The sequence below is a fragment of the Mangifera indica genome, chromosome 2 (genome assembly GCF_011075055.1).
Source record: "Mangifera indica cultivar Alphonso chromosome 2, CATAS_Mindica_2.1, whole genome shotgun sequence".
Lineage (NCBI taxonomy): Eukaryota > Viridiplantae > Streptophyta > Magnoliopsida > Sapindales > Anacardiaceae > Mangifera > Mangifera indica.
The window spans coordinates 7,038,289-7,099,236 of NC_058138.1; the positions used below are offsets into that span (position 1 = coordinate 7,038,289).

Sequence of the window (60,948 nt, forward strand, 5' to 3'; positions counted from 1 at the left end):
CAAAAATCACTTTAATAATTTTTGTCGCACCAACAACAAGAAGAACAATTGAAAGACAAAATGCAAGCTAGAAAACAGACCCTAAGACGAGAATTGTTCATGCTGTGTGGCCAGTGAAATATATATTATTTTATATAAAAATTCTACTTTTAGACTTATCTTTATTTTTTTTACTCTATCTCCATAGAATCATTTTACCAATTATTCTTCTAGAGCTCTATCCAACTTTTGAGTATTGGTTCATGTTTTGATACAGCTTAAATGTTAAAGACAGTAACTTGTAATTGAAAATCAAAATCAAAATCCCTTCGACCCCCAACTCCTGAAATTGGTTAAACATCATTCTCAAATTGTATCTAACAGTCTGTGCATTTAAGCTCATCTGCAAGAGGATTAAAAGAAATGAAGAATATAAAAGAAAAAACAAAATAAAACTACAAGGAAAAATGAGAACCTAGCCAAGCTAAAAGCAAAATATTCAAGTTGATTTCAAATGAAGAAAAAGACTGTTTTAAATACTCAACACAAACAAACATGTTCATGGCAGATATAACAGTGCATCTTCAAAACAAAATGGATATTAGAAATGAAAACACATTTTGTCCAGTGTAAAGTAGAAATGGTCAATATAATTTGCGATCACAGGTGTATCATATGTGTACACAAAATTCGTAGTTTGACAAAAACATTTACAATTATAAATCTAAATTTAATTGTTGAAGCATCTGTATATAGTGATTAAATGGGCTTATTTACTAAGTGGGCTTATTTGTTTCAATGTTCGAACTTCAAAAATTTAGAAAGTGAATATTTTATATTAAGATATTTATTTTTGATTGTTTGGTTTCGTCACTTAAAACTGTGATCACTCATACTGTCTATTTTAAAATATAAAAAACTTAAAATTTAGTTATTAACACAATAATAATACTTTATACACCAACAATGAATACAAATATAAATATTATTAGGATTGGATCCATCTATAACGGGTCGACCTGACCTAGATGTAAAAAAAACTATTAAAATAGTTAGAGAAGAGTTGGTAGGGCAGTTAGACATTTATAAATATGTTCAAAAACTGCCTTCTCCCTAGAAGTATGCAAGATTACAGAACATAAAATGCAAAATAGAAGCATGTTTTTCTACTTCTTCTTCTTCTCCCAGGAACCAAAAGATACAAAACCATGTCCCCCTTATATACAGAATATAGGCAGTGCAGGAATGCAAATAGGGTAATGGAAATGATTAATGTCAACACCTCATATCGTATTCAGATTGATTTGGTCACAAACTCGAAATCAGGTACACAATTCATTATTGCATAATTTCAAAATTTACAAAATGACATAATAATTTTTAACAAGTATAAATATTGATTTATCATAATGTGATTAAATAATTTTAAATTAGAGATTTAACTGTCCATCACTTGATGACACATCAACGTCTATATTATCTATTTTGAATACACAAATGAGTATACAATTATATACGTAATTGAATATTACTTTATCCTTAATTTAAAATCAATCAATCACATGATAACACATATAAATATATACTTATTTGTATACATAAAATATATGTATATGCATAATTTTTATTGTTTTGTTTGTATTCATTATTGATGCATGTTATACTACTCTTAACTGAAGACATTACTGTCCCTAATTTTTAAATTTCTAGCATTTCAAAAAAATGCTAAATTTATACCACCTTAATTAGGACTACCTAATTGACCGCTGAGTTTAAGTCAAAATTTCTACACGAATATAATGGGACCTTGTCCAAGTTTAATAAAGAATCCTGAAGGTTAACCATCATTAATGTACTTTAATTTGGTCGAATAACTAAGAAAAAATATACTTTTAGGAGCTTTCGATTATGGAAACAAACCCCCATTTTGATATATTTTGCTTCACTTTTTGAGCGACTATCTCGCCTGTACTGCATGCTGGCAACAGCTTCTTCCAATGATAAGGGATTATCAACTGTTAATTAATTATATTAATGCAATAAAATCATTGCACTTTCCCATTTGAATTATAAAATAAAACCTACTTTTGTTTTTACAAGTATGATTGAAATAACAAATTAATTGACAAGTTAGGAAGAACAAGAAAAATAAATTGTGCGGTCGATAACTAACACACACACACATGTTCAATTTTTCTTTAAGTTCAATTTTTGAGTCTTAATTGAATGTGATTTTCATCAATTATTTCTTCTTTTAGACTTAATTTTATTCTTTCCGATATCTTTTTCCCGTAGAATAATTTTACTAATAATTCTGCTGGTGATCGACTCAACTTTTGAAAGAATGCATAGATTCTTGGTCCATAGTGCTTGGAACATTTGTTGGGTTTATATGTATAATTTGTTATGATAATAAAGGTAACGTATGTAACTTGATCTTATAAAAAAAATGTGAATTTTTTATTTGAAATTTATATAGTTTTGAACAATTTTATTTTTGGGTATAATTCTATCAAAATTTGTATTATAATTTGGATCAAAACTTCGAATTCTTGTAAAAACTAACATTTTCTAAATAGTAACACTGTTGGTAGAACTACAGACCCCTCAATCTGCATCTAAATATTTTAGTGTCATCGATTAACAATTGTTTATATTAATTAAAGAGAATTTTAGTATCCAAGGTTAAGGGTGAATTCAAATTAAGGCAAATTTAAATAAAAGTCAATTAAAACTTATTTTTAAATTTAGAATGATCAGTTTGAACAATCTAAATAAGGTTAAGTTTGACTCGATTCAATTATTGTCAAACCAAACTAAAATTCGAAAAGTTTGTTAATCAACTCTTAATCAAGCTTGTGTTTGTTGTTGTGCGTCTCGGTGAGCTAACAAGCTCACAACTCAGTTCAAGTATAATATCAATAAACCTTTACAAATTATAAATCTTGTATTTATATCCTAAAATCATTGTTTATTTTAACTTTGATTATAAGAAATAACCAATAAATATACAAATTATAGTTTAATTGAAATTTCTTGAGCTGAGTTTGAACAATCACTCTGATCTCAAATTAAAATTCAAACTCAAACTCAAACTTAACTTTAGGAAAAGATAATTGGACTTCCAATCCAGCAATATCTGTCAGCTCAACTGTGCATGTGCTCTTTTAAATTGAACTGACTTCAATTTATGCGTAATCCATTAATTAGAGAGAATGAAATTTGTTACGTGTGCATACTTTGTCATCTGTGTGACATAATCAATAGATAAATATTTTTTATTATTTAATGAAATGAATTAATATTTATATGTAGTTTCATATATTAGAACAAAATTTAATTTCAACAGGTTTTATAACAAAAGCTTTGCCATCTTTTTTTTCATTGACTAATTGTTGCTTCCCTGGAAGAATCTTTGGATGATGAGACTTTCAGCTTTACTTAATTTTAACGCAATATGGAAACGCCACGTTTTATTTCAATTGCTTTTTCGTAAGTTTTCTGCCTTTCGTAAATTTCATGTATTATATTATTCTGTATGGAGAATATGTTGCTTTATAATTGTAAGTTGCCTGTGGTTATTGTTTACTCAAGTGCAAATTATTATTATGAGAAGGAGAACTAGTGTATATTATGAAAGAAAAGAAAATGAAGGAACAAAAAAGACAATTAGTAAAGCTCATAATTTCAATACGGTGCATTAAATCAGATTAAAATTAAGTTTTTTAACAAAAAATATAGTTTAGGTCGTGTTTATGTCAATCTAAAACTAAATTAGATCATATTCGAATTAATGTGAAACCAATCTGAGCTGACCCGAATTTAGTTATTTTTTATATGTTTATAAGTTTATTAGTGTATTCTCAGTGCTATAATTTGAATTTGTTATATATATTGTGCGTAATTTCTTTATAATTAACTTCTAAATATGCATACATATTAGTACTTAATTGTATTTTATATAAAGTAGTGTTAATTGGTGTGCTTATTAATTCTCACATAAATTTTTGTACAAATATTTTTATTATTCATGTATATCAATTAATTGGGCTAAAATTCATTTATTTAAGATGTTTATGAGTCGAAGACAAAAGAATAGATTTTTAAATTGTAATAAAACGATTTTATTATAATAAAACAGATTATTTTCGGTCAAACCTGTTGTTTCATGGCAAAATATGTCATTTTAAATCAGACCAGAGTGTTAAAAAAATTTTATTTTGACCCATCATATATTTAAAGTGAACTCAAATATGGTTCAAATGATTATATTAAAATTAAATGATTTTAACAAAATTTAAATTTAAATTAGATTAAAGTTAAAAATCTTTTATTTATACCCTAGATTGATATGATACAAATATAACTCGATGTGTTCCTAAAGTTATATCCACAGAGTTTACAAAATTTGAAGTCTTACTCATAACATAATTGTCATTAAAATTATCTGTTAGAGGTAGAGGTAAAACCGTTATTTTAGTAATAACATTAAAAAAATATAAAATTCATTATATTTTCTTCTCTAAGTTTTAAAAACTAACTTTATGCTCACCTAAAGTTTTTTAGCTTTAAAAAGTCACATTTTCTCCCCAAATTTTTTCTTCACCTCTCCGACCACCATCTCTAACACTTATGACTTCCCTTCTCTACCTTAAACCATTGATCGACACTCAAAAATAAATCTAGAATGGATCTTTTCGACGGAGACAAAAAGATCTGATGACGAAGATGAAGAGATTTGGAATCTCTTCATCGAAGATAAAGAGATTTGGAATCTCTTCACCAAAGATGAAGAGATCTACAATCTCTTTGTTGGAGACGAAGAAATTTAGAGCCTAGATCTCTGTCAATGAAGAGATATGGAATCTCTTTGTCGATGAAGAGATCCAGATCTCTTTGTCAATAAAGAGACTTTGTTGTTGTAATTTCTAGATCACCGGAGAAATGGTCGGAGGAAAAGAAAAAAATTCTAAGGTTTTTAAAATTCAAAAACTTTAGAAGGGGTGAAATATTAGATTTTAAAACTTAGGAAGGAAAAATGTAATAAATTTTATATTTTTTTAATATTATTAGTAAAATAACGATATTATCTTTACTTCTAACAGAAAATTTATAACTCCAGTTGGTTAACGGATGAGACTTTAGGTTTTTTAAACTTTGTAAGTATAACTTAAAAAATGTAACTAAACTTAGGGGAGAAATACTCCTCTGGCCTAAATTAAATTTATAGAAGTTGAACGGTCATACAAGACTTATGACTTAATCAATGAAGACGTTTATATGACAGTAATTACATAATAATTATTAAGAATAAATCAATATTTTCATGATAAAGGTTTTAATTAATTATATATATTTATATATTAGAATTAAATTATAGTTTCAAGACTAGGTTAATAAATAAAGATGTTTAGGTTAATTGGTGATGGACCTCGTGGTTGAGTTGAGCATCTTGGGATGATGTGCCTTTGAGCTTCACTGAATTTTAACGCGATATATTATAATAGAAAACGCAACACAACGTTTCATTATTATTGCCTTCGAAACTAAGTTTTCCTCTCCACATGCTTTTCTTTGTGTGATTCGGATTTGTAGATGACATGTGTGGTTAATTAATTCTTAATTATTCTTTGAATTGAAACATCATTGCACACCGTTATTTTTCTCCTGACATTTGCGCCAAGGTTAAAAAGAATTGAATCTTCACTAAACTAGACCAAATGCAAACTGGTTTATAATTTAATTATATATTTTTGATACAAGAAGTATATTGTCCCTTCACAAGGGCTGGATAATATTGCAAATAATGAGTTTCTAAGTATGGGTTTATATTTCTTTTGACTGTCCAATCTTAATATATAGTAGTCCAAATTGGAAGTCGAGGCAACAGAGTATGGTGGTATGTTTAAACTTTTAGTGTAAGTTTTATATAAATTTTGACAATTTTAAGAACTAACTTTTTAAGTGTAGTTCACATTTGTGTCACCCTTACAATTAATTTTTATTGTGCATTAGATTTATAGAAATTTGTTCATTAAAACTGTGGTTTTTATCATTTTATTGTGTTTATCAATCCACGTCCAATTTTAAAATCTAGTGACTTGATCTAATTAATGAGAGTATTTCTCTAATGAAACTTGGATTTCATTTTAAAATTTAATTGATTCAATGAGAAATATAAAGGTTGAACATGAGATTTAGGTTTGATATAATGTCACTAGTCAATGGATTCAAAAAATTAAACTCTATATATAAGACCAAACTCTGAACAACATTGAGTTTGGGCTCAACTCAAATCCGAAATGACCAGTTTAAGATTGAAATTGAGAAGTTAATGACAAATAGTGATGTTGGGAAGGAGAAGAATCATCATAGATGAAGAAGAAGAGCTCTAGAGTGATGATGCCAACAAGTGCTTAAACTCAAGTTGAAGGCCTCAAATTTGAATCAAACATAAATTCAAGCTTAAGTTTGTTAGATTCGAATCCACCCTTATTAAAATATTTTAATATTAATGCCTAACATATATAAATCAAGTAAAAAAACCAAATATTGAAGGAGCTAGGGAATTCCAAGAATTGAGGAGAAATTTCATTAGTTCTTGGTGATTAATTACATAAAAATTAAAACAAGCACAATTTTTTAAAAGAAATACAACATATATATCATATATAAAATTCCAAAACAGGTAGATTAGATAAATCTAGCTCTTGTCACTTGTCAATTAAGCTCTCACAAATTCAACTTCAATTTCAAATTTAGAGTGATCCTGACAAGATTCTAGGAAACTTGTAATAAACTTCAGAGATTTCTAACTAATATCAAAGTCGTCAGAAACCCTACAAACACTTATTTTGTCTTTGTAACTACCGCTTCACACCCAAACTCTTGGTGCATGCATTGAAGGCCTTTTCTGTTGTGCAGCGAAAATATAAAACACAATTTCTATGCTAATAAATATAATAAATAATTAAGACAAAATAAAATTGCAGAAATAAAAGAAAGAGAACACAAGAATTTACAAGGTTTGGTAAATGCACCTATGTCCTCAGCATCGCTGACTACTTTCACTATCTTCAAAGAATAGTTACAAAGGAAAAAAAACTATTAGATATCTCTAATAATAGGATTCTCTCAATACAATTGTGTTTTACTACAATTGTTTTTGTGATGATTTTAAATTAAAACCAAGACCTCTATTTATAGCCTTTGGTAAAATATAAAGAGAATAAATAAATAGATATGGGACCTAAAGAGCCAATTTTCCAATAATCTCCACCTTAGTGATTTAGCGCATCCCACCAAATTTCTCTTATATTTTCCTTCTTCAGAGACGACTTCAAATGCGCCTTGTGGCGCAATTTAAGCTTGTAGGATGTTGATCAAGTTCAAACAATGATTGAACTTGATTGTTGTTACCATCTTGGTCATCATATCTGTAGGGTTCTCAGCAATCTCAATTTTCAAGAGTTGTATATTCCCTTCTTCAACTAGCTCCTTTACAAAATGATGTCTAACGTCAATATGTTTAGTTTGTGCATGGAATACTGGATTCTTTGTCAAATGAATTGCGCTTTGACTATCAAAATACACATTGACATGCTTCTGACAATTCTTAAATCTTTCGGCAATCCTTGTAATCAAATAGCTTCCTTTATAGCCTTTGTAACTGTAATGTACCATGCCTTTATAGTAGACAAAGCAACTGTAGACTGCAAGATAGACTTCCAACTGACCGGTGCTTTTGCAAGAATGAAGACATAACCAGTAATTGATTGACGTTTATCCAAATCACCAGCATAATCAAAATTAGCATATCCAGTCACATCTTGACCAAGTACATCATCATGCTCAAATACTAAACCAACATCTACAATCTTTAGTAAGTATCATAGAATTTATTTCATAGCCTACTAATGTCACTTACCAGGATCATGCATATACCTATTCACCACTCCAACTGCATGTGAAATGTCAGACCTTGTACACACCATTGCATACATCAAGCTACCAACTGCATTAGAATATGAAACTTATGACATATATCTTTGTTTTTCATCTGTACATAGAGATAAGGATGTACTGATCTTGAAATGAGGAGCAAGTGGAGTATTTACAGGTTTTGACTTCTCAGAAATTCCAAAACGATGTAACACCTTCTTCAAATATTCTTTCTAAGTCAAACTAACCTTGCTTCTTCTTCTATCTCTAATAATCTCTATACCTAGAATCTTTTTGGCTTCTCCTAAATCTTTCATTTCAAATTCGTGATTGAGTTGTGTCTTCAATTTCTCAATTTCTTCTTGATTCTTTGAAGCTATCAGTATATCATTAACATACAATAATAGATAAATGAAAAACCCATCTTGTAGCTTGCGAAAATATACACAATTATCGTACTTGCTTCTTGTGTACCTATGTTCCATCATGAATCGATCAAATTGCTTGTACCACTGTCTTGGTGACTGTTTCAGTCCATAAAGTGATCTCTTCAGTTTGCAAACCCAATTCCCTTTACTAGTAACCTTAAATCCTTTAGGCTAAGTCATGTAGATTTCCTCTTCCAAATTACCATGTAGAAATGTAATTTTCACATCAAGTTGAACTAGTTCAACATTCAATTATGCTACCAAGACTAACAAAATTCTAATAGAGGAATGTTTAACAACTGGAGAAAATATCTCATTGAAATCAATCTCTTCCTTTTAAGTATAACCTTTTGCTACCAACCTTGCCTTGTAGCGAACATCTTCTTTGTTAGGAAATCCATCTTTTCTTGCATATACCCACTTGCACCTAGTTGCCTTCTTGTTCTTTGGTAATTGAACTAACTACCAAGTTTCATTTTTCTAAGGGGATTATAATTCCTCATCTATGGCTTTCTTCCACTTGTTAGCTTCTGAACTTTTGACTGTTTCTTGATAAGTGAAAGGAATATCATCATCTACAATTGGAAGTGCATAGGTCACCATATCAGCAAATCAAGCAGGTTTACGTATTTCTCATTTTGGCTTATGTGATATAATTGATTCTTGTTACTACAGAGGTTCTTGGGTTGAAACATCTCCATCTTCACTTTCCTTCTCTGCCACTGGAGTGTCACTATCATTTTCAACAACTCTGGCTAGGTTTATTATTATGATTGTCTCAAACTCCACCTGTTGCAGAGTACACTCCACTTGCTATTGAGTATCATCAGTCCTTTTTGTTACTTTCTTTAACATTACAAATTCATCAAAGGTAACATCCCTATTGTGAATGATTTTCTTTAACTTTGGACACCAAAGACGATATTCTATCATTCTAGAACTAATCCCCATAAAGATTGTTTTCTTAGCTTTTGGATCTAATTTAGATTCCTTTGTATGATAATAGGCAGTAGAACCAAACACACGTAGGAATCATAGTCATTAGCACGTTTTTCAGACCATACCTCAAGGGGTGTTTCCCCTTCAATTACAATAGATAGTAAATGATTAATGAGATGACATGCATATGTAACAACCTCAGCCTAAAATATTTTGCCCAACCCAATATTAGACAACATACATCTAACCTTCTCTAGCAAGGTTCGATTCATGCGTTTTGCCATCCCAGTGGTGTTCCTTTAATTGAGAAATGATGTACAATGCCTTTAACCTAACAAACTTCAAAAAATGAATCACTAGTATTCTTACCACTACTATCAGTCTTTAGTTGTTTGATTTTTCTGTCAATTTGAGTTTCAACCATCTTTTTTCATTTCAAGAAAACACTTAATACATCATTCTTCTTCGTTAAAGTGTACACACATGTCCTTATAGAAAAGTCATCAACAAAAGTAAAAAAATAGTGTCTACCTCCCAAGAAAGCTGTCTTAGTAGGTCCCTACAAATTAGAGTGAACATAATCTAAAACACCTTCAGTATTATGAATTACAATACTAAATCTTAATTTTGTCTGTTTTCCCAAGACACAATGTTCACAAAAATCCAACTTGCAAGTCTTTGCTCTTTTCAATAAGCTTTGTTTCACCAAACTAAATAAGGTTTTTTCCCTTGCATATCCTAAACGCATATGCCAAAGTCTAGTTGTTTTATCATCTACATCTTTTTTAGATACTACAATTGTTGATTCAATAATTGTACCACCATTATAATAATACAAGTTATTTCTTCTTGTACCTTTCATCACTACAAGTACGATTAGATTTTAGCCAAAGGGTGTTTGAGCTCGGCTCGATTTACTTATAACTGAGCTTGAACTCGTGAAAACTAAGCTCGAATTCAGCTAAGCTTATTTTTCATTATTAAAATGATGTCATTTTAATACATATTGGTCAAAACGATGTCGTTTTGTATCAAAATTTTTAATTAAAAAATTTGGCGAGTAGTTTAAGCTTGATCGAGCTCATATAAGGCTGACTCATTTTTGGCTCGTTTGAAATGAGCTTGAGCTCAAGCTCAAACTAACTCAGTTCGAGTCTAGCCTTAACTACAAGAGCACCAGAGATAACTTTCAAGACTCTATCTTACATTAACACCTTAAAGCTTTTGGATTCCAAAACTTCCAAAGAGATGAGATTTTTCTTCAATTGTGGTACATATCAAACGTCTGTCAGAAATCTAGTTGAACTATCATTATTCTTTAAATGGATTGAACCTATCCCCTTAGTTTTACAAGGACTATCATTACCTATGAAAATAACTCCACCATTTAGTTTTTCATAATTAAAGAACCATTCCTTGTATAGACACATATGATAAGTCCAACTTGAATCTAGAAGCCATTCATCATACTGAGATGTCATTGGTAGACTTACTAAAGCAAAGTCTGACTCATCTTCTTCAATTTCATTTATACATGCATCTGAAGCAATTTTGGTCTTACCTTTATCTTTCCTTTGTAACTTCAGACAATCTTTCTTTCAATATCCCTTCTCTCGATAGAAAGCACATTCATCTTTATTAGGTCTTTTCTTTGACTGAGATCGACCCCTTTTTTCTTGCTTACAATTTTGACTTCGTCCTCTTGTAATAAAGGCTTCAATAGTTGTCTGTCTATTCTCTTGTTGATCTCTCTTTCGAATTTCATTATTATTCAAAGCAGCATATACCTCATCATAAGTCACTTTCTCCTTTCCATGAAGTAATGTAAATCTTAAATGATCTAATTCTTCAAGAAGAGATCCTAGTAGAAGCATTACTTTATCTTTATCTTTGAAGGTTTCATCTAGGTTCAGTAAATCAGCTATCAACTGGTTAAAAGTATCAATATGATCACTTATACTTGTACCAAGTTTCAATTGAAGATGAAACAGTCTCTTTTTCAAATAAAGTCTATTCTCATTGCTCTTCTTCATCTACTTGTTTTCTAATGTCTTTTATATCTTACTTGCAAACGTCTCTTTCATGAATGGATATTTTTGCTCTCTACAAAGACACATACGGATTATACCACAAGCTTGATGGTTGATCCTCACCCATTCTTTGTCATCCATCTTTTTTGGTTTTTCCTCCTCTAGAGCTATATCAAGATTTTCTTGACATAGGGCATCCATCACTTCACATTGCCACAAGCCAAAATTGTTTCAACCATCAAAGTTTTCCACATCAATTTTTACGGTTGTCACAATTGTCTTTATTGATGTCGATGCCATTTTCTACTGACTAAAATTTACTTGGTAAATAGTTTTTCAAATAACCAAGTTTCACAAATTTATATTCAATAGCCAAAACAAAATTACTATAACCTAGGATAGTAGTAACTACCAAAAAATGATAATATATGCACCAAAAAAATACCCAGGAAAGATTGGTAGGGACAAGGCCTCCTTAAAAACCAACCTCCTTAGACAACATTTTTCTAGATATGCACATAACCATATAAATAGCTACTCACTGTCCTAAACCTAGGCTCTGATACCACTTGTTGTGCAGTGAAAATATAAAACACAATTTTTATGCTATTGAATATAATAAATAATTAAAGTAAAAAATAAAATTACAGAAAATAAAAGAAAGAGAACATAAGAATTTATGAGGTTCGATAAATATACCTACATCCTCAACACTGCTGACTACTTTCACTATCTTCAAAGAATAGTTACAAAGAAAAAATTAACTATTAGAGATCCCTAATAATAGGTTCTCGCAATACAATTGCGTTTGACTACAATTGTTTTTATGATGATTTTAAATTAAAACCAAGGCCTTTATTTATAGCCTTTGGTAAAATACAAAGAGAATAAATTAATAGATGTGGGACCTAAAGAGCTAATTTTTTGACATTTTCATTTTGGACATTTTGAAGAGAGTGAAGGGAAAGCAAGAGCAAGAAGTTTTGTGCTGCTTGTCTAAATCCATGATATTGAAATTAAATGCTTAAAGACTTGAATACTAGGTAAGAAACTAGTGTAAGTTTAGTCTTGAATTTTCATTGATAAGAAATTCATTAAATATAGGGATATTGAATTTTTTACCCTTTTTTTTAATCATTGTACATTTATGCTATTTAGCTTAAACCCTAAACAAAAAATCATAATAGTAATCTATTTTTTCAAAATACCCCCGTTGATTTAACTCATGCAGAAAGAAAGAATATCACTACAGTAATTTTTCCCTTTTTCCTCAGTGTTCTAGAAAGGGAAGGAATCTCTGCATCATAAAAAAAAAATCTTCAATAGAGAAGACACTTGTGATTAAACAATAAAACCTGTGAGCAAAAGCCATTATAAAAGATTCAGCTTGCACACAAGGGAGGGAGAGACAAAAATTGCAAAATTTCTTTAGGAATTAACATTTGTTGTAAAGATTTTATAGCAAAATCATCCACATTAAGGTCAATCTTGATTCAAGCCCTTATGTTATGGGTTTTCTTGATTAACAATTTAAAATCAAGTAATGTATGATAGATTCATGTTTATGACTTCTTGTAAAATATAATTTTATTGTGATTTCATGTTGTTAGATTGTTCAATGTTGTGATTTCATGTTGTTTTATTGTTTAATGTTGTATTGATGGTGAAAAAATACGAAAATTCATATATGGATAAAAACCAGACAAAGAATAGGTTGGCACTAATGCCAACCCCCTAGCCTTTGCCAACCTCCCTGAATTTTATTTTTATGTCTATTTAAACACAACTTCCATTCCTTTTAATTCCTTTATCCATTCTCTTGTATTTAGGGAGTGGTGATGGAGTTTCAAGGTTGTTGGATTTATCCTTTATGCCTTGGTTATACTTGTGTCCCAATTTGATGTTATTTTAGTGTGTATTGTTTTCCTTATCTTGACAGAGAATTGCATAAAATATACAAAATTGCCACTGCCTTTTTTTTCCATTTTTGATTGCCTTGCCTTGATCAATATTTGTACATCACTTTATGATATGATAGTTTAATGTGTTATAAATATGTGTGTATGAAGCTTGGCTACATTTGTATTGCATTTAGTGCCTAATTTGAAGAAATTGTAAAGTAGTACAATTTGGAATGAAAAGTATTTTCTAGCTCACCTCTTTTGGATTTCTTGCTTATGCATAATGTTATACATCAGTGTGGTATAAGAGTATTGATTGTTTGTATAAGCTAACTATGATTTTCTTCATTTTGGAGTTATTGTTCTTTACCAAAAGATACTATTCACTAGCGAGTACTATTCACACCACATAAACTTTGTTTAAACACAAGTGTTTTTATGTTTTTAAGTTTATTTTAAGTCAAGATAAAAAAAACTACATTTAAAATTCTCTATAAAAGGCAATGGATTAAAGATGATGATAATATGACAAGATATGTTGGTGGGAATGAGAGAGTGATGTGTATTGACATAAGTATTGATTTTGAAGTATTTATTACGAGAATAAGTTATCGTCTAAGACTTGATCAAAGTAAGTCAAATATGCACGTATTTATCCAAAATGATTTAGGTCCAATGGAGATTATAGATGATGATGATATAGAGTTTTGATGGTTGAAGCAAGAAGTTTACGAGACACAACCAAACTCTATATTACCGAGAGTCTAATTGACGAAAGGGATAATCAACAAGCCGAAGATGTTTATGAGGAAGAAAGGAAGAATCATCTGATAGATGAATGGGAATATCTGCAAAGTTTCCAAAAGTTTGATAAAAATTATAGTGATGATGATAATGACGACAACGTGGATGAGGATTATGAAATAGAGGGTCATAAGGATGATGATGATAAAGAATTTTTAGGGTTTGATGAAAATATGTATGGTGTTCTGAGCCAAAACATTGGCAAAAATCAAAGTCATGTTTGTAATAAGGATGCTAAATATAACACGAGACATTATGACTCTATAAATATTAGAGCATATCCAAGTCATATCTATAATCTAAATCCATTTCAATGGGTTCCTGAGCCTGTTATTGATGTTAAGAATGCAAGTATTAGTAATCAGGCACCACGAAGGGACAACCATTTACAAGTGATGGGTTTTTATAATTTGAAGGTAGAATTGAAAACATTATTTAGAACATATGCCTTAGAGACAAAAGTTTAATGAAAGGTCGGTCACTCTGATATTATATAGTATGAGCTTAAGTGCGTACATCCACAATGTAAATGGTGGGCACGAGTAACAAGAGAGAAAGAGACTATTGAGTATTACAACGTATGGAAGAGATACATACTTGTCTACGGGATCAAATATTGTCATATCATAGACAAACTGGTGTAGAATCATTAAGGAACATACTTAAATCAATGTTTGTGGTTGATCACATTTATCAACCAAAGGAAATTATTTCAGATATGGTAAATAGGTACTAAATCAACACTTCCTACACGCAAACATGATGTGCCAAAACATATGCACTAAATGCATTACTAGGCTATCAGAAAGGCAATAGAATGAATCAACCAGGTATCATCATCATCGTCTGAATCTATAGACTCGTCATTTGATGATGTCTGTGGTTCTTGTTCTCTCATAAACTTCAGAGCCTATATGTACCACTCAAAGTTGCGCTTAGTCTTAGTCAAACGCAATGCAGTTGTAACCCTTTTTTGGAACATGAAGGAAATTTATAAAAATTAATGAAATAAAAAATGGAATGATAAAATATAAATCTATCAATGAGCAACTTACCAGAGGAGTATCCCAAAGTATTGATATCTTATCTCAAGTCAATAATATAATTGTCTTCTATTTCAGGATACGGGGGATTTTGATCATTTGCTTCTAGACAGACAAAAAGTGATAGATTGTGAATCGTCTCATAAATCTAATACTTCACAATGTATAACATTTATGGTTAGTATTTACAATCGTCAATATGAATGTTAACTTTATCCATTACGTGATAATTAATTGGAAAGAAGTTGCATATCCCAAAATATTCTAATTAAGCATTAAGAGCAGACTCATGTAGGGCGGGTTGTGTTGAACACAATACTGATATTTGTTATGGATAACCTTCTACATCAATTCAATTATTTTATTCCATGTCACCATCTCCTATGGGTACCAATTAAATGCATCTAAATTGTTGGTTAAATGCAAAAAACGATTAGGTACTTTTGTTCCATTGTCCGCCCTTAATAGATCTGTAAACGCAAAATACAATACTGCAAACTTCATTGCGTTCTCGTCATTGCCACCCCAAATTGGATCTTCAACTGTTGCTCGATCTCCTTATGGGATAACAACCTATTAATACTCGAGAAGTATTCCTCTCTCAATTGAGGTGTCGTTATACAATCAACGTAGTTAGACAACTCCAAGTCCTCCTTAAAAATCAGACTAATGACTAGCGCAAGCTCATCAAAGCTAAATTGGAACTCAAGACCATTTAATTTGAACCATATTTCTCTTTTTAGGTTCTCGTGGTTAATCATATGAAGTAACATCGCATGCATAAAAATGACACTAAACTATGGCTTTGCCAAATCTAATAAGTATCCAAAATAGGTTATTCCAAAAATAGCTCTTTGAATAAACGTTAGTTTGTTCCTAATTATAGTCACGGTGTCAATCTTTGTTCAAAGTGACATGTGCACTCGGAATCCATATGCATCATGGAATCTATAGGCCTTTTACTGCTAGTTGATTACAAATGCCTGAAAAAATATATTTATTTGTTTATTATATTAATGAAAGACAATAATTTTTAATAAAAAATTAATCAAACAAATTGGATTATTATTATTAAATTAATATGGTTGGCGTTAACCAATTCAATTGACTCTTCTATTTATCAAAATTAAAATGAATTTTTTTCATGAGTAACATTTAAAAAAAAATGGATAGATGAGACGTAAACAAAAACTGGAATAAAAAATGGGTGGCCCAACAAAAAAGGTTGGTGCTGCCAACCCTCGGCATTGTCACTAGGGGTTGGTGGAGACACCAAGGTTGGGTCTCCGCCAACCTATTCCCCCAGTGCAACTCTCACCTTCAATTAGCTTGAATTAAACAATATTTCAAATTCGAATCGAGATTTACATTGAATTACTTAATTGAATTCAGATTGAATTAAATTTAATTGGTATTGGTAATTTTATATTGAATTATTTAATTGAATTCAAATTGAATTAAATTTGGTACGATACAATTATGTTTTCGTTTTTAAAAGAAAACCTCACTTGTCGTCCTGTCATTACATCACTGCTGCAAATCCAACAAGTTTTGTCGTCGATCGATGATTGATGAAACTATTTACTGAATTTTCTTCATGCATAGAAAAACAATTGGATGATCTATGCTATATATATATATATATATATAAACTTTTATGTTATATATTATATGATCTTCACGTGAATAAAGCAAACAAACATTATTTGAAAGCATTTTCTACAATATTCTATGCTTCTCTGCAATGCAAATATGATTTACTTCTTGGGATATTATATTATATTTTTATATGATATATAAAAAGTATTTTTTACGCTATTCTTCGTCAAGGTCGGAGTTCTTTGTACAAATATTTTCTGCAATGCAAATATGGTTTGCTTCTTTACAGTACACTGAATTCTTTGCATATTCTACGCCAAGACCTTCAGTGCATGCTCTTCACGGGTAACTTAATAGATTATCTTTTCATATGTTGTTTTAATATGAGATTAACACTAACCAGAATTTAGAGAGATAAGATCGAGTTTAAATTTTTTTAGTTTTAATCTAAAAAATTTAAACTAAAAAATTTTTAAATTCACTTGGTCTTATCTAACACATATATATAAATCTTGTTTCAAATATCAATACTAAATATTTACACATATTCTCTCTCTCTGCAATGTAAAAAAACAAATAATAATGTTGTCTTGTCTGATTTCTCAAAGTTGAAGATAAGTACAATTTAGGCATTCCAACATACAAAGTGGTAAAAATATTTAGAATGTAAAAGTGTAATATAAATATATACATAGGCCAAAATTAAGATAAAAAATTCAATATCCCTTGAATATATAGTCAATTGAATGATATATTCGAGCCAGGTGTATGGTTAAATGTACTTACTAGAAGAGGCCACTGTGTGAAGTTAGTCAATCTATATATGTATTTTTTTATTTTTGAAGATTCTGGTGACAATTACACAAACAAAGAAAACTACAGTTGGATCATAAGTTAGAGCCATAAATGAAGAATTTTATATGCTTGATATGTGTACTTCACCATGCTCCAATGTAGAGGGACGTTAACGGTGGGTGATGAGAGACCACATATTAATTTATAACTTCAGATTAGAAGCTATACATATTTAGATTACTCCATAGAGAATATTTATTTACGGTTGCAACTCTCTGAAGGTGACCAATGACCAGTAAACTAGTAAGGATTACCCTAGCTCCCACCTCCTTGAACAAACGTAACCAGAATATAATTTCTTCTAGATTTACAAACAGTAAACAGAGACCAAATACACCATGATTTTCATAATATATCGAATATAAAATAATTGTTAATTTCTTATTATCAAAAAATCACTAATAATTTTTGTCACACAAACAAGAAGAAGAATAATTGAAAGATTAAAAGCAAGCTAGAAAACAGACCCTAAGACGAGAATTGTTCATGTTGTGTGGCCAGTGAAATATATATTATTATATATAAAAATTCTACTTTTAGACTTATCTTCTTCCCTTTTCTCTTTTTAATTCTTTCTCGAATCATTTTACCAATTATTCTTCTAGAGCTCTACCCAACTTTTGAGTGTTGGTTCATATTTTGATACAGTAATCTATAATTGAAAACCCATGTTTCATTTCAGTTATTGGCCTCTATATCCTCTCAGGGCTATTAGTTTTACATTTTAAAGCATGCAATTGAGTCAAGTTATGATTTCTGTAATACGTTGAGAGTCTGACATTTTGACCCCACATAAAACAGTACTAACGTCCTCTCCTACTATTAGTCTCCCTTAATTTAGCTGCTTTTGTGCATTGTATTTGGTGACATTTGTATCTCAATCTACTGCATCCTAAAGCTAGGGTTTAGAAAAGTTTTGCACAACTAAACAAAAGATTATCAGCTTGGCACTTTATTGACGAACACTCGTATGTGTGAAAAAGGGGACAAATGAGAACCTGGCCAAGCTAAAAGAAAAGAAAAAACAAAGTAAAGCTACAAGGGAAAATGAGAGCCTGGTCAAGCTAAAAGCAAAATATTCAAGCTGATTTCAAATGAATAAAAAGCCTGATTTAAATAATCAACACAAACAAACATGTTCATGGCACATCTAACAGTGCCTCTTCAAAAACAAAATAGAATCAGAAATCAAAACACATTTTGTCAAGTGTGAAGTAGAAATGGTCAATACAATTTGTGATCACAAGTGCATCACATGTGTACATTAGATTCATAGTTTGTGAAAAATATTTACAATTATAAAACTAAATTTAATCGTTGAAACTATATATTTACTAAATGGGCTTATTTGTTTCAATGTTCGAACTTCAAAGATTTAGGGAGCGAATATTTTATATTAAGATATTTATTTTTGGTTGTTTGGTTTGTCATTTAAAAGTGTAATCACTCATATTGTCTATATTAAAAAATAAAAAAACTTAAATTTTAGCTATTAACACAATAATAATACTTTATACACTAACAATGAATACAATTACAAATATTATTAAGTCTGGATCCATCCATGATAAGTTGACCTGACCTAGATGTAAAAGAAACTACCAAGACGGTTAGAAACAAGCTAGAAGGGTAGTTGAACATTTATAAATATGTTCAAAAATTGCCTCCTCCCAAGAAGAAGTATGCAAGATTTCAGAACGAAAATGCAAAACAGAAGCATGTTTTTCCACTTCTTCTTCTTCTCCCGGGAACCAAAAGATACAGGAATCATGTCTCCCTTAAATAGAGAATACAAGCAGTGCAGAAATGTAATAGGGTAGTGGAAATAACTAATGTCAACATCTCATACCATATTTAGATTGCTTTTGCCACAAACTCGAAATTGGGTATGCAATTCATTATTACATAATTTAAAAATTTACAAAATGACATAATAATTTCCAACAAGTATAAATATTGATTTGTCATCATGTATTCGAACAATTTTGAATTAGAGATATATCAACTCTCAATCACTTGATGACACATTAACGTTTGTATTTTTGTTTAAAGTAATGCTATACATACCTATTTGAATATACAAATTATTATACAATTATATACGTAATTGATATTATTTTATCTTTAATTCAAAATCACCTAATCATATGATGATATATATAAATGTGTACCTATTTGTATACATAAAATATATATATATATATATATATATATATATATATATATATATATATATATATAAATATGCATAATTTTTATTGTTTTGTTTGTATTCATTACTAATACATTTTATATTACTCTTAACTCAAGACCTTATTGTCCCTAATTTTTAAATTTCTGCAATTTCAGAAAAATGCTAAATTTATACCACCTTGATTAGGACTACCTAATTGACCGTTGAGTTTAAGTCAAAATTTCTACATGAATATATTGGGACCTTGCCTAAGTTTAATAAAGGATCCTGAAGATTAACCATCATTAATGTACTTTAATTTGCTCGAATAACTAAGAAAAAAATATACTTTCAGAAGCTTTTGATTATGGAAACAAACCCCCATTTTGATATATTTCGCTTCACTTTTTGACCAAGTATCTCCTCTGTATAAGATGAGGGATTATCAACTGTTATTAATGTAATAAAATCATTGCACTTTCCCATTTGAATTATAAAATAAAACCTACTTTTGCTTTTACAAGTATAGTTGAAATAACAAATTAATCGATAAGTTATAAAGAATAAGCCCAAAATGTATTAATTGGTGGAGGGGTAATCTTTAAGTTCAATTTTTGAGTCTTAATTGAATGTGATTTTCATCGATTATTTCTTCTTTTAGACTTAATTTTATACTTTCCGATATCTTTTTCCCGTAGAATAATTTTACCAATAATTCTGCTGATGGTCCTCTCAACTTCTGAAAGAATGCATGGATTCTTGGTCCATATTGCTTGTAACATTTGACTTTGAATTGAGACTTACAATTTCAGGTGCATAACGCTCTCTTATTTATTTATTTTTTTTTTTGGATACTCTTAATTATTGGGTTTGATACGTATAATTTGTTACGATCAGAAAAGTAAGGTATGCAACTTGATCTTATATGGAAAACTATAAATTTTTTTTAATATAAAATTTATATAATTTTAGATTCTTCTATTTTTGGGTGTAACTTTATCAAAATTCATATCATAATTTGGATCAAAACTTTGAATTCTTGTAAAAACTAACATTTTCTAAGTAGTAACATTGTTGGTACAACTACAATCCCCTCAATGCACATCTAAATATTGTACTGTCATTGATTAACCATTGTTAATGTTAATTAAAGTAAAGAAAATTTTAGTATCAAAGGTTAAGAGCAGATTTAAATTAAAACAAATCTAAATAAAAGTAAACTTATTTTGAATTTAGAATTATCAGTTTAAGGTTAAAATTAAACTTAGTTCATTTGAATTATTAAACAGAGAAATAATATTTTTTAAATTTAAAAAAATTATAAAAAAGAATAATAATTATTAACAAGATGAGCTCCAATGTGACGAGATGACAGGGCTCAAATCTAGCAAAATACAAATTAAAATTTTTTTTATTTAAGTTTAGTTTATTTGAACCAAAAAATAATACGAACTCAAGTAAGGAAGAATGAGATCGAAGCCTAATAAAGTTAGAATTCTTGTCCTCATTTAGGTGTTATTTTATTTGAAATCGAAGTTAATTTGGATAAGGTAACTAATATAAAATAGAGTAATACTACGTGTATCCACTTTACATACACAAATGTATACACACTCATATGTGTCATCATATGATTGGTTATTGTTTTATTCTTAATTCAAAATCATCCAATCACATGATGACACATATAAATGTGTATATATTTGTATATCTAAAATGGGTACATATAGTTTTATTGTATAAAATATAGACGGATATATTAATGCATCGTCAATTTTATATAATATTTTTATAAATGAGTAGCAATATGTATCATAGACTATTATTTCATGGGCCTCCATGCCCATGAGTCCAACTCTGTGTGATCCATCATACTTGCGGGGTCATATCCACCATGACCCATCAAAAATAGAACATGTCGAATTCATGGGCTTTGCAGGGCGACTTGTAATATTTTATATATATATATAATACTTTTACAAATCAGCTTATGAGTCAAACTCTAAAACCCCTGACATGATCATCCGTTTAACATGTGGCTTTGGTATCATCAACAAGAAAGAGGGTCGTGCCCCACGGGTAACGGTTTTTTGAGGGACCGGACTTAAAATGGTGGATTTACATCTAATTGAATTTAAATATTTTTTTTATTTAAGTTTAATTTAAATAAAAAATAGTTTAATTTAAATTTGACTCAAATTTATCGAATTAAAATTAAGTTTTGCTCAAGTTTAGTTCAGACAAAAAATGGTTCAGTATTATTCGATTTAAGTTTGATTTAATTTTATAGTTTGAATCAATGATTCAAATTTGTAATTTGGTTTGATTTGAATTAATGATTCAAATGTCCAGCTTAAATTAATAACTCAAGTTCATAATTTATTGATAAAATGATATTATTCTACCTAAATAATATTTAAAAATTTTAATTCGAGTCACAAATACGAATCGAACTAAACTATAAATTCGAACTATTAATATGAGCTATAAATTTGAATCAAATCTAATCAAAATTCAAACTATTAATTTTAATCATAAATTTAAATTAAATTAAACTGAATACTTTTTAATTTAAATTTGATTCTAATTAAAAAATAAATAAATAATTTTAATTTAAGTCTAATTTAATTTTAATTAAATAAATTTAAACTAAATTAAATTAAATCAAATTTATTTTCATAACCGAGCTGCTTCGGATCATCTCCAGATCTAGCTGGACTGACTCCCAGAACATATCTTAGTCAGCGTGTAATCTAATCCAGTATGTCAAATAAGTAATTTTGTCTTCTTCACCATAATTTGAATGACACGTTAAGTCTGCATCTTCACACATAATGTCAAAATGTACCACCAACACTTCCAAAATTTGGAATTTCCCCCATAATATGCAGAGAAAAATTCACCGCGTCGTCCCCTGTACGAAACTTCCAAGTTATTTCCATCGAAATTTCCTCCAATATGTTATTGGCGGATAATTCTTTTGGTCTCTTCAATTTGAAGCCCAAGGATGAAAAAAAAAAAAATTTTTTAAATTAAGGGAAATTTTCTCCCTTCTCTCTTCTAAATTTTCTTTGATTTGATAATATCAATTGCACATACAAAATTTGTATATAAAAATTTGCAAACCAAAAAACATGGCAACAAATGAATAAATAAATTTGTATGAAAAAATTAATATGATAAATACACAATTAAATGACATGGTAATATAATAATATTATTTTGTCAATTTTTTTTTTGTAGAAAATGATTGCATGGACATTTTATTTTTATAGTGTTATCTAAAATAAAAAATATTTTTATACCAACATTAACTTCACATTTGACAAGAAAGAAAATTTAAAAAAAATTAGTTCATCCAAGAATTAATTAATTTATACCTTGAGTTTAAATCTTGTAATTAAATCTTAAAAAAGCAATTTAATTTTTAGAATTAATTTATTTTAACAACTCTTAACCCATTTAAAACTAGAATGGATAATTCAATTATATATATTAGGCATTATGGACCAATCATTATTAATTAATTAATTAATTAATTAATTTTTTGTAATATATATTCTTAAATAATGTAAATCATTATTACATTAAGTGAGATTTCCAATAGGGTAATAATATAAAGTAATAATATTGTATGATTTACAAATGATGAGATATTATCAAATATAAATAAATTAATAAAATACCATGTTATTGAATAATTTAAATATTTATTTGAATTAAAATTATAAAAAATTGAATTATTTATAAGTTATGTAAGCTCAACTTAGAATTAGATTCGAATAGGATTTAACTCAAATTTAATTTTGATTTAAGAGAGGTCACACTTGAATTGGTTTAATATTATTACTAACAAACAAAATATATTAGTCAATATTATTTTAATTAATTCAAATTAAATATTTTAAACATACAAATTTAATATCTCCAAACTGAAATTTAAACTTGAACTTAATAGTATAAAATAATAAAATTTGAATTAAACTTTAGCTGGATTGATAATAACTCAAACAACGTAAATTCTACTTTTAAGTTAAGCTTGAGTCCGTTATTGCTGGACTTGGCTCGGTTGTAGTCCTACCCAGGACCAACCGCACCCTCCTTATTAGAACAAAGACTTAGCATTGGTTAACCAATTTCTCCCAAATGATATCAACTTTACACGTGCTAAAAATCCACTGCATCTAAAAAAGTTTTTAAAGTTTGCGAAAATTTTGGTCCATGCAACCAACGTGGTCTGATGCATTGTTCGACACTAAATATTCCCAGTAGATATTTCTGAGTAAGCTCCAATCGCTAGAAAAACGAGTGAGGCTGAGCCATGTGTGTTGTTCCTTCAGATAGTAATGTAGATGCTGACAAAACTGTGTATTGAGCATTAATCCCAGTTCCGTGGACAATACTGTTTCACTGAATCACATAATATCCTAAACAAGTTGGCTGTTAATATCCCCATTTCGCCTTAAACTCAACTTCAGCAGAAACCCAGGTTTGTTTTTGTGCTTCTGTTTCATTCCTTTTCTTACATGAACATTAACTAGTTGCTCGAAAACTCAAGTTGTTTAATGATGTGGTTTTATTTGATGTCTTTGCTAGTGTGTGAACTTTTTATTTCTGTATTTTTTTTTAATTTTAATATTCAAGTCTAGGATGAGATTTCTTGATTGTTATGTGTACTGATTTTTATTTGTTGACTTGTTCTGATGCAAACACGCACTAGATAACTTCACCAGGTTGATAAAGTTCATGTAAAGATTAGATTTTCTTTTTTCATAAATTAGAGTCTTCAGTTTGAGAGCCTCAAGGATTTTTTAGTTCCAAGCAGCAGTTGGGCAACAAAGCAATTTATTCCATTTTGCTAGGATTGTTTACTCATCTGAAACATTTAGATTTATGTCAAGTTTACTGATTTTAGCTTTTGATTTTTTCATATTTTGTTACAGGATGGAGGGTAAAGTTCAGTCTGCTTTCTGTTTGTTGGTGTTGACATGCTTGATTCTTGCTGATTCCTCTAGTGGGCTACTGAGAATTGGTTTGAAGAAGCGGCGCCTTGATCTTCAAGGTATAAACGCTGCTAGAATCGCAAGAAAGGAAGGAATTATGCCTGATCATTTGCATAGTTCGGATGAAGTTCTTGTGCCTTTGAAGAACTATTTGGATGCTCAATACTTTGGAGAGATCGGTGTTGGCTCGCCTCCACAAAATTTCACTGTCATATTTGACACTGGCAGCTCCAATCTTTGGGTTCCATCTTCAAAATGCTATTTTTCTGTAAGTTCTGCTTGAGTCTCACCCATTACTGTTATGCTATTAGATAAAAATTATTAGTAATAGCTTTTAATTTATGCAGATCGCCTGCTATTTCCATTCACGGTACAAATCAAGCAAGTCTAGTACATATACAAAGAATGGTAATATTGCTGGTCTCATGGACTTCATATTTTCTTTACTCTAATTCTGTGGTTAAAGAAGAAAGTTTTCTGTTGTCATTCAGGGAAAACTTGTGAAATAAATTATGGATCTGGATCCATTTCTGGTTTCTTCAGTCAAGACAATGTTGAAGTTGGGGATCTTATTGTCAAGGATCAAGTAGGTGCATGTTTTGAGAGTAATGTTATGAAATTCGTTTGTCCTTGGGTTGCTGAAATGCTTATGCATGGTAGCTTTTTTTCTTCAGGTTTTTATTGAGGCTACACAAGAAGGAAGTCTCAGTTTTTTGTTGGCAAAATTCGATGGAATTCTTGGACTTGGATTTCAGGAGATTTCAGTTGGCGATGCTGTGCCAGTATGGTAGGGTTCTATGTTAGACTTGGTGGTTTGTGTTCTAGTGTTGGTGGTCTAAATCTTTTGGAGTCTTGGATAAACTGACTCATAGTTAAGTCCACAGGTACAATATGGTACAGCAGGGTCTTGTAAGTGAGGAGGTCTTCTCGTTCTGGCTCAACAGGGATCCGGAGACCTCAGAGGGTGGTGAGCTTGTTTTTGGTGGTGTGGATTCAAATCACTTTAAAGGGAAGCACACTTATGTTCCTGTTACCCAGAAGGGCTATTGGCAGGTATCTTGCCCCTAAAATTCTGTGGAAATTTTTGTGATTTTCCTTACCACATATGATAACAGAAACTGTATTATTATGTTAATTTGCCCTTGATAGTTCAATATGGGAGATTTTCTTATTGGCGGCCGTTCAACAGGTGATTCGTGGAACCTTCTTTGAAAATCCATATTTTACTCCATAGCTGTTGCAATATAGCAATTGTGCAAAGTTTAAAAACTACTGATTAATTTTCTCAGGTGTTTGTGAGGCTGGTTGTGCTGCTATTGTGGATTCCGGAACATCCTTACTTGCTGGTCCAACTGTATGAGGCTTTCATATTTTGTGTTTTTAATTTTACAAACGTCTTACTAGTTTCGACTAATTTCTCATAGTTTTCAGTCTGTTGTGACTGAAATCAATCATGCCATTGGAGCCGAAGGTATTATCAGTGCCGAATGTAAGGAAGTTGTTTCTCAATATGGAGACATGATATGGGAACTCTTGGTGTCAGGGGTAAGTTTTTTTCTACCATTTTCATTTTATTTCACTATCTAAATAAATTTATGACATAATGAATTATTTTGTCACTGTCTACAGGTTCAACCTGACAAAGTATGTGAGCAACTTGGTTTATGTATCTTCAATGGGACTCTTTCTGTGAGGTTATAAAATTAGTACTTTTCATGCACTACTTTTTCTTTCCAATGTTTTTCTCTTCAAGTAGTGAGTTAAAACACCAAAAATAAAGCTTCCAACGATGATGATCCAAGAATTTTGAATGTTACAAGAGTCTGGATAATGGGCTTCTTCCGAAAACCTATCTCCTCTGTGTCACAAATGCTGTAAACTAACTTATTTTATCTTTGCAGTAAGGGCATCAAACAAGTTGTTGAGAAGGAGAATACAGATGGAGTATCAACTGGAGATAGCGCTCTCTGCAGTGCTTGCGAAATGATGGTTTTTTGGGTCCAGAATCAGTTAAAACACCAGGAAACAAAGGACAAAGTGCTCAATTATGTGAATGCGGTGATAATTTGAACTGTCACCTCTATAGTTTCATAGGCTTTTATAGTAACAATTTTGCTCTGAACTGAGTAGTGTTTTATTATCTTCAACAGCTCTGTGAGAGCCTTCCAAGTCCAATGGGGGAATCAATAATTGACTGTAACAGCTTGGCAAACATGCCAATTATTACATTCACCATTGGCGATGAACCTTTCAAACTCACTCCTGAACAGGTTAGATTTCTGTGATATAATCCCTCTGTACATTAGATCTAATTACTCATAGCAAGTATTGCTTATTCTTAATATTATGAACTTATCTCTCTCTTTATTTGCCATGGCTCGTGCTACTCAGTATATTCTGAAAACTGGAGACGGCGTTGCTGCAGTCTGCATCAGTGGTTTCATGGCTTTGGATGTGCCTCCTCCAAAAGGTCCCCTGTGGTATGTTCGTCTTAACATAACAAAATACACATGGTAAACTGCACATCACAACAGCCCAGTTCATGATTCAGCTCCCTTTGGTTAATTGCTGAAATTCTATGGATGCAGGATTCTGGGAGATGTGTTCATGAGGGTATATCACACAGTCTTTGACTACAGTAATCTGGAAATTGGTTTTGCTGAGGCTGCTTAGCTGTCTACTCTCAGGTTTCTTCGACACAGCTGCCTACTGGCTCTACACTTACATATATCTGACTGTGAATGGTCAATACTGTTGATATTATAAAGTTCATATGTATCTGTTATAAGCCTAATTCACTACTAAACTCAGTGATATATATATATCCGTAGTAGTAATCTAAAACTCGATATCAGTGTTATTTTCCCTGCATGAAGTAATCTTTTTACACTTTTCATAAGTTGATTGGACGAAACAATGGGTTATGTTTTAAGGGAACGTTAGATTGGGTAAAAATAAAATATTATTGAGTATATATCATTTGAAAGGTTATTGTATATAAATTTATTATTATATTTAATAAAAAATTAGTACATATAAAAAATTACCGTGTTAGATTGAAAGAAATAAAAAATATTAATATATTATTTTATTTATTATCTTAAAAACTAATGAGTTATTATCTTAATCAAAAATTAAGGATTTTTTTAAATTAATAAATAAGAATAAAATAATAATAAAATTAATGTTAATGAAACTATATAAATATATATTTAATATATGTTAGTATATGATTGAATAATTTTAAATTAAAAATAATATAACATTTAATCATATAATGATATATATAAATATGTATTTATTTATTTATTTAAAATAAATATATATAATATTATTAAATTAATATTAAGATGAAACTCTTTTAATACCTGAATTACTATGGGTATAAAAGATGACGCCCTAACACAGAACAACCCCAATGGACTTTAGTTCTCCACGGAAGGACAAATATGGTAGATTTATGCTTTGATACCACTTGGCACAGGACAAGTGTAAATTACAACATCTTTCATAAGATAATTTAAGACTGATATCGTTCAACAGATGTAAAGGATAATAAGAATTCCACGAAAACAAATCACCCCAAGGAGTGGCATTGTGGGGAACCGTATGAGCACATTTATCATCATTTATAAAATGTTCTCCAAAACAAACATTGGGAGGCAATAAAATCACCGAGGAGGAATTCTAGTAGTTTATGGAGGCAAAATAATCAAACAAGAAATCTACAGAGTTCGGCATATCATCCATATTTCTCCCAACAAAGCAAATAAATATTTGTAGTTCACTCTTGACAATAGAGTTCAACATGAAACTTTTGAAAAGGAATTACATTGTTACATGACGTCAATAAGTGAGATCGTTACATTGGAACACTGCTGATAACCAGTTGCCACGTTTAACATTCATTGTTCTTCATCACTATCGTTGCCAAACACAGAGGCAGCAGCTACTTTTGGCTTCTTTGCAGAACTTCCAGATGGGTTCTGCAAATAAACAATAGTATTATTTCGTAGTTGAAGGAAGTATTGTCCATAAAAGAATGTTGAGTTCTATTCCTCAGGAATTAATTTCTATGATAATCAATGTGCCCATGTAAAGGTCTCTCAAGCAAAACTAGGAAATTATTAGATTGAGACTCTAATTGGACATACCTTAGAAATGCCACCCTTAGAAGAAAATCCGAATTTTAATGCCTTCCGTTGATCCTGAGTAGCAAGTGCAGTAGCAGTTCTTGGTGCAGTGGAGGCTGGGACAGCCCTGGATTCTTCTTCCTGTTGTTGCTTCTGCTGTTTATGGGCGTCAGCCCTAGGTAACATTAACAAATAAAAATTTCAGAGGATATAGCAAGAAACACCAAAAAAGTAGAACATCACCCAGAATAAAGGAAATGACAAATGAAATACATTTGAGCAAACTTAGCCATCTCCCTCTCCTGCCGTTGTTGTTCTCGTTTTTGCCGATCATCGCGGCTGCTTGAACCATGCAACTCTCTCATTTCTTTAAAGCGCTGCAATCCTCAGAAAGTTATCGCACATTTACATACTAACAAAAGAAATAACCAAAGTACCAGCAAACCACAGCAATTTTCAACATTTTACCTTCCTGTGATTGTGATCATATGAACTCAGATGGGCTTCAAATTCCACAGCCAATTTGTATTGTTTGTTGCAAAGGTCACAATAAAACACCTTCCGTATTTCCTTCACCTCAGTTTGAATTTTCTGTTCCCGTTCTGCTAAAACCTGAATTTTCATAATGTGCACGAAGCAGGCAGTAGAAGCCACCAGGTAATAAAAACTGCAGGATATTGTCAAGAGCTTCCAAAGTTGATATTCCCCTATGATATATCATTCTGGTCAAAAGACAAACATATATAGTATATGTTGCCTTCTGCTATTAGGTGTGGGTTCCAGAAAAAATAAAGCATCAACCTCTATCTTATCTAGGATTACAGTATCTATAGACAATTATCTACCAGTTAAAAGGCATACCTCCCGCTTCTTCACATTTTCCTCAGTCTCCTCTAGCTCAATATCAAGTTTCTTTCGCTGAATATTTTCTTCGGCAGTAAAAAAATCATCTTCTTCTTGTTTTCCGATTCCTAACTTTGGGTCTCTGATCCCAGATTTAATTGGCTCAATAATTCCTGTAAATAGAGCATAGACTGACCAGTTCAAACTAGAAAAAACATTTCTACAACTGTTGTTAAAACTCAGTAGTCAACAACAGAGTCTGAATATTCTGCTAAGGCTCTACCTTGCTCATCCTTTCCAAGACCTTTTCCTTTCCACCCCATCTTTTGGAGAAGCCTAAACCCAATATTTGACGACGTCAATTTTGTATCTAAAGATGCTTGTTCCACGTTATCCAAATCAATATTCTCAGTTGGCTTCTGATGTATTGGCAATCGAAAATCCTGTGCCAAATCCTCAATTAAAGACTCTTCATATGCCTAGCACATAGGACACAAACAATAATTAGACATAATAGCACCACAAAATTCTTCTATATTCAAAATCTTTCGGTATATTAAATTGTTCTGGGATATTCATCCAATATAAAAAAGATGATTCACTTGATTAAAAAACTTTGAAATCCGCCATAAAGAAAGTAATACACCTGGATATTCATACTAAGCAATTTGATAAATCAACAGCTTACCAGCTCCTTTTCCTGTTGAAGTTTATCTCGACTACTTGCTTCCTGTCTACCATTGTACCATCTGTGATCCATTTTTTATCACCTACATCATCAAAAAAGCCACAAAAGATTAGTAGAATTACTTACACCAAGGGAATCAATTTCAAGACCAAAACAATGAAGAAAAATGTATGCTCTGCCTCAACAAAGAGGCAATTGTATTAGTTATTCGATTATCCATCTTAGTTAAGAATTCAGAACAAGAGCCATAATAAGAAACAAAAGAACTGATGAAATTACAACACGTATAGTGCACAAAGAGATGCTCCCAATCCCATTTCTTACTGGAAACCAATACTATTATCTTCTAGAGTGACATTAAATAGGTGAAATTGCAAGCCAAAGCAAGTTAAGGGAAAGCCAACAAAACTGGGCAATTCAATGAACTCTAATTTTCACTATAATGAATCCATTAATAAGAACAAATCTACAAGTTAGAAGAATCAACTACAACTGCACACTTGTTTTAAAACTGGTTGTGTTGAATAAAATCAACCCAACTAATTAATAATAATAGAAATAGACCAAAAACCATACTTAATCTTAGGTAAAAAAAAATTATTAAAAAAATCAACGGTATAAAAAACCACAACTACATAAAAAAAAAAAAAAATCAAAGCTTTACATACCTTTCTAGCTTTCTGGACGAATTTACAAGACGGGTTGTAAGAGAAATAGAATTCCCAGACGGGAAATTCGACTAAAATAAATTCATATGAAATCGAAAATCAAACTTGAGAAAAACAAAGCCTGATCAATTGAAACTTACACAAAACCTAAAACTTATGGAACCGATCAAACTTAGAAAATCAACGAAAAGCAAAAGTCTCATTTAAATTAACCGGAAACCAAATTGAACAAATCAAGAGAAAATCAGATTTAATGTAATTGTTACCTGATTAACGATAGAAAATCAAAATCTGGTTCAGGATATCAAAAACTATCGCCACCACAGTGCTCCTCTTGTCGCTAGATATAAGCTAATGGCTCCTCTGGGCCAGTTGTAATTAAATTGGGCTTAGAGGTAAGGGCCCAATCTCTCTGTTTCTCCGTTTTCCTGTCTTTCCAAAAATAAATAAATAAATAAATATATATATATATATATATATATATATATATATATATATATATATATATATATATATATATATATATAAAGTTAATACTAAGTTAATTTAAGAGAAATTAAATTAAATATCTTATCCTATTCTAAACTAAGCAAAAATGCTTTATTTTCTATTTTCTAAACAAAAATGCCCCATTTTCAAAGCCTCAAGCTAAAAAAACCCAAAAATTTTAAAATACCAATGCTATCATTCACAACTTCTATACAAACTCGCACTTTCACCTTCATTTTTACTCTATATTTGATATTGTAAATTCATTCGAAAAGAGAAAATTCATATTTCTGAATTCAAATCAAAAAAATCAATTCATGAGAATAATGTATTTATATGAATATTAACCCAAAACTTAATTTTTTTTGTTAAATTAAGTTCGTATATTATATAAAAAGAGCATTTTGATATTTGATAATATATTAGGGTGTAAAATGAAATATTAAAAAAATATGGAGACATTTTGATATTAAACAATATATGAAGGTTTTAAATGAAATGTTAAAAATATAAGGACAATTTGATAAAATATAGGGTCATTTCAATACAAGATAATATATGAGAGTATTAAATGAAATGTTAGATAAATATAGAAGGTATTTTGAAATTATAAAAAATATTAAGGTGCTAAAAAAATATGCCTAAGATGAGAGGGTATTTTGATATTACAAAAATATTAAGTTGTACATGTTATTAAAATATAGTGTATTTTGATATTTTATAATATATTAGAGGGTTAAATGAAATATTAAAAAAATATAGAGGGCATTTGAATATTAACCAATATATGAAACAAATAATTTGATATCAGATAATGTATGAGGGTGTTTAAAAAATGAAGAGAAATTAGAGGGGGCATGTTCATAGTCAACCATATATGAGTGGGTTAAATGAAATTATAAGAAAAAATAGAGGTCATTTTGATCTTGGTAAATGTTTAATGTGGATTTTTTATGATAAATGTTTATTTTTTAAACAAAATTGTTAAATGTAGGATTAATAATTGAAATGGTTAGTTATGTTGTTATTAATTTCGAAGGAGAATATAACCAACATGATCAAAACAGAATGAAGTATATTGGAGATTTTAAAAAATTGATTAAAATTTCATCTAGAACAGTACTTAAGGGATTTATTCAACTATTAAGTGAAAAGTGTGATATCGATTCGATCAAAAACTACATTCAACTATGCATAAACCAAAAAGTATCGAGTTTAACTCCCTTGTAAAAATCGAAAATGCTGAAGATATGGAGGGCCTTATTGACATATTGCAATACTTCCAAAAATGTACTCCAGTTTTGTTATATGTACCGCAATCTAAGGACAAGGAGAAGAAGAAATAGGTGGCAACAATGATATTGAATTGAAAAAGGAATCCGATAGAAAGATTTGACTAATTTTTGTAAGAGCAATGCTATGTGTACCTATTTTTGGTATACAATTCATGTACACAGTGATGTGTCATCATGTAATTAGGTGATTTTAAAACATATGATATCATATGATAAAGAAATATCTAATCACATGATAACATCTTATTTGTGTACACAAATTGTGTGTCAAAAATAGGTATACATAGTTTTGTTGTTTTTATAATGATGTATTCTATATTGTTGCAAAATAGGTTCATAAAGACAAAACAAGGGTTCCAGATTAGGGTGACTTCGATGGAAATAAGATGACTTACAAAGAGTGTACAATATCTTATTATAATAATTTAATGGTTAATGTTACATTCTTATAAAGACAAACATTTTCCTTAATCAAACTCATATATGTAACCCTTAAGGGTGACCAACAACTAGCATATAAGTATTACACTTGTCCACAACCCAAAGAAGAAGTTTCAAACATGACATGGTCTCTTCTAAAAGACACAAATAGAAAACATAGACTGAATTCATTATGATTTTCTGTAATCTACCAAACATTAAATAAATATTTCCTATATTGTCTTAGACTCAAGCCCTTCAATTTCAATCATCATAACTTAGGTGCAATCACTCATTCGCCACATCAAGGTCATGACGACACTAATCAAGTCATCCACTTTCACACTTCATGCAATTATGCATATAACCCTAAATTTCACTACTATAAATTAAGAATAGTGAAAAGGGAGATAGACAGGAAAAAACACACAAAGAGATACTCTTAACCACTTGACTATGTTATTACAGTTATGTAGTTTTTTGTTTTCTTTACCTCAATAATAACAGTTTTGTGGATGTAAGCTCTTGGTATTTTCTACCGAACCACATTAAAAAAAAAAAAAACTCTTGATTTTACTTACTATGTTTTTTCATATTTTTACACTCAAGTTTATCTAAAGAGTAATAATATACGTACCTATTTTGAGTATATAAATATATACATATTTATATGTGTTATCACATGATTAGATAAAAATTTATTCTTAATTCAAAATCACCTAATCATATGATAACACATATAAGTGCATACTTATTTGTACAATCAAAGTGGGTACATATGCTTTTATTGTTATCTAAATCTAGTTTACTTTTCATTGGCACAACTTCTGAACCAATGATAGTGGCATAAAGGAGCAACTACCACATCTGGAAGCTTGGAATAGACTCAAAGAATCGAACAAGTCCAATAAGGATCCTTTGCACATTTCGATTGGACTAATCACAAGGTCAAAAGCTAAGAAGATATAACAGGCCTTAACTGGGCTTATTGAAGAGTTAGAGGCCAAAGCAAGTTTGCTTAAAAAAGAATGGATACTTGAAGAATCTAAAAGAGAGGTTAATCTAATTCAAGCCCAAGTCCAAGAGTTCTTGTAATTTTGACCCAAAAAAGTTTCAAGGGTGGCATCCAAGACTACTTAAGTAAGTTTAATATTATGTTATTTTATGATAATTTGTACTGGGTTAGAATTGTTACTAAAGCTCAAACCTTATTAGTTGAGTTATGTTTGTTTAATGGGCTAAGTTAATATTTGTTAAAAACCAAATTGTTATGTTAATTTTAATTAGAGCTTTTGCATAGTTAAATAGGTAATGGGCTTAGGAAATATGGAAGTCCAATGGGTCATGAGTTAGGTTAGTCTTTTTAGGGTTAGGATTACTTACTATATAAACATCTTTTTCTCATAATGAAAGGATGGATGACATTTTTACACCAAAATTTGTGTGCTTGCTACCTTGATTCAAGATTTAATCATTCTTGATTCAATCTTCAAAGGACTTATCAAGAATTCATTCTTGTGGCGTTGAATCGCCTAATTATACCAAGGTTTAGTTGTTTCACATCAATCGGGTCAAGGTCCATCGAAATTTTAGAATCTTGATTCAATTCTGGTTATTTTTGCTTCAAAAGTTGGGTCTTCACATAGTATTGCTAAGGTTCGCATCAGTTAGTATCAGAGCCACGTCGAATCGGGTTCAATTTATCTTTTTTTTTTTCTATAAAATTCATTTGGTTCTTTGTGTTCTTAGTATAACCAAAATTCTTGGCTATTTTTCTTGGATTATTTATCTTTTTTTGTCTGTTTTCTTTGTGTTTCTCCTTGTTTCTCATCAATTTTGAAAGCCTAGGTCTGTTGTTTAATCAAAATTTCATTAATCTTGATGAAATTTGTTCAAGCCAAAAATTAATGTTTCAATTCTTGTTTTCTCTTCAACCTTTTATGAGTCTTAATCATTAATATCCTTTGTTCTTGTATTAGTCAATTACCTTTCAGTCTTGTTTCTTGTATTTCTTAAATTTTTTGTTGAATTTCTTGTTTTAGTCATAGTCAAATTCAAAAGTTTAGTTCGGGGTGTTTTAATTTCTTAATTGATCTTGAAAAGTCAAAAAAAAAAAAAAAAAAACAAAAAGAAATTTACTTTATTGAAATGTTTGAATTATCTGTGGATGTTTGTCGTTAGAGTTTGTTTGAATCTTGCTCAAATCGATCAAACCTTGGGAATCTTGTGATTGCCAAATTTAAGGAATGGTTCTTGGTTATATTTTATATATTCTTTAATTCTTGGAAGGATCTTGTATATGTCGAATCCATCTTGTGTAATTCTTGTGTAAATCTTGTCAATCTTGGCTAGAAAATAATTTTCAATGAAAATTTGTTGAATTTTATGGCAACAACATAAAAGAAATATCAAGATACATTTAAGGGAGTAGTCATATTCTGCCTAGTGTTAGTGTGAGTTAAAAAAAGCAGAAAAGAAAAGAAAAGGAAAGAAAAAAAAAAGGAAGAAAGATCAAGGAGAAAGTTAGGTCATTTTACCCTCTTTTGAATTCAACTCCAATCTTTATTCTTGGTATCTTTCTTGGAAGTTTATTTTCTTGTGTGTTTGTGTCACTAATTAAATCCATTTTTCTAATTCTGAAAATTTCTTTTCTTGAGTCCTTTTTATTACTTTCCTTGTGTCTTAATCATTCATAGACCCAACTTAGGTTGTTTAGTGGTTGTCTTGTCTTAAGAGTCCTTGATTTGTTCTTTATATTAAAAAAAATTCATTATAGAAAGTGTGAGGATATTAGAGTGAAAACATGAGTGCGAGTGTAGACATGTAAGAGAGTGTGTGAGGACTTTTATTATATATTTTTGAATTATTGACATGGTAGATCCAAAAAACACAAGTGTTGTGGAATGTTTGGGTAAAACTGAGGCTTTTGCAATGCAAGCAATCTAACGACAATTTGAACGACTTTTTAATGTAATGAGAAGTGTTAATGAGAGGTTGGATAGGTTAGAGAAACAATAAAATGATAGAGAAGGATCTAATATGAATAAGGAAAGAAGAAAGACACCTTTAGTGAGAGATGAAGATAAGATAGTCTCTGATAGTGAAGATGATAAAGAAAGTGATAGACAAATTACTTTAAAGAGCAAAAGAGGATGAAGATGGCATAGGAATAGTTTATACAAAGGAACTAGATAGTGTGATAGTAGCCTCAATAGTATTAATATGAAAATTTCACCTTTTCAGGGTAGAAATGATCTGGAAGTCTATTTAGATTAGGAAAGAAAGGTAGATCAGGTTTTTGACATCCATAATTATATGGAAGAGAAAAAGTTAAAATTAGCTGCTGTAAAATTCATCGATTATACTAGTATTTGATAGGACCAATACATAGGAATTTAGGTAAACTTATAGATACTTGTGATGAGATGAAAAGTGTGATGAGGTAGTGATTTGTTCTGGGCCCTTACCATAGGGATTTACTTCAGAAATGATAGAGGCTTAGGCAAGGGATTAAAAATGTAGAGGGTTATCATAAGAAAACTTAGATAGCCATGATTAGGGCTAATATAGAGGAAGATAAGAATACTACTATGACTAGATTCTTGAATGAGTTAAATAGGGATATAACAAATGTGGTGGAGCTACAACATTATGTTAAGTTAGAGGATTTGGTTCATAAGATGATTAAAGTTGAAAGACAATTATAGAGGAATGGTAAAAGAGATGTAGAATTCTATTTTAGCCCTTGGAAGCAAAATGTGTCTAAAGGAGATGAGAAATTACCTTATAAGCCCAAAGTCAAAAACTCTAAACTTAAGTGAGAGAAGTCTAGCCATGAAAAAACTAGTAATAAACCCGAACCACCCAAAAGAAATAGTGAGATCAAGTGTTTTAAGTGTTTGGGTTGGGGTCACATAGCCTCTTAGTGTCCTAATGAAATAACCATGTTGTTGAGGGAAAATGGTGAGTATGAGACTGAAGAAAAGTCTAGTGATGAATCTATGTCACTTAGGGTTGGATTCTAACTAAACTAAGTTTGAACTTCACCCAACTCGAGTTTGAGCCTAGACTCGACGAGCTGAGCTAATAGTGGCTCTAACTCGAGCTCATAAGCTATCGAGTTATTCGTGAGCTTAGCTTGAATAGGCTTAACAAGCCCTATATGAGTCAAGCTTGGTGAGCTCTAGGTCTACTGTTCAATGCTCATGTGACTTTTTCCCTTCTTTTCAATAATTTAGAACAAAATCGAGCTATAATAACTCATCTAATAAACTAAAAATGAATAAATATCATTATTTCAATCAAAATTCATCAAAATAACTAATATATATATATATATATATATATATATATATATATATATATATATATATATATATATATATATATAATAGAATTAATATGAGCAATATGAGAAATTTATGGTTGATGAATGAAGATGAAATAATAAAAAATAACATAAAGACAAACACCATAGATACTTACAAGAATAAGTGCTAAAGTACTTGCAAAGAAAATAACATAACCAGCTAAATTCCTCAATCTAGTATTAATCCTCGACTCATTATTTGCTAATAACGCCATTGTCCCAAGTGCAAATGATTCATAAACAAAAGTTAGTGCCCTTGCAAAATGGTATTTCTTAAAAGGGAATGAAACGGATCAGCAATCAAGCACATATACTTTGTTTAAATTTGAAAGGAATAAAATAAACTTTACATTTATAAACCAAATGAATTCATATATGTATTAATTAATTTGAACTTCTTTTTCTACATAAACAGATATCCAACAATGAATTCAACCCATTTTAGGATGCAAAAAGGATCATTCAAGTCATCTATGGCTACAAAAGTGTGATACAATTATACATGAGATACATATCATGAATAATTGTCATAATAATCTCCTATTGTGAGCATAATGTACCAAGCAACAAGACAACCTAGCCCAAGAATCTAGCAAATTACCATTGCTTTATACTTTCTTTGGTTAGTGCAAAAATTAATTTAATCAATACCATATTTTGACTTCATTTAAATGGAAACAATTTTCATCATTTTCTAAATCAATAAATCAAATACAAACTGAACACAAACCTCAAGCCTTTCTAGAGTCATGCTTCCTACTTTGACAATCATGACTCCTCAGTAATAGCCTACAAGTTTGGACTCTTGACATTAGAGTACTTAAAACAGAATAGGGATTAGCAAAACGGAATTAAAGTTAATACAAAATTATTAAAGAGCAAATGAAATACTAAAAACTATTAGAGATACGCAAAACCAACACATGAGATATTATATGCTCACTTGCTCTGGTTTCTTAATAGTAAGCGATTTGTTGTTTTGAAGAACAACAATATTGAAACTATTTCCAAAAAAAAAGAATTTCTATAAGAAACATGATAAGTAAATATCTAAGTTTGTGTATTAGAGAACGTCAGACATAAAAGAAACAGAAGATTGATGAATAAAGATGAAATAATCAGAAATAACATAGAGACAAACACCAGAGATACTTACAAGAATGACCTATATTGGAAATTTATGGTTTTTAATTACATGATTTATAGAAAGATGTTAAGGAAGTGAAAGAACTATATGTGGATGTCAAGAACATTTTCTTAAGCATAAAAAATGTAGCCATTCATCAACAAATATATTTTACCTTTTATTGTATTTTCATTTGTCTAGCAAAATAAGCTCAATAGTTTTAGCTTCATCTTCCATCTTTATGAAATTAAGAAGAAATAAGAAATATTAATCATACTAACAATAATTTAATGAAAAATAAATTTAAAAAACATGTAGTTGTAGTAAATAATTGTCTACCTAATCTTGTTTGGGAATATTATAAAGTGTTCTGATCCAATTAGCTCAATACATAAACATATTGACTGTTTCTAGTGATAAAGATGACCTGGACGTGTCAATCACTCTACTACTAACATTAAATGCACTCTCGAAGGCTACTATTGAAACATGAATAACCAAGATATCAACCACCAATCGTGAAAGTACTTTATACTTATATTGATTATCCTTCCACCAATGAAGTACATTAAATTCGTTTGAGTTAATATCATCAGGTATCTCAACACCACGTTCTTCAAAATGTTTCTAACTCAAATTTCACAGTTTGTTTTGAATATGTTCTTTCTTTACAATCCTTCAAACGTAGCCAAGTAAATCTAGACTGATATTGTTTATTTTAAGAATATCAAGAACTGCATGATTTGCCTACAAATTTCATAATAGAAGTTAGAATATATTATAAAGTTTCAATTAAGAACAATGATTTAATGTACCTGATGTACTTGATGATGCTTGTTGAGTTCTTGGTTGAGATTGTGGAAGTGCAAATGTAATTGGTGGATTGTTCGATGATATCATGTTAACGTATTCATTATACAACTTCTCTAAAGTTTGTTTGACATTTTCTATCTCTTCAGAGGTATTGTCTTTCCCATAGAATGAGAAATGTCAAAGTAATCATAGGAACTTTATCCTAAAACAATTACAAACCAAAATAATAAGTTAGAGACATTTTTGTTATATAAATATATATATAAAATATACGCAATCGATTTTAAGTTCATTATCGAGGATCCATAATGCTAGCAATCGTCATCAAAAAATTCACCTTGCCTCAATACTAATTAAATTTTTCAGACATTTTAGTCACTATCGTTGATATAGCATGATCTTCATTGAATTCCCGCTCTTGAAGGATCTTTTTTATTCTAAACACTTCCATGAAATGCCTATTAGCAGTTGTATACTGCAATTTAGAAATTAATTTGGTTATAACATTAAAAATTGGTAAAAACTTACAAACAACCTCCAATCTCTCTTACTCTTTCTTGGTTAGACAGTAAGTATAACTTGATTCAACAAACATATAGCAAGAAAAACCACTCTGAACTATAGTGTCGTAATTAGCATTTTATATGTACTATTCTAATGGGTAGGACAATCCAAAACTAATTTCCTCTATTTAATTCCACACTACATAGCAATGTTCACAATTTTTTTTTTTGTCTAGCCTTGCTAGCTCTTATGAACTTCCTATTTTCCCGAATATTATCTATGATGGGTTTTATCACAGCTACTCGGGTAGTGCACCTAACATGTAAAAGCTTTCCATCACAACAATGGTCTTTGCATTTGAACATCTTTTTTTAATCTCTTAATGCAACTATCATTTGCAGTAACATTGTTCATTGTGATAGTTTCCGCCTACAAACAAAATTATTGAACATTAATAAAATTTTATATATATATATATATATATATATATATTCTTCCAAAGAGTTTTCAAAGTTAAATTTACCTTATTCTCAATCTCCCAACCCTTTAAACACTCAAAAATAGTTGTTGCAATGTCAATTCCTTTCTTAGGTGGAGGTAGGTGTACAAAATTTATAATTTATTTATTTAAGGACCACAAATGGTCCACCCAATGTGCTATGATTACCACATACTCAATATTTTGGCAATCTGACTTCCAAAGATCAATTGTAATGCTAATCCTTCTGGTCTCTTAAAAAATCTTCTTTAACTTCATATGCTCTGCTTGATAAACTCTAATACAATCTATTTTTACTTGCTTCCTTCCAACTTTTTCGTAAAGAGGATTAAGAAGCTGACAAAAATTAATTGAATCAGGATGCTTGATGAAATTAAATGGCAATTCAGATATCATAACCATGTGAGCCAAGGCCTCTCAAACCTGAAACACCAACAATATAATCATTGTATTTGTTAATACAATTTATTTTATAACAATTTCATAGTTAAAATAAAGTAATTAACTAACCTCAAACTTACATTAGGATGCTCATAATTCAAGCTCGTCTTCACTACAGTCAAGGTAGGTAACCCTATTTTTGAATGCTCAAAGCCCAAAATAGTTTGTCCCCCCACGACTAAATTCATTCTCATTACTTTCTTCCTATCATCACATTGCCTTATATGCCTTATCAAATGGGTAGTAGCCCTAGTCTTTTGCAATTTCTACTTTCTCTTGTAATATTTGCATATTGTATATATAGAATCTCCAATAGTAACAAACATCTTTTTTGGAAAACACTCTCAAACAGCTGATATTTTCCTCTTCTTATTAGATAAAATAACAAAAGGTGGTGCTTCTGTTGGTCCTTCTAAATGTACAATTGCTTCATATTCCTCAGCCTTATCTAAAGCATCAAAATCTTCTATTGTAGTCATATCAACATCCATATCATCTATTCCAACCCCTTGAGTAGGAATAAGTGCTTCAATTTGCACTGACTTTTCCTTTATAGTTGTACGCATAGAAAGAGTTTTCATGCTAGTTGTAAATGCTTGCAATGAAGATCAATTTGCTTTAAATGATTCTACTCTTCTTGATGTCATATTCTATGTCACAATTAAAATTAGACAGTTAGTTGTTAACGTAATTAAGAGCATGAAACAATAACAAATTTGAACTTGACTTTTGAGCCCAAATCAAATATGGAAAAAGAGTTTTAGTTAAGAGATTTTTAATTTATAATAATAATGTTTACAATATTATTTCTAAGTAAATATTAGTAACTTTTATTAAGGTAATTGCTATGATACTGGACAATTCAATGATATTAGGTCAATACCAGAATGTATTTAGTATTCACTGATAAAAATGATCTCCAAACTTGAACATAAATGCCTTATAATAAAGTTCATTAGTCAAGCACCAAAATTGCTAAAAATTTCACAACATCATTTCCTACTTATTTTCAAGATTCAGATATAAATTTCTATTTCCCACATCCAGATCTCTAGTCACACACAAACTGATATAATCTAAATTTCAGCATTAGAATATTCCAATAAGATAAAATTAAATACCAAAATTACAAGCTAAAATCAATTCAATAAGAGCTAACATAGATTTTTGAGGTTGGTTAATTCCAAAATTACAAACCCTAATTTCAAAATTAGGGTTTAATCAATTCTACTAACAAATAAACAAATTCAAGTAAAAAAAATAACAAATAACAAACTTGTTAATTGTTATGTCCTTATGTTGTTGTTGTCAAACTGTTGAAGTTATCGCTATCAAATACAAAAGTCGAAAATAGAGATGATTCATGACTGGAGAACTAATGAAGTGCTTGACTTTGTAAGCTAGATGGGGTCGATTGGATTCTAATGTCATCGAGGTTCGATGGAGATGTAGATTGATGAGATTTTGTAAAGCTTAAAGAAGAAAAGAATTACAGAAGCTTTGGAAGAAAAAGACGTGTGCTTGAAGATGACTAATGAGTTTTGACATTTTTTTTTACTGCTGCTCACTAACTTTGACTAAAATTTATTAACAAAAAATTATTAATATAAAAAGTAGTTCTCACTTCTCAAAAAAAGTTTTGACATAAATTATTAATAAAAGCTAAGAAACGTCACCGTTTTTGGGTGAGCTAATATAGCTTGTGAGTTTAGTCGAGTTGTTCGATTTTGGGCTCGAGCTCAAGCTCTTTTATTTATATAGATAAAGTTCAAGTTCAAGTTCAAGCTTATTCATGTGTGGCTTGTTTCGGACTTGTTTGAACCAAGCTCAAGCTCTAGCTTAACTTGAATCCAACCTTAATACCAACATTGAAGGATGTTAGTGACGTTCAAGTAGAGCATTCAGTAGGGCATGAAGTTTTAATGTCGATGAGAGCCTTAAACATGCAATATAGGGTTGAGGATGAGATACAAAGAGAACATATTTTCCATACTCACTACCATGTTCAAAATAAGGTGTATACCTTAATCATAGATAGGGGGAGTTGTGTTAATATTCCTAATACTGAATTAGTTGAAAAACTTGACCTACTTACACTCAAACATCTAAGGCCTTACACGCTTTATTGGTTAAATGACTGTAGGGAGATCAAAGTTAACAAACAAGTGATAGTGGCATTATCCATTGGAAAGTACCATGATGAGATCTTATGTGATGCATTGCCAATGCATGTTGGGCATATCCTGTTAGGGAGGCTGTGGCAATTTAATAGGCGAATGATACATGATGGGTTTAAAAACCGATATTACTTCATGAAGAACAATAAAACCATCACATTTACACTATTAATACCTAAAGAAGTGTATGAGGATCAGTTGAGGAGAGAGAGTTCAAAGCAAAAACAAAAGAAGAGTGAGAATGATCAAAAGAGAGAGTGAGTAAGTGAGTGAGTGGAAAAGACAATGAGAGATTGAGTGATAAAAAAGGTGAGACCTAAGGCTTAAAAGAAAAAAATTGAGGGAGGAGAAAAAAAGAGCAAGAATACAAGAAAAAGAGAAAAAGAAAGTGAGCTTTTATGTAAAAGAGAGTAAGGTTAAAGCTGCACTTATGACTAGGCAACAGTTACTGTTGTTAGTTTATAAGGAAAACTTTTTATCTTTATCTGACATTGACATTTTTCTTTCTAGTGTTGTTGTATCTCTTTTATAGGATTTCAAAGACGTATTCTTAGACGAGGTATTAGATAGGTTGCCATTAATACAAGGGATCGAACATCAAATTGACTTCACACTCGGAGCATCCATACCTAACCGACTAGCCTATGGAAGTAATCCTAAGAAGACAAAAGAGCTTTAAAAGCAAGTTGAGGAGTTAATGAGGAAGGGATTTATAAGGGAGAACATGAGTTTGTGCACAATTCTAGTCATACTTATGCCTAAGAAGGATGGGTCATAGAGGATGTGCATTGATTGTCGAGCCATCAACAAAATCATTGTAAAGTATCACTATCACATTCCTAGGTTAGATGATATGTTAGATAAAATGCATGGATCATGTGTGTTCTCAAAAATACATATTAAGAGTGGGTATCACTAGATTAGGATGAAAAAGGAAGACGAATGGAAAGCCATTTTTAAAACTAAGCATGGTTTATATGAGTGGTTAGTTATGCCTTTTGGGTTGGCTAATATATCAAACACCTTTATGAGATTAATGAACCATGTCTTGTGTGCATTCATAGGTAGGTTTGTTGTCGTTTATTTTGATGATATTCTAGTTTATAGTAAGAGTCTAAATAAGCATGTAGGACACTTGCATAATGTGATAAGTGTTTTGAGAAAGGAAAAATTGTATACAAACATAAAGAAGTGTTCCTTTTGCATGAATTAAGTTGTGTTCTTAGGGTTCATAGTATCATCTAGAGGTGTTGAAGTGGATGAAGAAAAGTTTAAAGTTATTAGGGAGTGGCTAACACTTACATCCATTTCTCAGGTTATGAGTTTTCATAGACTAGTTAGTTTCTATAGGCATTTTGTAAGAGATTTTAGTACACTAGCTGTACCATTGATTGAGGTAATAAAGAAGACCGTAGGGTTTAAATGGGGTGAGGAACAAGAATGTGTATTTGCATTGATTAAGCATAAGTTAAGTTCTGTACCTTTACTTGTTTTTATCTTATTTTACTAAAATATTTGAAATTGAGTGTAATGTATCAGGTATAAGCATTGGAGCTATTTTAATGTAGGAGAGAAGACCCATAACTTATTTCAGTGAGAAATTAAATGGGGCAACCTTGAATTACCCTACGTATGATAAAAAATTGTATGCTTTAGTGAGGGCATTGAAGACGTGGCAACATTTCTTATGGCCTAAGGAGTTTGTCATTCATATCAACCACGAGTCCTTGAAACACTTAAAGAGACAAGGTAAGTTAAACTGTAAACATGCTAAACGGGTCAAGTTCATTTCCATAAGTCATTAACTATAAGCAAGGTAAGGAGAACATAGTTATTGATGCACTATCTTACATGTATGCTTTGATTACTACTCTAGATGCAAAGGTATTAGGATTTGAGTATATTAAAGATTTATATTCTTTAGATTCTAACTTTGCTAATGTTTATGCAGCATGCGAGAAGACGACTTTTGGAAAAGTTCTATAAGTATGATGGGTATTTGTTTAGGGAGTCAAAGTTATGTGTGCTTAGTAGTTCTTTACGAGAGTTATTACTGCCTGAGGTACATGAGGGTGGTCTTATGGGTCATTTTGGTATAATTAAGACTTTAGACATAGTAAAAGAACATTTCTTCTTGCCATATACGAAATGGGATGTTTAGAGAATATGTAATCGTTGTATTAAGTGTAAACAAGCCAAATCTAAAGTCTTGCCCTATGGTTTGTACAGTCTTTTACCAATACCTAGTGTACCTTAGGAAGATGTTTGTATGGACTTTGTTTTGAGGTTACTTAGGTTTAGGAAAGGTAGAGATTCAATCTTTGTAGTTGTAGATAGGTTTTCAAAGATGGCACATTTCATTCTGTGTTATAAAACTGATGATGCAACTAACATAACTGATTTGTTTTTTAGGAAAATAGTATGCCTACATGAGATACTGAGGAGCATTGTTTTTGATCGAGATATGAAGTTTTTGAGCTACTTTTGGAAGTTATTGTGCGGTAAGTTAGGTATTAAATTATTATTTTCTACAACATGTCACCCATAGACGGATGGACAAATGGAGGTAGTCAACAAAACTCTATCTTAGATATTGCATGCTATATTGGAAAAGAACTTGAAAACTTGAGAGGATAGTTTACCGCATGTAGAATTTGCATATAATATAGTTGTGCATTCATCTATTAGTTATTCACCCTTTGAAGTTGTTTATGGTTTTAATTCATTAACACCTTTGGACTTGTTGCCTTTACCTCTTAAGGAATGTGCTAGTTTAGATGGTAAAAGGAATATGGAGTTAATTCAAAAGATCCACGAGAAAGTTAAATAGAATATTAAAAGGTGAACTAAGCAATGTGCCAAACAAGCTAACAAAGGATGACAAAAAGTGGTATTCCAACTAGGTGATTGAGTTTGAGTTCGCATGCAGAAAGAAAGGTTTCCATCCCAATGGAAATCTAAGTTACACCCAAAGGGCGGTGGTCCTTTTCAAGTCCTTAAGTGTATCAATGATAATGCTTACAAAGTGGATCTTTTAGGTGAGTATAATTTTAGTTCTACATTTAATGTTTTTGACCTATCTCTTTTTGGCGATGCATATTTGAGGGCAAATCCTTTTCAAGAGAGAGGGGATGATAACGACAAGAAAGAGCAATTACCACATCTGGGAGCTCGGAATAGACCCAAGGAGTTGAACAAGTCTAATAAAGATCCTTTGCACATTCCAATTGGACCAATCATAAGGTCAATAGCTAAGAAGATACAACAAGCCTTAATTGGGCTTATTGAAGACTTGGCAACCAAGACAAGTTTGCTTAAAAAGGATTGGATACTTGAAGGATCTAAAAGAGAGGTTAATCTAATTCAAGCCCAAGTCTAAGAGTTCTTGTAATTTTGGCCCAAAGAAGTTTCAAGGGTGGCATCCAAGACTGCTTAAATAGGTTTAATGTTATGTTATTTTTTAATAATTTGTATTGGGTTAGAATTGTTACTAAAGTTCAAACCTTATTAATCGAGTTATGTGTGTTTAATGGATTAAGTTAATATTTGTTACAAACCCAATTGTTATCTTAATTTTAATTAGAGTTTTTGGATAGTTAAAGAGGAAATAGGCTTAGGAAATATGGAAGTCCATTGGGTCATAGATTAGGTTAGTCCATTTAGGGTTAGGATTGCTTACTATATAAATATCATTTTCTCATAATGAAGGGATAGATGACGTTTTTACACCAAAATTCATGTGCTTGTTGCCTTAATTCAAGATTTCATCATTCTTGATTTAATCTTCAAAGAACTTATCAAAAATTCGTTCTTGTGACGTTCAATCGCCTAATTATACCAAAGTTTGATTGCTTTCACATCAATTGGGTCAAAGTCTATCCAAATTTCAAAATTTTGATTCAATCCCAGTTATTTTTCATTTCAAATGTTGAGTTTTCGCATAGTATCACTAAGATTTGTGTCAACCAATATACACAGTTCAATAATGAAATTTATAGTGTGAACCTATCTATTCAAGTCAATGACATGAATAATATAAATGAGCACTATTGGAAGTTTCTTTGTGCATTCGTTTTGGAGTTTAGTAACATATAAGAAAGTGTAATGTGCATATAAATTTCATTTGAGTAAGACTAAGACAAATCAAAGGGCTTGGGTCAGCCGTGCATAACCCAAAGCTTCTTTTTTTAGCACGGTCCAACACGGCACTATTTACCATATTTAAAAAAATAAATAATTAATTATTATAAATATTAAGAAGAATTCAAAAAATTAATACGAGAACTCAAACATATTTATTAATATTATGAAAAATAAATAAATTAATGAATTAATATAGGGAACTCAAGCATTATAACTATTCATCATTAATGTTATAAGAAAACGAATCGATCAATGTAAACTTATTAATTATTTATTATTAATGATACAAAGAAATTAAATTATTATTATTATTTTTGATAAGTAATTAATTAGAAAGTTTTCTAAACATGATAGAGACTTAAATTCAAGACTTCTTTGTAAAAATTTTAATATTTTATCAATTTTATTAATTAATTTTTATAAGAAACCAAATTATTAACAATAAATCGTCATAGAATATCCAAAATATATTAATAAAAAAATCGAGAAAAAAATAAAAATATATAAATCATCGGATTGGCCTAGCACAGCCGAAAACTATTGGGTCATGTCATGAGTCTTCAAATCTTAATGGATTGACATGATTTGTTGGTACAACCGATGATGTTGGCCCTGAGACGGCTCGTTGACAAATTTATCTTAAATTCTAAATCACAAAAGATGAATATTTTTTAATCATTTTAATTCAGTACAAGAATTTATAAGATGATGGAACAACAACATCATACTTGCGGTTGAAAGGTTCAAAATTACATTTAATCATTTAATTTTGAATGAATTTTCTCATTGATGAGATGTAGCGTTTGTCTACACAGTAAAAATAATTTCTGAATTTTCTAAAAAATGAGCATTTGTCAAGGATTAGAGGCTGACAAAAAATCACTAGTAGCCCCCTGTGTTGTTTTCAAACTGGAAAACGCAAATCTCTTCAAATAAATACAACATACACTACGTACTGTCAATAATAAAAGAAGACTATATTTAAATGATTGATAAAAAAAAGAAAAATATATATTTGTTGACAAATAATTTCTTGTTAATAAATGCTATAAATATATTGTTGGTCTTAACAAGTGCATAAGTATAATGAACGTATGGTTATGGAGTCTTTTCCAATGTATTTTGCTCTATTTGTTAATCATATTTAGTGCCGAATTAGCTTTAGTAAATATTGGATAAATAAGTTTATGCCGAATTTACAACAAGAGGCTTCACTCCACGAAGTCCCTTAACAGGTGTTTGTTTTCCTAGAAATTAAGAAGTCAGCCTGGAATGGCTTAATCCGATCCCAGCAAGTTTGAGGCGATTTGAGCTAAAATTGAGCTCATAGTACTCAGTTTAAGCTTGAACTTCTTGAAATTAGTACAAAATGTTACTAAAAAAACTGTAAACGAAGTAAACAATATCATGATAGGAATAAACAATATTCACTAAAAAAACAAGTCTTTAATGAGAAAAAATTAGCGACGGGATTTAATGTCTGTTTTATCTTACTGCACTTATGATTACGAAAGGGAATATCAATTTATTCTCTGATTATTTTATAAAATTTTCTTTTTTTTGTTTCAGTAGAAATTCTTAATTTATTACTGTATTAACCTAATTTATTTTGACCAGTTGCTGGATAGAAAGACTTAAGGCCCCTGAGGCTCGTGCCAGTAAGCCTATATTTTTAATTTATCTATCATGTTCTATATGATAAAAATTTTTCAATGCTACGTATTGCATGACATCTTGACGAGTGGTTTATATAGCATTGAATGACCTGATTTAATATGATTTACTTGCATCTAAGAACTAGGAAGCCATACTATTGTACTATGTATTAAATCAAAATGGGTTTAATTTGTGAAACTTAAGAATACTTTCTTGCTTTAGGGATTTATTGGTGTTGAAGGTGATGGAATGGCAGATATGGTTTTTTGCTGCGTTCCAGAAATGGATATTGACAAACGTAGGACGGTACAATGTTTGTTCTTAATACCGTAGTAGCTTGTATTTATTTCTTGTTGAGATTCTTTGTTGAATATATTTTTTTTTTAATCTTTGCAGTTATACCAGTATATTGTTTTAAAGTGGAAAGAGCACCATGTATCCTGGACTGCCTTGTCAATACTACATTCAACTGCTTTTTGCATCACATGAAATCTTGCATTCTCGTTATCTTCAATTAAGTACTTTGCTTGGATTCATTTTAACAACCTTGGAATGCACTATGAGCTTCAAATGTTCAAATTCTTCTATAGTAACATAGTAATATACTCAATGTTATTGATCATATTTTGAAAATCAAAATTTCATCATCAGTATGCCTCATACTATAATGATAAAACATGTATTGCTAATTTAGTGATTGCTAAATATAGCTATATGACATAAATATGCATCAACAATAGAAATATTTATCATTAATATTTTGTATAATAACTGATATATATTGTCTAATGACAGTTATATATGTCGTTGATATTATGCTTAGTCACCAGTAAATATTGTTGTAACAACGAGAGTATTCATTGTTATTATTATTTTCAATGATTAAATTTAGTGAAGGATATATTCATGTTATTACTAACAATGAAACTTACAATTTTCTTTATTTATATTAACGACGAGACTTTTTTTTTATCGTTAAGACTTTTAACAGTGAAGGTTATAACTAAGGTTTTTAAAATCGGATCGGAGTAAAAACTGTTTTAAGTACTAGTTTCGATCGGATCGTTTGGACTGGCCGGTTCGACCGAAATTCTAGTTATATATAATAACCTAAAAAAATTATAGTTAATTACATGTGTTTTACATACTAAATTTTATGTTATGCATACTTTTCATAATTAACAAAATATATGTATTATTAAACATTAATTTAATAAATAATAACCGTTAACTTTGCATCAAAACAAAACATATGTATTAAAAAAATCAATTCAACAACCATATGCATTATTGAACACCCAAACAAAACACAAATCTAATATATGCATTAAATAAAATATAACACTAACCAACCAACACAAAAATTATTGAACAAATAATATTCTATTCAACATTTAGCAAAACATATACAAAATATAATTCGTTTAATATAAAGTTTAATAAATGAGTAATTAATCATTCTTCATCATCACTAATGGTGAAAGATTCTGTCATCGCTTCTGTTGTACCTTCCATAATTTATTTAGCTTCTACAACATCATCTTCAATAGCATTATTTACAAAATTTATAGTTGAATTTTTTATTTTCTTTTACCCTAAAAATCAATCATTTATGCAAGTATGTAAATATTTGTATAAGTGCCAAAAAAAAGTTTTTACCTAAAAAATTATGGGAAAAATCATAAATCGTTTGATCATTATTGATGGGAATTGATCCCTCTCTATAAAGTATTTGATCCAATTCATCTGCATTAAGTTCACTAAACTCCTCTTCCTCATCCACTATCTATAAGTCGGTTTTATCAATACTTTTATAATTAATTAGATCAAAATTTGATTTCTTGTAACATAACCTAAATAGTCAAAATGAGAAAAAGTAAAGAATTAAAACATTAAAGAGCAATATACCAATCAACATGATATACCAATATAACTATTAAGCAGGGTAAAATTATATTGTAAATAATCAATTGACATGATAAAATACTCGTAATAAAAATATTAAAAAATATAATGATACATAAATAACAATTGTGTTACCTATTTTGCAACCGTAAGCTATAATAAATGAAAACAAGATTATTTACACGTTAATGCTCTAATCTATTTCTCCTCTTAGTATGTATGCGTTCAAAAATACTCCAATTACGCTCATAGCCTGAAGATGTTGAAGTTTGACCGAAAATTTTAATTGTAAGCTTCTGTAAATTAGGAATATTGTATCCATATGTTCTCCACCATTCATCTGGTACAAAATAATATATAAATACTTATGTAACAGAATTTTATAAATTAGAAAAATAATTGAGACATAAAAAAAGTATAAATTCATACCAGGTCGCGTGGTTTTGCACGTTTCAATAGCAAGCTGACGTGAGAAACTCGCCTCACAATTGCAAAACATTCGACTCTCTTCCACTAACTTTGCCTTACTAACATTAAACATACATGTTTTACTCTCAACAACATCCAGGAAACCCTGTAATACCTTTGGTTTTGTGTAGAAAGATTCGTGATCATACTGAAAGGCAGGATTCAAGTAATATGCAGCTGCATGAATACTTTGACGCGATGTCCTATCCCACCTCAACTTGATTATTTGAGTATAAGGCTTGTATAATTTCTTTTTATTCTTGAACAACTTCTTTACCCCTAACCTAGCTTTATACATTCCATCATAAACATATCCTAATGAAAGTCTCTCATCTGAGTCTACAATACAAAGTGAATGCATCAGAGAACCCACAACTTTTACAATTATTCCTATTTCATTCCAAAAATCATTATTCAGAATTATGGTCATAACCTCTTTGGCTTGATTACTCTTTGCATAGTTGGAATCAATAAAAAATCTATCAGTGATCATCGCTTGTAAGTCATGCATATAATAAAAATGGCTTTGTAATGCGATGAAAGTCGTAGCAAACCGGGTTGCATCAGGCCGTATAATTTCTCTCCATCCTTCTTTTTTCCTCAACCAAGTTATCAATAATGTATGATTATAAATAAACTTTGTCACAAGAGATGCACACTTGGAAATTCTAACAATGTGATCCATTTCACCAATATCTTTCAAAATCAAATTAATACAGTGTGCTACACAAGGTGACCAAGTAATATTTTTATATTTTTCACACAATAATCCTCCAGTTGCTTTATAATTAGCTTAATTATTAGTCACATAATGGACAATGCTCTTAGGCCCAACCCATAATACTATTTCCTCAAACAATTGAAATAATGTATCCGCCCCCTTTACAACATTAGATGCATCCACTAATTCGATAAAAAAAAAATCCCTTTTGGACAATATATTAGAAAATTTATCAACGACCTACTAGAAATGTTTGTCCAACCATCAACCATTAGTGTACAACCAACATCTTCCAAATTTTTTCTGTAACTATCAACAAGTAATTGCACTTCCTTTTTTGAATCATTCAACAAATTCACTCGTGCTTCATAATATGTTGGTTGCTTATATCCAGACCCAATTGCAGTTATAACATCTAATATAGGTTGGAAATAAATAGAATTTAATGCATTAAGAGGGATGCAAACATCATATAAGAACCTCACAACAGCCATGTTGGCTCTCTATTTAGCTTCTTTTCCAGCTAAAACACTCCTTATTGAAGGTTGAGCCCCACTAGTAGTCATTAGAGCAAAAAAATCACCAACCCCAATCGGTCTTTTTCTTTTTGAATCATTTGTAAGTCTAATTTGTTTTCTAGAAGATCCAGTACCAGTATTACCTTCAGGCATGTTCATAGGAGGAGACAACCCTTCAAATTCTTCAACTGCAATATCATCCTCAAATGAAGGTATAGTTGCACTAGCACCAAAAAAAGTTGCATGCCTACGAAATTCTTGTCTTTATTTTTTGTTGCAATCTCATCTAATTCTAATGCATTCACCATTTGATATCTAACATCATGAGGAACTTTAGTGCATGGACCAACATCTCTTTTTTTCCCAACCAAATGTTGTTTCATTCCATATATACCACCCCCTCTAGTTGTCTTACCACAATATAGACAATTTAACAATTTTCTACTATTCTCATCTACACTTTCAGAAACATGTGCCCAAACAATATCACTTTTCACTCGATATAGTGTTGAAGAACCCAAGATCCAGATGATGACATACTTCTACTTGACTTATCTGTTGCATATAAAAATAACAATAAAATCAGAATACCAATTAATATATATATATATATTCATTAAATATATAGTAAGCGTTGAAAATAGAAAACTTTTATAATTTTAACATACATAACCATACATTCGTTATAAACAATAATATTCATAATTTGATCATCAAGTTGGCTTAATGGAATAAAATTGTCATACATTGATTTATTATATATAAATAGAGTATCACATAAGTTTGATAGTCAACTTTCAAATTCTTGTAAACTAATCACATTATGAATAAAATACATTCAGTTCAGACATCTAATACAGATACATAATAAAATTATAAATTAACAATAACATATTGAATTGATAAAAATAATAAGTTAATTACAAATTAACAATAACAAATTGACCTATTATTAAACACCAAGAATCATAACACAAATTGACAAGCACCAAAGCCATAACACAAATTGACAAGCACCAAAAGCTAAAACCTGTTAATTTAAAATTTAAAATATCACAATGTTGATTTACTGTATACTATTTGACCACATTATTAGAAGAAAAAATAAAAAAAAAACACTATACAATATGCTTTAGAGTTAAAACAAATTGTATATAAAACAAACATTTTAATTTCAACAAACCATTTACAAAGCACAAATAGACTTAATTTAAATACTGTTTGAACGTTTTTGCATTCTTTGCTTCAAATAGTATATAAAGTTTATATATAACTTATAAAATTGTGCTTAAATAATTATAAACAGTGTTGCTGGCTGAATATCAAATAATAATTTAAGTAAATTATGTAATAGAATTTTTTTGGCTGGCATTCCAAGATAAATAGTGTTGCTGGCTGCTCCTTGCAAATAGCAATAATCAGGCTTAATATTATAAACAAACAGTGTTGCTGTCTGAAGTTCAAAAGCTTACTATTATAAATAAACAGTGTTGCCGGCTGAAGTTCAAAGCTTAATATTATAAACAAAAAGTGTTGCCGGCTGAAGTTCAAAGCTTAATATTATAAACAAACAGTGTTGCCGGCTGAAGTTCAAACAAATAGTAATAAATTTGGTTCAGTCGCTTCAAACAAAAGCAACACTGTGCCTGTATAATTTAGATTAATAATAAATTTGGTTCAGTCGCTTCAAACAAAAGCAACAAATAGTAACAGTGTTGCCGGCAAACGCAAGAACTTTGAACTTCAAACAAACTTCCAACTATAAACAAACAGTTCACAACGCCTTACAAAAGATCAGTCTGCCGTTGTTTCTGTTGATATATAATCGCCGGTCACAGCAGCAACAGGAACTCGGCGTCGTCAGCCGCCGTTGGAGCCTGAGAAGTTGCCATGAAAGGTTCCAAATATAGCCCTAGATACTCTTGTCTTGTGAGCCTGTAAAAAAATCACCAACCCCTGGACGTCGTTGTCGTCATCGTCGGCAGACGTTTAAACCGTCGTCGGAAAGAGCTGCATCACCGGAGAGAAGTTGGACGATGTTGTCGCCTGCAGGAACTCCTTTTCTGCTGCCTGCACAGCAAGGAAGAAGAAAGCAGAAGCAAATAAACAATTTATTTTACATGCAAAACCTTGAACCGGAAACAACATTAACCGGTTGGACCGCGGTTTAGGTGAGAGTCGGAGGTTTGACCGCGGTCCAACCCGATTCTAAGGTTAAACGCTTTCTTCTTCTATAGAACTCGTCTACAGTTCCGGTTCACAGTCCGGCTGGTCGAACCGTCCGGTCCGGTCCGGTTTTGCATTCCATGGTTATCACGATGGGTGACGAGAGGATTTTTCTCATTACTAATGATGGGATATGTAATTTTAACAATTATTTTTTCCATCATCAAAGCCTTATGTCTTTGTAGTGGTTGTTGACAAAATTTTAGATAGAGAAATAAATCAATTTTAAACTACACTCCCAAACTCGGATCCGGCCCTTGGTCAAAAGTTGAATCTATAGTCAAAGCTAGAAATTTCCTTGCTTTGTCACAAATTAATTGAATTAATGAGCCTTATGTTTTTTGCTTTGTCACGAGGCACAAGAACACCTAATTTTACCATCTATGCAATGTTAAAAATAATCAAGAACTGGGCGATTTCCTGTTGAAAATATCTCCCACTAAAGTCTCTCAGAACTGCTTTTTTGTATGTTATATCAAAGATCAGCAGAAGGCGTGGAATATGATTCTTATATTTGTTTATCTTCTAAGCTTGCTGCGCTTCGTCGTAGAAGCTAGTCCAACATATCTTGTCCATCACTGCCTGAACACCACTTTCAACAACGGCAGCGCCTATCAAACAAACCTCGAACTTTTCTTGGCTGATCTTGCCAGGCAGGGCTATCTCGACGATAAATATTCCATCGGTTTCTACAATGCTACCAAAGGCAATGACCCTGACAAGTTGTATGCCTTCTTTCTTTGCCGCGGCGATGTCAATAAGGAAATCTGTCAATTCTGTGTTAATGTAGCAACCAAAAACTTAATTACTGATCTTTGTCCTTCTGGAGAACAAAGTATAATATGGTACGATGAGTGCCTTTTCCGCTATTCAAACGAGTCCTTCTTTTCTACCATGAGCCAATATCCCTCATTTGTCATGTGGAATGTGCAAAACTTTACTGGCGGTACAGACATATTTGGTGAGAAACTTAGAAGTTTGTTGACCGAGGCTACGGCTGAGGCTGTAAACACTTCCAAAATGTTTGCAACCAGAAAGGTTAATTTGGATGTTTCTCGTACACTGTATGGTCTAGTGCAGTGCACGCCGGACCTGTCGAAATTTGATTGCAATAGTTGCCTTGAAGCAGCTTTTCCAAATTTAATGACATCAAAGGTAGGATCAAGAGTGCTGTCTCCAAGTTGTATTGTCCGCTACGAACTATACCCGTTCTATAATGAAACAGAGCCACTGGCACCTCCACCTCCACCTCCAATTCCTTCCAAAGGTAACGTTAGAATACAGTTTACTGAATTCCTCAAGTAATAATTAATGCCATTTTGCCTTTTTTACTTAGAGCTCACACACTTACGGTAAGAAGACAGAATTAATCCAATGAAAAAATAAATTTCCAATTGTATATATAACGAAAACATAAAAATTCACAAAGTTTTCATTTGAATCTTTTTTTTATTTTATAATTGAAAAATAGTCAATATACATATATATTTTTGGGTGGGTGATTTGACTTCTATACATAAGGTGTCTCAAGCTTGTAGTAATCATCATCAAAACAATTTAAAGTACTTAATATTAAGGATTATTTAAAATCAGTGGGTGGTTACGGATATCGGAGTTTAGAAATTCTGTCTCACATTTTAAGAATTTCATTTTAATTCTGATTTTAGGAATTTCACTGTGCATGATATTTTGATATGGGTTAAATAAATTTAAATTGTAAATAAGAATATTTTTGTTTGCAAGGAAAAAAAACAATATGGGTAGGTGTTAGAAGACAGAAAAAAAAACAATAGGCGCGGCAGGATTGGCAATTATAGTACTTCTGCTGGGCTCTTTCCTTCTGTGGAGAAGACAGAAAAGAGATAAAGGTAATTTATTTATAACTTTGCATTAAGAGAAGATTAAGTCTCTTCATTTTATTTAACCTAAGGAAAAAAAATAATAGATGTTCATTCATAGAAACTGATGATATTACAAAAGGTAAATAAGTGAATTTATATACAAAAGCAGCTCAATAAGTGGTGATAAATATGGTTAAATGTTCAAATAGTTTTATATGTACCGCCAGTCTAACCTAAACTTTTGAATATCTTGTTATATATAAATTGTTGGGTAAGGGGTAGGTGTTAGATTGTAAATGTAAGGAAAAGTCTCACCCTTTAAACTAGTTTTTGGGTGAGAGAGGTCCAGTAGCACCAAATAGTTGTATCAGAAAATGATTGTAGCAACTTCACCCAAGAGTTTATATGTGCACAAGGTACCATGAAAGCTAAATGCTTAAGCTGATAATTAGAGGAATCACTTAATATCTCATGTATTTCAAAGACCAACTAGGTCACATTTCTTACATTCCTTGCCCTATGTGAGAGTCACATACAAGTCTTACTTTGTAAATTTGCATATTGCCCACTCCACTCTTGGCGTGATTCAAAACCTTGTCCCTCTGATACCACATATGTACAATGTATCATTAGAGCTAAAAGTTTAAGCTAGTAGATAGAGGAAACCTTTAATATCTCGTGTTATTAGGACCAATGAGGTAACGTCTCTCACATTAGTTGTCCCATATGAAGGCCAAATGTGGGTTTTACTTCACTAATTTGTACACTGCCCATCATTCACCATCATTACAGACTTTGAAATTATTAATCACATCATGATTGTTACATTTGGTGTTAAAATGATAATGTCTTCAGAGATTTTAATATTGATCAATACTAGCCTTGGACCGTAAGGCATAAACAATAATATGATGTAACATAATATTCTAGCACTTATCGTCATAATTTTCCTTTAAAGATTTGATCATTCAAAGGAAGAAATTTTGGTTGCAAAGCAAATTTCTATATTTTTTTTTTCACTCTAACCCTCCCCTTGTCTTCTCTATTTAGTTTCCCTAACATTTCTTATCCATTGATTTCTCTTTCTCAACCACATTTATGGCTATCTATGTAAACATGCTGTCAAAGTACTAGTATCTAGCCTACAATAATAATGTCACAAGATCTTAAAAAATTTTGGTAAAATAAGAGGATTGATTAGTCCTCCCTATTTTATCTAATTTAGCAAAATTAAGTGTGTCTTGTAGTGGAGAAATCAACCAGTGATCATGAAGTTCAACTACGTCGCTTGGGAGAGGGCAGCGTTGGAGGTGATTCTTCATATGATATATTACAAGGACATGAATCTCAAGAGTTTCCTCATTTTCCATTAGGCATCATACTAGAGGCCACACAAAATTTTTCTGATGAAAATAAGCTTGGTGAAGGTGGGTTCGGCCCTGTGTACAAGGTACGTGTAATTGATTTTTATTTGTTTAAGAGGCTTTGATCTATTTAGACATATAATGTACTTGAAGCAAGCCAAACTTAGTCTTGGGCTTGCTCAAGCTCAACTTAGCATAAAAGAGTCTTGTTTGAGATGGGGGCTTATGCTAAAGCTCTGGTCAGTATTATAAACTCAATGTTGTTTTGGCTTCAAAATAATATTGTATATGTTTTGAACTTATAAATGATTATTTTGATTTGCAACACCAATTCAACTTCTGTTGAATGTTTTCTTTTATTAGAGAACATAAACTTAAAAAAACAATTATTTTTAATTTCAAAACATGTATAATGTTGTTTTGGTTATTACTCATTGGCTAAAAAGAAATTGTTTTCCTAGGATTATTAGTTGCTCATGAGCCTAACAAGTTGAGTCTCCTTGGCTCGAGCTCAAGATCAATAACTTTGCATACCCCCCACTGGTCTCAACCCACCTCCAATTGTTATATTGTGTAAAACCATTTTATATTAAATGATCCATTTTCATTGTAACATAAAATTTCTTACTTTTTTCTCAGTTGTTATAACATAGTTACTAATTATTTCAGGGAATATTAGTGGATGGTAAGGAAGTTGCAGTGAAGAGGCTTTCAAGAACTTCTGGGCAAGGGCTAAAAGAGTTAAAAAATGAAGTTACTTTAATTTCCAAATTACAACACAAAAATCTTGTGAGACTCTTGGGATGTTGCTTAGAAGGGAATGAGTCAATGCTTATCTATGAATACATGCCCAACAAAAGCCTTGACTTCCTCCTTTTTGGTTCGTTCTAAAACTTAATTTATTTGTTTATTTTTTTGAGAATCCATAAATGCCCTCACCTACTTCGCAAGCTCAATTTCAAAACTATAGCCTTTAACAAGCCCTTTTCATAAGTGGAAAGTAGTTAATTATGACTTCATTAAGTATGCAGATGATAGTGCAGAGGTTTAAATTAACTTGCTAATGTTGGCTATAACTGATTAATGGAAAGCCATGTTTAAAACTTGTATTTACTTTATGTTCAGATTCAGCTAAGAGCTCAAAACTAGACTGGAAAAGACGTATAAGCATCATTAATGGCATTGCACGAGGTCTATTGTATTTGCATGAAGATTCTCGACTCAAAGTTATTCATCGCGATCTCAAAACTAGTAATATTTTATTGGATAATGAGATGAATCCTAGAATATCAGACTTCGGAATAGCTAGAATATTTGGTGGAAATCAAAACGAAGCTAACACGAAGACAGTTGTTGGCACATAGTAAGTGCATTACAATTCTTCCCAATCTTACTTTCTACCATGATTTCTCATATAAGAACATGAATACAAGCAAATCATTTTCCATTAGATTGAGTATTATGTTGTTTTTCCAATGTGTAACAGTGGATACATGGCTCCAGAATATGCCATGGAAGGATTATTTTCGATTAAATCTGATGTTTTCAGTTTTGGAGTTCTTTTGCTTGAGATTCTGAGTGGGAAAAAGAACAGTGGATTCTATCTTTCAGAACATGGCCAAAGCTTGCTTAATTATGTAAGTCCAAATCCTTAATCTTCACATTGAACATACAATGATCTTTGTTAATGGTTTACCAGATGAATATGTGATATCTTAGGCTTGGAAGCTATGGTGCGAAGGACGTGCATTAGAGCTAATGGATCCCGTTTTGGTGCATTCATGTGTGCCAGCTGAATTATTGAAATACATGCATGTTGGATTGTTGTGCGTTCAAGAAGATCCGGCAGATAGGCCTATCATGTCATCTTTAGTGGTCATGTTGGCAAGTGATACAATAGTGCTTCCTAAACCAACCGAACCTGCATTTTCTGTTGGTAGAGTTGTCAATTTAGCTCAATCTTCATCAGATGGCAATGTTTCCTCCTCCAAGAACAAGGTAACCCTTTCAAGTGTTTCACCTCGATGACAATTGTTCTATGGATAATTGCATTAATGTAAATTTCCTCTATTATTGAAAGCTACAAAAGTATGCTATGGAAATTTCGGCAATTTACTACCTTATTCCTGTATTTATTTTAGTCACGGCTTGGAGTAACAGTTATTTAATCAATTTGTTGAAAATGCTAGACTAATTTCCGAATAACCTCTCGATATTTTGATTAAGCAAAACGGATGTATTTTGGAAGGATTTCAAAAACACGCCGTTTGACTTTTTTTTCATGCTCTACGCCAACTTTATCTACAAAATTCTGTTAAAGTTTAAAAGCAACCCCACATTCTTCACATCCTCCCTCAAACAGAAAGTATATCATGCTTGTAGAGAAGAATGTGTAAGCATGAGAAATATACAACTTTTTTTTCCTGCGCAGTTTAACAGTGACACTGGTAAAAAAAGATTATTAACAGTGATTAAAAAAATAATCCTCCCCGAAGCACAGTTTAAACAATTCTCCTTGAGAAATCTCTTTCATCAAGCACAACTACCACAGTATTCCTTACACAGATGAGACTACAGAACTCTTATCAGTTTCACACCATTCTATCACCTTAAGCTTGTCCCTTAAGTATTTGAATTTGACGGCAGGTAATGGCTTTATTAAGATATCTGCATTCTGATGTACAGTTGGCACATGGTTGACAGCCAGTAGATCCTTAGCAATTAGCTCCCTAATATAATGCATATCAACCTCCACATGCTTTGTTCTACTGTGAAAAACAGGATTGCAGGCCAAGGACCCTGCACTTTAATTGTCACATACTTAAGCCTGATTTAAGTACAAGCCTATTTCATTTCTATGAGCTTCAAACCCCAAAAAATATCTCAACTCACCAAGATTTTTAAGATCAAACTTTGAATTCAAATCACTCACCAGCTCCTGTATAA

At 30.8% G+C, this 60,948-nt stretch overlaps 4 protein-coding genes across 6 annotated transcripts; 3 read left to right on the forward strand and 1 right to left on the reverse strand.

Annotated features, from left to right (window-relative positions):
* The first annotated feature begins 23,880 nt into the window (after nucleotides 1–23,880).
* Nucleotides 23,881–27,566, forward strand: LOC123200696 (aspartic proteinase oryzasin-1-like). Its single transcript, XM_044616032.1, has 14 exons — nucleotides 23,881–24,181; nucleotides 24,636–24,963; nucleotides 25,043–25,103; nucleotides 25,187–25,281; nucleotides 25,370–25,482; nucleotides 25,580–25,748; nucleotides 25,845–25,884; nucleotides 25,985–26,049; nucleotides 26,127–26,240; nucleotides 26,325–26,389; nucleotides 26,597–26,753; nucleotides 26,846–26,965; nucleotides 27,087–27,175; nucleotides 27,284–27,566. The coding sequence occupies exons 2-14, from the start codon at nucleotides 24,637–24,639 to the stop codon at nucleotides 27,366–27,368; spliced, it is 1,500 nt and encodes a 499-aa protein (XP_044471967.1). The 5' UTR covers nucleotides 23,881–24,181; nucleotide 24,636; the 3' UTR covers nucleotides 27,369–27,566.
* A 724-nt stretch (nucleotides 27,567–28,290) lies between these two features.
* Nucleotides 28,291–31,436, reverse strand: LOC123196586 (G patch domain-containing protein 8). 2 transcript variants are annotated; one of them, XM_044610649.1, is made up of 8 exons: nucleotides 31,294–31,436; nucleotides 30,360–30,441; nucleotides 29,955–30,150; nucleotides 29,690–29,844; nucleotides 29,297–29,440; nucleotides 29,102–29,205; nucleotides 28,850–28,984; nucleotides 28,291–28,681 (listed from the first exon to the last, which is right to left on the reverse strand). In XM_044610649.1, exons 2-7 carry the CDS (start codon nucleotides 30,429–30,431, stop codon nucleotides 28,885–28,887), a joined length of 771 nt encoding a protein of 256 aa, XP_044466584.1. In that variant the 5' UTR covers nucleotides 30,432–30,441; nucleotides 31,294–31,436; the 3' UTR covers nucleotides 28,291–28,681; nucleotides 28,850–28,884. The 2 variants fall into 2 exon arrangements, with proteins under 2 accessions (XP_044466584.1, XP_044466579.1); XM_044610644.1 differs by having other exon boundaries at nucleotides 28,850–29,003.
* A 23,862-nt stretch (nucleotides 31,437–55,298) lies between these two features.
* LOC123208501 (putative cysteine-rich receptor-like protein kinase 9) lies at nucleotides 55,299–56,211 on the forward strand. Its single transcript, XM_044626039.1, has one exon. The coding sequence runs from the start codon at nucleotides 55,299–55,301 to the stop codon at nucleotides 56,100–56,102; it is 804 nt and encodes a 267-aa protein (XP_044481974.1). The 3' UTR covers nucleotides 56,103–56,211.
* Nucleotides 56,212–57,959: 1,748 nt separating this feature from the next.
* Nucleotides 57,960–60,094, forward strand: LOC123209201 (cysteine-rich receptor-like protein kinase 10). 2 transcript variants are annotated; one of them, XM_044627063.1, is made up of 5 exons: nucleotides 57,960–58,088; nucleotides 59,128–59,228; nucleotides 59,312–59,365; nucleotides 59,489–59,639; nucleotides 59,722–60,094. In XM_044627063.1, exons 2-5 carry the CDS (start codon nucleotides 59,179–59,181, stop codon nucleotides 60,028–60,030), a joined length of 564 nt encoding a protein of 187 aa, XP_044482998.1. In that variant the 5' UTR covers nucleotides 57,960–58,088; nucleotides 59,128–59,178; the 3' UTR covers nucleotides 60,031–60,094. The 2 variants fall into 2 exon arrangements, with proteins under 2 accessions (XP_044482998.1, XP_044482997.1); XM_044627062.1 differs by lacking the exon at nucleotides 57,960–58,088 and adding an exon at nucleotides 58,743–58,882.
* Nucleotides 60,095–60,948: the final 854 nt, after the last annotated feature.

Excerpts from the sequence above, each read along its gene's own strand:
- LOC123196586 (XM_044610644.1), bottom strand. The coding sequence starts at position 30,431 with ATGGATCACAGATGGTACAATGGTAGACAGGAAGCAAGTAGTCGAGAT. Across the intron at positions 29,004-29,101 it reads ATGGCTAAGTTTGCTCAAAT|GGCTGACGCCCATAAACAGC; the intron begins GTATTTCATTTG and ends AATGTTACCTAG. Across the intron at positions 28,682-28,849 it reads CTAAGGGTGGCATTTCTAAG|AACCCATCTGGAAGTTCTGC; the intron begins GTATGTCCAATT and ends GTTTATTTGCAG.
- LOC123200696 (XM_044616032.1), top strand. The coding sequence starts at position 24,637 with ATGGAGGGTAAAGTTCAGTCTGCTTTCTGTTTGTTGGTGTTGACATGC. Across the intron at positions 25,282-25,369 it reads ATCTTATTGTCAAGGATCAA|GTTTTTATTGAGGCTACACA; the intron begins GTAGGTGCATGT and ends TTTTTTCTTCAG. Across the intron at positions 26,754-26,845 it reads TGCTCAATTATGTGAATGCG|CTCTGTGAGAGCCTTCCAAG; the intron begins GTGATAATTTGA and ends TATCTTCAACAG.
- LOC123209201 (XM_044627063.1), top strand. The coding sequence starts at position 59,179 with ATGGCATTGCACGAGGTCTATTGTATTTGCATGAAGATTCTCGACTCA. Across the intron at positions 59,229-59,311 it reads ATGAAGATTCTCGACTCAAA|AATATTTGGTGGAAATCAAA; the intron begins GTTATTCATCGC and ends CGGAATAGCTAG. Across the intron at positions 59,640-59,721 it reads GCCAAAGCTTGCTTAATTAT|GCTTGGAAGCTATGGTGCGA; the intron begins GTAAGTCCAAAT and ends GTGATATCTTAG.
- LOC123208501 (XM_044626039.1), top strand. The coding sequence starts at position 55,299 with ATGATTCTTATATTTGTTTATCTTCTAAGCTTGCTGCGCTTCGTCGTA.